Source organism: Ovis canadensis, chromosome 8 (genome assembly GCF_042477335.2).
Source record: "Ovis canadensis isolate MfBH-ARS-UI-01 breed Bighorn chromosome 8, ARS-UI_OviCan_v2, whole genome shotgun sequence".
In the NCBI taxonomy this organism is placed as follows: domain Eukaryota; kingdom Metazoa; phylum Chordata; class Mammalia; order Artiodactyla; family Bovidae; genus Ovis; species Ovis canadensis.
In genome coordinates this window covers 56,145,833-56,217,921 of record NC_091252.1, presented here as the reverse complement: position 1 = coordinate 56,217,921, position 72,089 = coordinate 56,145,833, and positions in this window count along the sequence as shown.

Here is a 72,089-nt window from a genome sequence, read left to right as displayed (position 1 = left end):
TAATGACATGCTGATTGTAAAAGGTTACCAATTTCATTTTTGACCTTTTTTTTTTTTTTTTTTGATTTCTGGAATTAGGGAATGCTGAATCTCAGTAATCACTGTGGTTCAAGTTCCTTGTTGGATACATGTGGACACCAAGGGAATGTTCAGGTGCCTTTTTTTTTTTTATAACACATAATTATTCATTTTAAAGCTGAGATTAGAACCCAGAAACAACACAATTTCCTAGTTTATCAAACATGTTAAACTCAGTTTTACCAGTGTAGATAGAGCAGTTGTGATGGCTAATGCTACATTAAATATAAATGAGGAGATGTTTAAAAAACCCTAACTTTACAGTGGGTAATGGTCAGTCCCTCAAAAGGTACCAGCTCTCTTTGCATTTCTGCCTTATAGAGTTGCAACATTAAAAAAAAAAGGTGATAAAATATTAATGTGGAAAAATGTCTGGGATTACAAAAGTAAGAAAAATAAACACTAAAATATATATGTCAGCTCTTCCATGTTGAGTCCAGACTCCATTCCTAGCTGTCTCCTGCTGGGGGAGGGTGCTGCAATTCAGTCATATAGAATCATCTAACAGCAAGACCCAGCTGGATACACAATTCTGAGGCTAAATTGAAGACAGAGGCAGAATCTAGCTGCTACTTCATTGGCCTTCTGTCTTACTAGCCTGCGGATATATAAATAAAGGGAGCTTGGGACGTCCCCAAAGGTTGAGGATGCCCATGATTTGTTTCTTGAATAGCAGAGATTCCAGCATTCTTAACATTCATAGATTCATAGCATTCTTCAGTGGGTTGTCAGCTAAGCAGAAGCTGGGAGCCAGGGATATACAGCTTTATAGAAACTTGCTGGCAAATGCTACATCTTCTAAATGCATGATTCTACCTTGTGTTTTCTCATATTATTTCCACAGTTTGAAATATTCACCTCCCTATATGTCACCTACCCACTAATAGTCACCACCACCCTTCCTTTCGTGTTGGGAAAGATTGAGTGCTGAAGGCAACAGAGGATGAGATGGTTGGATGGAATCACTGACTCAATGGACAAGAGTTTGAGCAAAATTAAGGAGACAGTGAAGACTAGGGAAGGCTGGCATGTTGTAATCCATGGGGTCACAGAGAGGTAGACTCGACTTAGCGACTGAACAACAGCAATAACCCCCTCACCATCACATCTCACATACGGCCTGGCTTAAGTACACTCTTTTCTGTGAAACTTCACTTAACTGCTTTGGGCAGAAGTAATTGACCTTCTGTTTGTGATACCATAGGACTTCGTTCTCACTTCTAGTTTTAAATCTATCTTTGTGTGTTATATTCTACCCTTCATCTAAGCCTCTCCATATCTGGAACTCCAGTGTTTGGAATGGCACTTGGTAACGATAGGCATTAACATAAATGTGTTGACAATTGAGGGAAATGTTACAAGTTTATTCTAGTTTATATACAATTGACTCTTGTGTATTTGAACTTATTCCCTCCACTTTTCTTTTTTAATCTGAAAATCATGTCTTTTAATCAAACTTAAATATCCTCTCAATGAACAGATATTAATAGGCATTTATTGCATGCCAGGAACTCTTCTAGGTACCAAGTATACCAATAATTAAAAGCAAACAGACAGACAAACTATAACCGTGCTCTCAGGAAATTCATAAATAATATACAAATAATCAAATAAACATATTGTATATCTGATAATGATAGGTTCTATAAAGAATAAAGAGATAAAACAGCTTAGAGGAGGAGTGGAGAGTTATTTGGTATAAAAGGTCAGGGAAGAATATATTACAAAGATGACAGCGGAGCAGAAACTGGAAGTGAGAGCCTTAGGTAAATGAATATATTGAGAAAACGTGTACCTGAAAGTGGAAACAGTTGTACATGCCCTAAAATAGGAAGTGTCTTATGCATTGAGTTTCCTACTCTGCAAAACAAAAACATGAAGGTAAAGTTCTGCCCATGGAAGGATTCTGTGAGCCAAAAGAGGTACCCTCTTGATTTCAAAACTTTTGCATCAAAAAGAAAATTCTAGGACCACCATTTCTTTGCCAACGAAACAAGAGGAGAATAAATAAATATTTATTCCCAAGTATTCTCTGTTCCAATGTAGAATCTTCTACATTCATCAAATAATTTCTTTATTATAAAAAGGTGTGCAATTTCAAACTTCTGCTTAAGGTAAGATATACCAATACCAATACAAGCAGGCAAATTATACTTTTTAGCATTTGCTTAACTGCTACAAAATCAGCTTTGTTTTAACTACGTTATGGTTTCTTTAATAAAGATGACAAAACAATCCTAGTGAAGGATTTTCTTAAGGAGTTCTTTTTCTACATGGAGCCAGATAATGGAGCAAAAAGACCCATCCAGCTAGAGCAAATTGATTTTAGAAGACAGTGGTGGCAGGTGAAGTTAGAGAAGAAATAATAAAGAAAGAATGCTGCAGATGAAACATATGGGCAGAAACTTCCCTGGTAGTCCAGGGAAGTAGTTAAGAATCCAGGGGCAAATGCAGGAAACATGGGTTCAATCTCTGGTCCAGGAACTAAGATCCCACATGCTGCAAGGCAGCTAACCCTGTGCATCATAACTACTGACCTTGAACTCCAGAGCCTATGAGCTGCAACTGCTGAAGCTGGATGCTCTGCAAATGAGAAGCCACAGCAATTACAAGCGTGCACAGCACTTAGAGAGTAGCCCTATGCTCTTGGCAACGAGAGAAAGCCCATGTGCAGCAATGAAATCCCAGTGCAGTCAAAAATAAATAAAATAAACACCTCAAAATTTTAAAAGCATATGGGCAGCTGTGGGTGGGTTTTTAATAAAAGAGAAAATCAGTCTTATAGATTGCTTTAAAAAGATTTGTTTCCAGCTGCCGTGTCGGGGGATAGACCATAGTAGAGGCTTGAAAAGAGAAGACCACTCAGCCCATGTATCACTTTGGTCTGAATAATTGCTATGCTCTGAGACTGGGAAGACTAGGTGAGAGGCAGATGTATGGAGGCAAATTAAAGGATGTGTTTTGTTTTGCTTTTTACATATTAAAATGTTACCATTGAGGTCAGATCATATTTCTAAGCAAAGATGTCAACAAAGCATTTGGATATGCAAGTCTGGCTTAACGAAAATTTATAGTTGCAAAAGAGTTAATCATCTTACTCCAACCAATACTTATTATAAGATGAGGAAGTCAGTAATTAGGAAGGGGTTAATTATTATTAATATTAATTTGTGCTAAAACATGTGAGGTGTTAGTCCCTGACCAGGGATCAAACCCACACCCCCTGTGTTTGAAGCATGGAGTCTTAACCACTTCACCACCATGGAAGTCCCTAAAGGCTTATTTTTAAAAATAAAATAAAATTCTTTCCTTCAAGGCTACTGAAACATATAGGGACAGCAATAGAAGACAAAAACAAAATTTACCAAACTCTTGACTCCCAAAACAACACTGTTTCCATTACTGTATGGCTGGCTTTCTTCAGTGTTTTTGAATTCCACATGCGGTTACTAAACAACAGTTGGTAGCCTAATGGAACAAAAATGTAAATAATTAGAATTCTGGGTCCATCAGTTGGATAAAAATGTTTCTGTCTCCTAGGTCTTCACTCTCTAATACATTATCACAAAAAGTATAAACATGGCAAGATGGCCAAAAATACCACAAGCTCGAATACTTTTTAAAGTTGAATAAGTTATTTTTCCACCTAAAATATTTTTAGAGCTCTGACATACCATTTGATGTTAAGATTCAGCTACCTTGGGTTGCAGAAACAAAATCACGCGCTCAACTCTTCTGCTTATGTATTACCTGGCAGCTGACTCAGTCCCTACTGGGTCCTAGAGAACGTTTTGTCCATTTGAAGATTTGGTTGTGATCAACTTTCTATGCTTGACCCTCTAAGTTTACACTTCAAGAGGTTCTGAAAAGATATGATCAGTGTGTTGGTGTTCTACCAGCTTTGAACAAAGTTTGATTTTCTTAAAGTGAAAGATGCTTGTACATTTCCTCTGCATTACTTTCTTTTTGCACTGGACTATTTGTAAAAAATAAAAAATATTTCAAAGGCTGATGTAAAGTAATACTATATGTAACATGCAAATACCTTTTATATATGGGAGCACGCATGACTATAGAAATATGGAATAATCTTTTTTGCCCTCTTTGAAACTATTTTAACTACTGCAGATGGGTATTTTATCATGACTGTTGTAGTTTTTTAATTCATCATTGTAGCAATTGTTTAGTTGCAACCTATAGAAAATGATAGAGTAACTGCAGAAAACTGAAAGATGTAACATCCATCAGCAAGTTTATGCTATTAGGGTATTATAGTTATGAACCCGCTGAAAAGTTGCAAGGGATGGTGGTGATTTCATTCTTTGATGGTAGCCAGGAGACTGGGGCTTCCCTGGTAGCTCAGTTGGTAAAGAATCTGCCTGTAATGCATGGGACTCGGTTAGATTCCTGTTTCGGGAAGATCACCTGGAGAAGAGATAGGCTACCTACTATTCTTGGGCTTCCCTGGTGGGCTCAGACGATAAAGAATCCACCTGCAATGAGGGATACCTGGGTTGGATCCTTGGATTGGGGAGATCCTCTGGAGGAAGATATGGCAACCCACTTCAGTCTTCTTGCCTGGAGAATCCCCATGGGCAGAGGAGCCTGACAGGCTACAGGCCACGGAGTCACAAAGAGTCGCACATGAGTGAGTGACTAAGTATAGCACAGCACAGCCAGGAGACTATCTAGGAGCCTCAGCAAGTTTCCAAAAAAAAAAAAAATATATATATATATATATATATATATGTTTGTCATGCATTAACATATTATAAATATCCATATAAACTTAATGTTCAAGGAGTCAAAAATCAACCAAAAGCAGCTCTTAAAGTTACCAAATTTCATCTCCTTTCATGCTTTAATTAACAAATTCTACCAGTAACCAAGGGAAGGAAAGGAGAGCAGGAAGCACATATAGATTCCCCTTGGCTACGATATTTGACTTGTTTTGTTTTAAACCTCCTGTTTTGGAGGTCAATCACAGACATCAAAATGTAATAAAGACTGTGTTATAGGCACATGCCAAATACTGACAGACACTAAATTCCAGCCGAAGGAAAAGAATTTTTTTGCCCTTCTCATTAAAATGTAACAAAATGAATATCATTAAAAGGCAACATGGGTTTTTATGTGTGGGTGCCTGTGCCTCTAGATATTTCCTATGAAAAAAATAGAAACAGTATGTTATTTCCATCACACATATGCACCCATTACTACGGCTAGAAAGGAAATAATAAACACATATGCAATTTTTATGTTGCACTGATTAATTCCATTGGCTGGAGTGAAAGTCACATCTTTTGTGTTTAAGGGATAAAAGGTAGTGTTATCGATTACAGTACCCTGAAGGCACTTGTGGCAGGTGCAGTAATTTAAGTCATCCTAAACGCCCACTAAGGCATCACAGGTATGAGGCCAGGTGGGTAAAAATATCAACCAAAGTAGTTTTGACACATTTTGCTTTTCTAACGCTCTTGAAAAACAGAAGAGATTTTTCATGACTCTCAGGTGGCTTGAATAGGACCCCAGTAGAAAGCAGGGATGGAATTCTCAAATTCCTTCTAGCCTTGCCCTTTGATTCTGTGCTTTGAAAATGAAATCAGCCTAAATGTGAATGAGCCCACATACACATAATCATCAGCTGTACTGCCCAGTAGAGGGCGCTGGAAAGGCAGGACTGCAGCATGGGATCTGACTACTCAAAAGATGACAGGTAGATCTTTCAGAAAAAGAAACATGGAGAAATACTTTTTTTCTAAGCACAAATTAATCTGCAAGTTTTGACATTTATTCTTCAAATGCAATGTGAAATTGTATTACTGTTGTTTTCAAATTTTAACTTTTTAAATTAAGATTGCTTGTCAGAATGTGTTCCTTCATTAGAAAGTAAAAGGAACCAAATTCCCATAACCTGATTGCAATATTCAGTTTACACTGGTTCCCACTGAAAGAGGAGCAGAGACTCAATGATTTCTGGCTTTTAATATTTTCTTCTGAATGTAAATACTAAAACTATAAATCTAAATCTGGGTGGTGGGGGGCTTTTACTTTCTAAGAGTGATGATATATACTGAATATCATCAAGCTCAAAGCATCATTTAAATATCCCTGCCAAGAACCCTGTTTATGCTGTGAGATAACATAGTTTTTATATTATAAATAAATACACCCAAAACAAATATTAACAGATGATCCCTTATGACAACTTTTCTCTTTTTTTGGTCATCTAACTTGACAAACTATATGAAGACATGTTGGAAAAAATTATGTTGATTATGTGTGAAATATATAAATAAACTTATCTGTAAAGCGAAAACAGACTCACTTAGAGAGTGAATTTTTGGTTGCCAGGGAGGAAGAGTAGGGGAGGAGGGATGATTAGGGAGTTTGGGATTGACATGCACCACTGCTGTTTAGAATGGATAACCAATGAGGGGATCTACCATATTAGCAGTGAGAACTCTGCTCAGTATTATGTAATGACCTAAATGGGAAAAGAATTTGAAAAAAGAATAGATGCATGTATATCCGTAACTGAATCACTGTGCTGCACACCTGAAATTAACACATTGTTAATCAACGGTACTCCAATATAAAATTAAAAGTTGAAAAATATGGTAGAAAGATGAGAAAAATATTCTGAATGCAGTTGAATTACTGAACTTTGCACAAGAAATTTGGAAAGTAGCCATGCTAGTGCAAGGATATTTTAGATAAATGGTAGATATACATAATCAAAAAAAGAGGGCACATTCTATGATACTCCATGGTGCCCTAAAGCTGTCCTGAGACAAGGCTGATGGCAACCAGCATTTCCCTGGTGCTGTGTTTTCCTTTACAGTGAATATCACACAAATGCCCACATCCTTTGTACAGCCTCTTGGACTCACATCAAAGAACACCCTAAACAGTTAAAAAAAAAAAAAGCATATGTGAACAATATTAATCAACATAACTTGCTGGAAATTTTGAATTTCATTGATCCTACAGCTTTGCATTAAAGTCCACTCAGGCTTCAATGGACATTAGCATATTTTTTTTTCATTTTCTAGAATTCCCAATATCTGCTACGCCATGGAAAGATAGTAAACAAAGACCAGGAAGACTTTTTGGCTTCTACAAGCATCTCTGGTGAAGAAAGGCTCCATCTCTTTGTTTTCTTTTTAGTTTCATCAATTTCATATTCTTGGGGAATGCACATAATAATAGAATTGCATCTGTTGACCAGTCAGAGCTGTGCCCATGATGGCACTCACCAGTCATCCATCCTCCCTAGGTGGTGGGGATTGGTGTTGCTCAGAAGGAAAAATGGAACCATCAGAGCCATACCAATCTCTCCCTCTCGCTGTTCTGCAAAGTGTTTAGTCATCATCACAGTGGTTGCTTGGTTTCTCTAAGTCTTATTTGGAAGCTACCAAGATGTAGTCAGAGGCAAACCCCATGATTCAGAAGCATTTAAACACGAGACAGCATGGCAGCAGCAACTGAGCATTTTTATCTCGAGCCTTAGATAGTGAGGCAGCAGAGGAGAGCAGTTTAACTCAGAGGGACAGCAATGAAAAGTGTGGCAGCACATGAGAGCACATGCTGGAACAGGCTGACAGACAACATTTGGCTTGTATCAGGACACAGATTCAAAAGCAATGGAAAGACAGAAAATAAGCTTCTAATTTCCTCCTAGAAATTAGGTCCAGCTTCTGACTACTGTTCTCTGTTGGTTGGGGTTTCAAACACATAAAAGCAGACAGGCTTTAATTCATATCTGATAATAGGCTTTCCCTTTTTTTTTTTTCACTTTCTTTTTGCTGTTTTAACTTCTTCAATGTGATTCTTTGAGCCTGGAGGGGAAAAAAAAATCATTTCTGTTTTTCAGATGACCAGGACATGTATATTCACCTTCATTCATTCATACATATGTTTCTTCAAAAGTACCTACTATGGGCCAAGAGCCCTTTCATTGCTAAGGGACATGTCAGTGAGCAAAACTGTCAAAATTTCCTGTTATCCTTGAGCTTAGATACCAAAATGTGGTGACAAAAAATAAATATGCAGAAACTACATCATGGCCCAGATGGCACACAGGCCATGTAGCAAAAAAAACCTTCGAGTAGAACAGGAAATGGCAACTTGAGTTTGGGGAAAGTTGTGTTTTAAATAAAAGGACGAAGGAAGATAAACTTATAGCAGGTGAGGAAACTGGACTGTGATGTTGTGTGTGTATGTGAGTGTGTATGTGTGTGCGAGCACATGGCGGGGAGGTTTCCCAATAGAGAGATGGGTAACATCAAAGATGCTGAGCTGAATATATTTTCTGTGCTACTCAATTTCTTCTAACCATTGACAGCCTGGTATGAACCCTATCCTTGCTTCTCTTTCCTCCTCCTGTTATTCTTTTCTGCTTTTCACAAATAGTTGCTCAACACTGGAAAAGTCACTGAATTAATGGGTATGATTTTAAAACCCTCCATCAACAGATTTATGGTCTAGAGTTGTGTAGAGGTAAATATTTTTATCAGTTCATGTTTGCTTAAAGGTTTTTTTTTTTTGTCACTTGTCTACTTGATTATTTTGAAATGGTCACATATTTCTTCCTGTCACCCAGCACTCCTAGAAATACTGAAACTGGGAATGACAATCTGGTCACTTAGTTATTTCCATCTGTTTAATTATTTGGAATTCCCCCTACAATCCCACCTCCAAGATGGAGGGTAGGTCACTCCATATTCATGGGAAAACTTGTGAAATGCCCAGAGCTCTTTATGCTTGTTTCTAGCTCTAGCTTCTCCAAACTTGCTGAGTCAAGGGCCATCTTCTGTCCTTAACCTGCTCCTTCATTCTGTATCTCTTCTGCTAAAGCTCCCCTTGTACTTTGTTATCTATTTCCTCCTGGCCCCTCATATTCTCTCTTTACCCTTGCTTTGCCACCAGGAACTCAGATACCTCTATTGCACTGAGCAGTGCTCAGCTATTTCTGATTGCTCTTTCTATACTCAGTCCCAAGGCCCTTTTTGGTATGTCCAAGACCTCTACTGGTTTTCAGCTAACTTGAAGTGGCCTTCAACTATTTTAGCTAAGTTCTATGGTTAAAATAACCTCAGATATGCAGATAACATCACCCTTATGGCAGAAGGTGAAGAGGAACTGAAGAGCCTCATGATGAAAATGAAAGAAGAGAGTGAAAAAGCTGGCTTAAAATTAAACATTCAAAATACTAAGATCATGGCATCCGGTCCCATCAGTTCATGGCAAATAGATGGGAAAACAATGGAAACAGTGACAAACTTCATTTTCTTGGGCTCCAAAATCACTGCAAATGGTGACTGCAGCCATAAAATTAAATGATGCTTGCTGCTTGGAAGAAAAGCTATGACCAATCTAGACAGTATATTAAAAAGCAGAGACATTGCTTTGCCAACAAAGATCCATCTAGTCAAAGCAATGATTTTTCCAGTAGTCATGTATGGATGTGAGAGTTGGACTATGAAAAAGCTGAGCACTGAAGAATTGATACTTTTGAACTGTGGTGTTGGAGAAGACTCTTGGGAGTCCCTTGCACTTCAGGAGATCCAACCAGTCCATCCTAAAGGAAATCAGTCCTGAATATTCATTGTATGGACTGATGCTGAAGCTGAAACTCCAATACTTTGGCCACCTGATGCAAAGAACTGACTCCTTGGAAAAGACCCTGATGCTGGGAAAGATTGAAGGCAGGAGGAGAAGGAGACAACAGAGGATAAGATGGTTGGATGGCATCACTGACTCAATGGATATGAGTTTGGGTAAACTCCAGGAGTTGTTGATGTACAGGGAGGCCTGGCGTGCTACAGTCCATGAGGTTGCAAAGAGTCACACAGACTGAGTGACTGAACTGAACTGAACTGATGATTAAAACTTTCCTTTGTGAGGTTACTTTGAAAAAAAAAATCCAAATAAAACATGTTTTTATTTTTAATAAAAGATGGCATTCATTAAGAAGTGGGTATATGAAATTAGTAAATTATTTTTTCCTTAAGTATTTGTATTTGTGATCTTTTATCAGCAAGGTCCCTGTCATTTACAACATGGGCAAGCCTTTCAGCAAGTCTTCCTTACAGCCTTTGGCAGCCCTTCCAGTTCCCACACTGCAGTCTCCTGGGATGATTCTATTTCCTGCTCTGCTCAGAGCATCACTACTCACCTGCTTCATGTGTGACCCATTTTGTGTCCTTTAAAAAGTGGCATATTTACCTACTGCTGAGCCTCACAGACCAAGACATGGGATAACACATTCAGGTAGGATTTCCTTTCCACAGGCTTCTGTTTCCATGAGCTTGATGGCTTTTGCCGCCAGTCAGAAGATCACCTCCAATTTTCCTCAAGTCTCCTTCTCCACCTCAAATCAGAGACCCGCCCTCTGTCTATGTTCTACTACACAAAGACCTGCAGCTGTTTGTTCACAATGGACTTGACTGACCCACCACTTCTGCAATATGAGGTCGTTAGAAATCCAGTTCTAGAAAAAAGAATCAGAACTTAAGAACCTTCACTGGGTCTTAACAGTGGACGAGGATCAAAGTGCAATCAATAGGTCAGAGTTTTTTTTTTTTTTTTTAATTTGGAGTAGGAAGAGAGGTAGCAAATTTTCCTACTTTTTGTTGGGCTGGATCCAGTGGAGACTAAAAACTATACCCTATATTCAGAATTCCTCCATTCAGGGCTATTGGACCAGGGCCAAACGTGGGATGGATTCCTCCATGAATATATAGGAGAGAAGGAAGAGACATTTTTTCACAGGAATTTGCCTTGCATCAGGTGTGAACAATAGTCACAGACATGATATTTGCACAATAAGGAGTTTGCTACATGAACCCATCTCACGCTCCTGTATGAGGACCAGTAGAAACAGAGAGATATAATCTGGGTTTCCATGGGTCTTAGTCCCTTCTTAAAAGTTTCAAATAAATGTTCCTTCAAATCACTTGTTTTCCAAGTAGAGTTCACGATAGTGCTCGCACTTACTAACCAGTTCAAATCTCACAAATTTGTCCCACATCCACCTCTCACCACCATGACCATCACCACTCAGCTCTCTTCTAGGTTATCTACATAGAATCACAGAGAGCTCAGAGGGAGGGTGGAAAAGGAGGGTCATTTTGGAGGTCTGGTCTAGTTCCCAAGGGCTGATCACTGCCGTTTTCTCCCTTGAACTCTTGCCCCATGAGAGGTGGAAGAAAAAAAGGGGGGGGCATGCACAGGAGAGGGCATGCAGGTAAGAGAGAGTGTTCAGCTTTCAACAATGTCTGCTGATACCTAAGTGAATATAAGTGGTTATCAGCTTGACAACTTGACGACTCCTGTTTTCTGCCCTGGAAATCAGACTCTTTTTTTTCCTTCTTCGTCATCTTCCTAAAGCAACTTACTTATCCAGAATGGGAGCGATGACCTCTATTCCTACATTAGCATGCTGTTCTCACTTTCTTCATGTCTTACTGGTGTGATAGTACTTTATTGAGCTCTCAGCCTTCAGATTATCTCCGGAATCTTCAACTAGCTTCACCGCCTGTTCCCTCTGGGATCTTTCCAACTTCATACACAAGTCCAATCTGGAGGAAAATGTTTTCTGATGTCCCAGAACTAGGATCACAAACATTATTAAAAAAAAAAAAAAGACATCAAGTGAAGAACAGCAGAAAGTGGTACTAGACAACTCCCCTCAGAGTTCATTAAGAATTGAAAATATAGACTTGTTCCCTGCAAACATCACTCAAGTTGTTTACCCCCAAATCTGACTATATAATCTCTAAGCAAACAATCAGAACTGAGAGAGTAAGAAGGAATCTATAGAAGCTGAAATTGTCAATCTAGTAGGGAATACTGAGGCTTTCCTACCCCAAGCCAGTTGAGAGGTCCTTTGGAAGAAGCACTCATACAGTTGGAGGGAACAGGGTAAAAAAAAACCAAAACAAAACAAAATGGAACTGGGGAAAAATACCAAACAAAACAAAACTGACATTTGGTATCCTGTTTTATATATATGTAAACAACAGACAAATTAATCTGTCTATACTTTGAATAGGAAAATGAAGACTGGAAGACAGAGGGCAGAGAGGGATAACATGGACCAGTATCTATTCTCTGTATTTGATATGACAAGGTTGACTGAGAGTTCCCTACAAAAGAGGTGGGCAGAACAGATGCATCTTGCTAAAAATCTTTCCCAAGTAGAAAGGGCACCAAGCAAAGACACACAACGGCAAAGGGCTGTGAGGCTTACCCCTGACGTCAGAGTTGAGGAAGGGTCCTGAGAGGACAGCTCAGGGGGGTCACTCCTGCTATGCACTTTAGGGCAGCGTGGCTCCATGGTAGAGATGGCAGTAGCTAGGGCAGAGGAGAAATGCTCTTACTTCATTTCACAATGAAATCAGGCAGCCACTTCTTCTTTAAAAAGGCCTTAATCATGTGGATTTCTTGAATAATTTGCAGGAGAGGGAAAAACCCTAAGAGTATGACGATGAACTCCCTATGAATTTGACTAATGGAGAAATAATCAGTAAAATTTGATTCAAAGAAATGAAAAAAATATGATACTAATTAGACTCCCAAACATGTAAAACACTTTATGTCTAACTGTATGTGTATGTTCCAAAATAGATGGCTCTGGATTCAATTATGTTCTAGGCAAAGACTAGACACCCTTTTGTTTCTTTGTTCTTCTATCCAGCTGACACCCTGAGCTTATAGAACTGCGGGCTGTATCTAGATAGATGTTGGGTTGAATATTGGCATGGCAAGCTAATGTAGTAGCTGTTCAGTTGTGTCTGACTCTTTGCAACCCTATGGACTGTAATGCACCAGGCTCCTCTCCCTTTCCAGAGGATCTTCCCAACCTAGGCATCAAATCTGGGTCTCTTGCATTGCAGGCAGATTCTTTACTGTCTGAGCCACCTTAAAGTTGTCTTAAATTTAAGTCCAATAGTTAATTATACTGAGATTTCTATGTTAAATGAATATTTATAAGGAAGGATTTCTTTCTATACCGAACCTGTATCATCACTAGCCACAGTCAGCAAGGCTGTCAGTTCAAATCATCATACCTAGATGCTCAGTTTGCACACCACACCTTACAGCACCAAGTGAGGTTTATGGAGGAAGAGGGATTTGAGAAGACAATATTTTACCATATACATCTTCCCAGGGGTTGCCTTAAAGGAGAGTGTCCAGGGAGAATGTATGTGAGCAGAGAAAAGCCCCAGAAATCCTGTATGCTTCATAAAAGAAGAGGAAAATAGGGAAGAAATACTGAGAATCTGATCTAATCAGCTGTGCATGGAGGTGTGGAGGTGGGGTTCATCCGAAGCAATGCTTCGGGAGGAAATTGAAGCATAAAGGTTGGCTCTGAGACCCCTCGTAAGGCAACTTCAGAAAGGTATCATGTACTCAGCCAGAGTGAGAAGCATCTCTTCAGAGCTATCAAGCCAGTATATTTAGCTCGTCCAACTTTTTTCTGTGTTGGATGTCCCAGCCTCACACCGTGGCTGTCACACTAAGGCTAATTACTAGAGGGCAAAGAGGGACTTCCTGCTATCCAGTGACTAGGAGGAAAAGAACCCATGGTCCCACTGACAGGGCAAGTTGTGCCCTGGCTCCCTTAGGGAATTGAAAGGTTCTGAATTAATTTTCTACAGGAGTATTATTAACAAGCCTGATGATTAGGTTCTCTGCAGCACTGATAAAATATTCAACTTGAGGACCATGAAGGCTCAACAGTTGGGTGGGAACCATGTGTTGACCTGACAATTCTCTGTGGATTCTTTTGATGGGAAAATGTGCTCTGGTCTTGGAACAATTTATCAAGTTGCAGACTCTCTGGTGAAAAGAACAAAATAGTACCTGTATTTCAGTAGCTAATCTTGGGACTTAAAGGTAATTGAATTTCTCACTGATATTTATAATTGAAGATAGGATGGATGTTTTCTAGACATTTTAAGTGCATATATAAGAATTAAGATAAATGAAAAAAACTCTTTGTTTTATTATCTCATCATTTGTTATGAATCTTTCATTTAATTAACTCCAGAGTGTGGGTTGGTGAGTGATATAAAGGACACAATGACATTATCTTTGTGCTCCAGTCCAGATAATATCACTTAGAATGTAAGGTAATTTAAGATTATTTTGCCTTTCTGAAAATAAAGCTATTCGGTGGTTTTGTTCTTAGAAATAGATTGAGCTCACACTTCATTCTTTCATATAAGATCAGAGTTTTCTAGAGATAAAGAATAATCCTAGATATGTAGAGAACTGACATTAAGAAAAGAGATAGGGGGCCATCACTTCTGTAAAAGATATCATTTTGTCTTTCTGAATACCCTCAAAAATACATAATAGATCTGAAACTTCACTTCTCAAAGCTTCCCACTAGCAAAACAAACAGAATGGAAATTAGCATGAGGTCATTGATCAAAATCTAATTCAAAGTCCTGTGTGTTGCATAGCATGTGTTTAGTATCCAAGAAGAAATAAATCTCCAAGGTGTAGCAGACATACTATCAGATTCTGTCTCTAAATATGGCATTAAAATAATTACTTGCTTAGTGTGGTCAATCACACAGATAAAGTAATGGCTTATACAATGAGTTGAATATTTTACCCCACTACCACTATTTGATTGTTATTAACATCAGCATGGAGGTTATTATAATATTGTCAGGACCAGAGTCAAATTTTTCTACATTTCAAGATATGCTCAAATTCATAGAATTGTCCAAGTATCTCTTTATGTTCTATATACTCCCCTAAACCTACAGGGGAATTGTTGCCTCAGACAGTGTAGCAGGCTTCACATTTTCTGATCTTCCTGCAAATTGCTATAGAGACATTGTAGACAATACATATTTTGATCTACCTCAAAGAAAGCAGTGGTGTTACATCTGCATAGAAGTTCATTATTAAATTGTCTGTGTATACCACTTTCTGACAAAGGAAGAACTGAACCCGTGTCAGAAGAATTGAGGATGAATATGTTTGAAATCAAGAAAAGGTTTTAAGTGATAAAGGTATAAATCAGCTTTCTTCATTTGAATGCAAGCTAAATGCAAAGTTTTCTTCTATTGAGGGAAATAAAAGAGGAGTTGCTTACCACTTGTACTGTGACCTTAGAAAGCAGAGTCACAAAGGAAACAGATGGGAAATGACTAGGCTTTGACAGTAACACAGGTTGCCAACAGGTATAGTTTGGTGTGAAGACACTGTAAAAACTGTTGCAGGGATGTACTTTTCCCCCGCAAAAGTAGGTAGCTCTAAAATTTCATTGTCAGCATTACATCTGCTAGAAATAGCTCCCAAATTTTTCTGGTCTCTGTGGGACATCAGGCTTAGGGTTCAAGCTTTCATCCACGAAAATGACGCACATCGTGGAGGAATTATTACATGATTACTGTCGAATCCTCCATTTTAGCTCAAAATTTCTGAAGTGTCAGAGATTACCCCACATGCCAGTTACCAGGTTAATCTGTTGTTTATACACACACACACACACACACAGACACACACACACACACACACACACACACATATATATACAGACACACTCATGTATTGCCAAGAATAGGCTTCACTTGTGGCTCAGTGGTAAAGAATCTGCTTGCCAATGCAAGAGACAGAGATTCATTCCTGGGGTTGGGGAGATACTGTGGAGAAGGAAATGGCAACCCACTTCAGTATTCTTACCAGAGAAATCCCATGGACAGAGGAGCCTGGCAAGCTACAGTCCACGGGGTCCAAAAAGAATCGGACATGACTTAGTGACTAAACAGCAACAATTGCCAAGAACCCAAGACTCTAAGCCAGGGACAGTTTGCTATTCATCATAAAAACAGTATCCAGAACAATAAATGAGCATTGGGTTCCCACACCCCAGGCACCAGAGGGCAACATAGTGAAGGCAAAATGTTTACATTTTCTTGAATTAGGTTTGCATCAAAGTGGAAGAAGCCTCACATTAGGAGATGGCTTAAAACTCAACTTTCAGAAAACTAAGATGGCATCTGGTCCCATCACTTCATGGTAAATAGATGGGGAAACAGTGGAAACAGTGTCAGACTTTATTTTTCTGGGCTTCAAAATCACTGCAGATGGTAACTGCAGCCATGAAATTAAAAGATGCTCACTCCTTGGAAGGAAAGTTATGACCAACCCAGATAGCATATTCAAAAGCAGAGACATTACTTTGCCAACAAAGGTCTGTCTAGTCAAGGCTATGGTTTTTCCAGTGGTCATGTATGGATGTGAGAGTTGGACTGTAAAGAAAGCTGAGTGCTGAAGAATTGATGCTTTTGAACTGTGGTATTGGAGAAGACTCTTGAGAGTTCCTTGGATTGCAGGGAGATCCAACCAGTCCATTCTAAAGGAGATCAGTCCTGGGTGTTTTTGGAAGGAATGATGCTAAAGCTGAAAGTCCAGTACTTTGGCTACCTCATGCAAAGAGTTGACTCACTGGAAAAGACTCTGATGCTGGGAGGGATTGGGGGCAGGAGGAAAAGGGGGTGACAGAGGATGAGATGGCTGGATGGCATCACCGACTCAATGGACGTGAGTTTGAGTGAACTCCGGGAGTTGGTGATGGACAGGGAGGTCTGGTGTGCTGCGATTCATGGGGTTGCAAAGAGTCGGATACTACTGAGTGACTAAGCTGAACTGAACTGAATGTATATCTGTTATTCCCAAACTCCTAATTTATCCCTTCCTTCCTCTTAGAGAGAACTCTAAGTTTTTGTGGTTATTGGTACATCTGCTTCATCTGCTTATTATCTTCTCCAGAGAGAGAGAGTGATTTGTTACTCTGGAAAGTAAGGAAATGTTTCCAGAAAGGAAACTTAAGTTGACTCATGAAATTAAGCATCACACTTGACTGTCCTGAAATGTTTCTGGGTGTCTCTATTTTCTGGGAGAGAGTTTCTATAGCTCCCAATAATTGTGAGCTGTTCAGAAGACCTCAGCAGTGCAGGAACAGTGCAGATATACATGAATCATTATTTCCTTAAATGCCATTGAGAAAGGGTCAGGTGATAACACAAGCTCTCCTATAATCTGATCTGATGAGTAAGGTTAACTGACAAGAAATCATTATCATAGGGAGAGTTCTGTAGAACTCACCTCTTCAAGTAACTGGGATAGATCCTTCATGGTCATACTTCTCAAACTTCTGTCTCAAACAAATCTAAGTAGAAACAGTGTATTCAGAAAGTGAAAGCTTTTTGGTTCTCTTATCTCAATGGAAAGCTTCCTTGGTTGAATTGTTTTTTATTTTCACTATCCTACTATGTGTATGTTAAGTTGCTACAGTTGTATCCAAGTCTTTGTGACCCTATGGACTATAGCCCGCCAGCCTCTTGTGTCTATGGGATTCTCCAAGCAATAATACTGGAGTGGGTTGCCAGGCCCTCCTCCAGGGGATTTTCCCAACCCAGGGGCTGAACCTGAGTCTCCTACAGCTCCTGCATTGAAGCCACATATTTCTATATCTGTGAGCAAAGCTACTTTTGCTTTCCTAAATCATGGGTTACCATTTCAAGGTATAATTTACATATGGTGAAATGCAGAGCATAGTTATAGAGTTCTACCAGTGTTGAAAAATGCATATAGCTCTATAGACTAAGTTACAGAACATTTCCATTATCACAAGAAATTCTCTCATGTTCTTCTCCAGTCAAACAAACACTGCTCCCACCAGAAGCAAGAACATTCTGATTAGCATCACCCCTGTCTCTTCCCTTTCATCTCTGAAGGTTACCTTCACCTCCCTGTGTACAACACTCTCAAATGGAAACTATTACTTTCTCCCTTATTCCACATATCTCAAAGCCTGGCACAGGAAAAATGTCCCATTTCTTGAAATGACACTATCAACTACTTCATTCTTCAGGTCTATAACAAAAGACTCATCCTTGATTCTTTTCATTTTCTTTCCATTTCACAGCAAATTTGCCATCATTTCCGCTGTAACAATATTGGCTCTAACCACCATCTCATTTCTCGCCTGAATTTGTTCAGTGATATCCTAAGAGGTCTCTCTGCCTCCTCTCTGATCTTTAGAGTTCATATTTTTCATTAGCATCTATCAGATCTTGGCCTTGACCAGTGTAAAACTCATTTATTGTTTGCCATCACCATCAGAATGCGATTCAAATTCCTTATGATGACGTCTAAAATCACCTGAGTCCTGCTCATTTTTCTAATTGTATTCCTTCTTTCTCTGACCTCGATACTGCTTGCCATTCACACCAAACTTTTTGTATCTCTGTGACAACTTCTTTCTTCTCTACGTGTAAACAAACACCAACTCTGTTATCAATTTACAATAGTGAAGACTGATTTGAGTTGACAGCTCACAGCTGTAAAATAAGGTACATTCTCGTTAATCATCACCATCATCTTCCTCACCCACATCAAACTTGAAGAAGCCTTTGGAGCTTGAATTTAAAAGATACCAGATAAGGGAAAGGGAGAGAGGGAAGTGGTAAGAACTTTTAGCTCCATTAGGAGACCCTGAGGAGAGCTGCAGGGACTAGCTGGGTTTCCCTTGAAATCCCATAGTCAATGAGTGAGGAAGTAAAGGTATACCTTGCTTTTTTCATCCAGATTTCCAGGAGCTGGCAGCAAGTTTGAAATAACTAATCCTGCAGGAGAGCAGGGGAGCCAGACCATCCTCTCTAGATAGTCATCAATGCCAGAGAACTAAATAGAAAAACCAAGTGAATCTGCCAGAACTGTAAATGATATTTTCTGTGCCAAGAAAAGAGATGACGGAAGCTCCAGCAGCTGATAACAGCAACAGAATAGGGTCTAGGCACATATGAGTCCCACAAGGAGGAAATGGTCTCTCATCTGCCAGTGCACAGCTCTGTTGATATAAGTACCCCCTTGGAGTGATAGCCTATCCAGGAGGAAGACAGGAAAAGGCTTGGGGGGGTGGGTATTTGAAGTGGGGCCCATCGGCTTTGAAATGGGGCTGAGTTCTACCCCTTGAATTTAATTACCTAATCACTTATTTAGATTTTATTGACTTGAACAAATCTACAGTAATTTGCTTGTTATTTATCAAAACTGAATGCTAAGAGTTAAAAATAAAGCCATTCTAACAATAAAGTTATATATTAAAAACATGTAAGTCTGTGGCTGTTGAAATAATATTTAGCTTGTAAAACCCAATTGTTGCTGCTATTATTAAAGTGTAACTTGTATTAAACATTAACTGTATGCTGGGAATTTAGAAGTTCTTCTTAAATATTATTTAACTCAATTAGAACAAAGTGCCAAGGTAAATCTAGTGATCATCACTCTCACTTTGTAAATAATGTAACTGAAGCAAAGATAATATGGATATATTTCCCAATTTCACACAGCCAGGAAATGATAGAAATAAGATTAAATTCCTGCTGTATAAGTACTATGTAATATTCCTCTAGTACAAAGCAGACTCTTTTAGTCCACCTATTATATGTATATTTGTATAGAGGTTTATAAAGTAATCTATCTAAATAATTTCTTTCTAATTGCATTTATATCTTCTAATTCACTTTATCTACTTCTAGTTTTCTTTTTCCTAATTAGATTATCTATATACTTCTGTTATTTTTAAAACAATCTACATTGAGATTTGTTAATCCATTTTATTACCTATTTTTCAATTAGTCAATCTTTACTTCTGCTTTCATTAATAATTTCTTCATGTTTTTTAATAAATGAATTTCTAAGTTTTTCAAATGATTTAATGCTTAAAAATTAGTATGTCATGAAAGAATATTTTCCTGAATATAGCTTAAAACAGTCTATGGGTGGTAATATAAGAAGCTCCTGTTTTCATCACTTTATAAACAGTGTGTAAATGCAATTTTGATTTCTTCTAGAGTTATTGTAATGTTTGTTTTAAAATTTTCTATCAGTTTAATTTCAGGATGAAATTTTGTAACAAACTCATTTCTACTACTACTACTACTAAGTCGCTTCAGTCGTGTCCCACTCTGTGCGACCCCATAGACGGCAGCCAACCAGGCTCCCCCTTCCCTGGGATTCTCCAGGCAAGAACACTGGAGTGGGTTGCCATTTCCTTCTCCAATGCATGAAAGTGAAAAGTGAAAGTGAAGTCGCTCAGTCGTGTCCGACTCTTAGCAACCCCGTGGACTGCAGCCTTCCAGGTTCCTCCGTCCATGGGATTTTCAGGCAAGAATACTGGAGTGGGGTACCATTGCCTTCTCCGAAACTCGTTTCAGTAAGTATATTTTTCAGAATCCATATATTCATGTTTGTTTAGATTCAGATACCCTTTCAAGGCCTGACCATAATGTGTTAAATTTTATATCTAATTTTTACAGAGGTATAAGAATTTTATATCCATAAAAATGTAATTTCAGCCTCATTGCAATGCAACCTATTTGATTCCTGCTTTTCTGATTGACAGAGGTGCCAACTGTTTACCATTTCCTAACATTGTAGCTGCTGATGAAATTTCTTGCCCACATAGACCATCCATGCAGTGAGGCTGTACTATTAAGTCACTTCAGTCGTGTCCGACTCTGTGCGACCACAAAGACGGCAGCTCACTAGGCTCCCCCTACCCTGGGATTCTACAGGGAAGAACACTGGAGTGGGTTGCCATTTCCTTCTCCAATGCATGAAAGTGAAAAGAGAAAGTGAAGTCGCTCAGTCGTGTCTGACTCTTAGCGACCCCATGGACTGCAGCCCACCAGGCTCCTCCATCCATGGAATTTTCCAGGCAAGAGTACTGGAGTGGGGTGCCATTGCCTTCTGCACAAAACATAGATGATTCACTTGATCTACAGAAGGATATGGAAGAAAGAAACTAGACATAAGTGGAACCCCCTGGCTAAAATCTCAATCACAACCGTGAAAGAACAGATTAGAATGATTTTAAGGGCAGAAGATAACTGCAGCCTGTTCAGGTCCAATGAGAACCTCTTGTCTAACCTCCAAGACAACGCGGTGTGCTGTCCCCACCATGCACTGGGGAAGGCGTCTAGCTGCTGGAGTTTCAGAGCTAACAGTTAACAGCTTCAATGATCCTGATTACAGGATACATATGGATTCTGTATCATAGCAAGAAAGCAGCAGAATGGGGAACCCAGTATCCCATGGAAACCAAAAATATGGAAATATGAGAAAAAGAGAAGTGTTATATTAGGAAAAATAGAAAAAGAAAATGAAAATAAGGACAAAGAAAAAAGGAAACAAAGCCATGAAAACTTAAGAGCACTCTTCCCAGTTTCCACTATATTTTAGGTGGACAGTATAGACTAGAAAAGTAAATCAGAGAAGAAATCAGAAAGGCACCGAAAGGGCAACACAGTAGGCTAGCATCTCAAGAACTGCGCCCCTTTCCCTGATGAATTTTGTTGTTTAGTTGCTGTCATGTCTGACTCTTTCACAGCCCCGGAGACTGTAGCTCACCATTCTCTTCCATGGGATTTTTGAGGTAAATTGCCATTACCTTCTCCAGGGGAGTTTCCTGACCCAGAGATTGAACTTAGGTCTCTTGCATGGACAGGACGATTCTTTACTCCTCAGCCACCAGGGAAGCCTGGGAGGCACCAAAGTGGAGAGTAAATAGAATAATTTAAGTTGAAAATGCAAAAGAAATTATATCAGTCAGTCAGATCTTATGAAAAATAAAGTAGTGAAAATGGAGAAATTGAAACACTAGTGTGATCTTATGAGCCAGAAATACAGGGAGGGGAGCCAAGTAGCCCATCTCTTTACAGAAAAGGCTACAGTGAACAGGCATCCCTCCCTTGTGACCCATGAAGAGGATTCTTTCATCCTTCTGATGCTATCAGAATGAGAAAATCATACGAAAATGAAGTAACAATAAATAGAACAGAATTTCTGGTGATCTGATTTGCTTCGTCTACTTGGAAAAGCATTCTTACAGAAAAGGGTGAGGCAAAAAGTAAAATGAAATTTTAATATGTGTTAACTTGAGTCCACACACTTAAGACAAGTACGAAGTTCTGTCTGGTCTTTCCCTCTGAGTTTGATTGGCATCAGTGAGAATAGTAATCTGGTTGTTGCATCTACATTTTTTCTCTCCAGTTCACTGACATCAATGACTGGAATATTCTTTTGACTGGGTTATGTCTGATCATTCTGATTTCAGTCTGAATTGAAGCAAATTGAATAATGATGTCTGTACTCCCTGTATAGGTACAGAAAGAGTGGGCTTGCTCAGATCAAGTAGTAAGATGGAAAAAGTAGTCAACATTATCTTTAAATTGATTATTGGATGTCCTTTTTCTAATCAATAAGATCATTTCCAGGGTATGATATTTTAGATCTCCCTTTGTGATAAGCCTGAAAATGGGGGAAAGGATAGGAGGCCCCATTTTGTATACTCATTGACTTAAACAAGCAGCCACAGTACATAATGTTGTGCATAAGATAAGGGAAGTATATGTGGTTGAAGATCTCTGTTCTAGCACCAGTACTAGATTCATTATCAGCTGGCATTTATTGAGCTAGGAAATAGCCAATATTCTATACACTTTCTATGGTGTAATTCATGCAGCCCTTTCAAAAACCTGAGACTGTACATTACTCTTATTAAGCCCATTTTCAGGTAAGGTTTTTGAGATCAAAAAGTTTGATAATTTTCCTGAAATCACACAGTTAACAAGTGGTATAGTCATATATCAAGTTAAATAATTTGACTCTAGATTCCAAGATCTGAATCATTATGCAGATGCCAGAGGTACATTTAACCTCCAAAGTGATAGGACCTGTGGGATCCATATCAGGGTGATCAGGCCTCCTGTGCTTAGAGTTTTCATACTAAAAAAGGCATTGTCCTAAACAGAGAAGCCTTCTTAGCTCAGTTCCTCCATTTCTCTGGATTTGCGAAGTTGAAAGAGTCTCAGATTTTTCTGTCCTTCAGATTGTCCTAACTTGTCTTACTGCGACTTACTATGGTTACTGAAATCCTTTGGCTGACTCTTCTATCCAAACACTAATTTAGTTCAACTTTAAGAATGTAAAAATATAAACAATTGTATTTATTATTTTAACACTATGATGAAAGATGCTTTAGCTGAAAGTTTAAATTTCATACCTGTTATTTTAAGATAGAACAATGATTCATTTTATATGTTTTTATTATGTATTCTTTACACCCTTTAACATCTATTATCTCACTTTATTCTCATCTCTTAAGACAAGACAGGTTAGGGGTAGTTAATTTTATTTTTCTGATGGATAAATAGACTGGAAAATAAAGTATTAGGGAGACAGGATAGCTACTTTCACCTGTGCCAACGGTTGTCATAGGCAAGAAGGGTGGGAAGTTGTAGGTAAGCAAATTTAGTTCAGTACGGAGTTCAGCTCAGTTCAGTCACTCAGCTGTGTCCGATTCTTTGCGACACAATGAATAGCAACACGCCAGGCCTCCCTGTCCATCACCAACTCCCGGAGTTCACTCAGACTCACATCCGTCTAGTCAGTGATGACATCCAGCCATCCCATCATCTGTCACCCCCTTTTTCCTGCACCCAATCCCTCCAGCATCAGAGTCTTTTCCAATGAGTCAACTCTTCGCATGAGATGGCCGAAATACTGGAGTTTCAGCTTAAACATCATTCTTTCCAAAGAACATCCAGGACTGATCTCCTTTAGAATGGAGTAGTTGGATCTCCTTTCAGTCCAAGGGACTCTCAAGAGTCTTCTCCAACACCACAGTTCAAAAGCATCAATTCTTCGGTGCTCAGCTTTCTTCACAGTTCAACTCTCACATCCATACATGACCACTGGAAAAACCACAGTCCTAACTAGATGAACCTTTGTTGGCAAAGTAATATCTCTGCTTTTCAATATGCTATCTAGGTTGGTCATAACTTTCCTTTCAAGGAGTAAGTGTTTGTTAATTTCATGGTTGCAGTCAACATCTGCAGTTATTTTGGAGCCCAGAAAAATAAAGTCAGACACTGTTTCTACTGTTTCCCCATCCATTTCCCATGAAGTCAAGGGACCAGATGCCATGATGCTCATTTTCTGAATGTTGAGCTTTAAGCCAACTTTTTCACTCTCCTCTTTCACTGTCATCAAGAGGCTTTTTAGTTCCTCTTCACTTTCTGCCATAATGGTGGTGTCATCTGCATATCTGAGGTTATTGATATTTCTCCCGGCAATCTTGATTGCAGCTTGTGGCTCTTCCAGCCCAGTGTTTCTCATGATGTACTCTGCATAGAAGTTAAATAAGCAAGGTGACAATATACAGCCTTGATGTACTCCTTTTCTTATTTGGAACCAGTCTGTTGTTCCATGTCCTGTTCTAACTGTTGCTTCCTGACCTGCATATAGGTTTCTCAAGAGGCAGGAAAGGTAGTCTAGTATTCCCATCTCTTTCAGAATTTTCCACAGTTTATTGTGATCCACACAGTAAAAGGCTTTGGCATAGTCAATAAAGTAGAAATAGATGGTTTTTTGGAAATCCCTTCCTTTTTCCAGCAGATGTTGGCAATTTGATCTCTGGTTCCTCTGCCTTTTATAAAACCTGCTTGAAGATCAGGAAGTTCGTGGTTCATGTACTGCTGAAGCCTGGCTTGGAGAATTTTGAGCATACTTTACTAGCGTGTGAGATGAGTGCAATTGTGAGGTAGTTTGAGCATTCTTTGGCATTTCCTTTCTTTGGGACTGGAATGAAAATGGACATTTTCCAGTCCTGTGGCCACTGCTGAGTTTTCCAAATCTGCTAGCATATTGAGTGCAACACTTTCACAGCATCATCTTCCAGGATTTGAAATAGCTCCACTGGAATTCCATCACCTCCACTAACTTTGTTCGTAGGGATGCTTTCTAAGGCTCGCTTGACTTCACATTCCAGGATGTCTGGCTCTAGGTGAGTGATCATACCATTGTGATTATCTTGATCATGAAGATCTTTTTTGTACAGTTCTTCTGTGTATTCTTGCCACCGCTTCTTAATATATTCTGCTTCTGTTAGGTCCCTACCATTTCTGTCCTTTATTGAGCCCATATTTGCATGAAATGTTCCTTTTGTATCTCTAATTTTCTTGACGAGATCTCTAGTCTTTCCCGTTCTGTTGTTTTCCTCTATTTCTTTGCATTGATCACTGAAGAAGGCTTTTCTTATCTCTTCTTGCTATTCTCTGGAACTCTGCATTCAGATGGGTATATCTTTCACTTTCTCATTTGTTTTTTGCTTCTCTTCTCTTCACAGCTATTTGTAAGTCCTCCCCAGACAGCCATTTCACTTTTCTGCATTTCTTTTCCATGGGGATGGTCTTGATCCCTGTCTCCTATACAATGTCATGAACCTCAGTCCATAGTTCATCAGGCACTCTATCTATCAGATCTAGTCCCTTAAATCTATTTCTCACTCCCTCTGTATAGTCATAAGGGATTTGATTTAGGTCATACTTGAATGGTCTAGTGGTTTTCCCCATTTTCTTCAATTTAAGTCTGAAATTGGCACTAAGGAGTTCATGATCTGAGCCACTGTCAGCTCCCGGTCTTGTTTTTGCTGACTGTGTACAGTTTCTCCATCTTTGGCTGCAAAGAATGTAATCAGTCTGATTTCGGTGTTGACCATCTGGTGATGTCCATGTGCAGAGTCTTCTCTTGTGTTGTTGGAAGAGGGTGTTTGCTATGACCAGTGTGTTTCTTGGCAAAACTCTATTAGTCTTTGCCCTGCTTCATTCTGCATTCCAAGGCCAAATTTGCCTGTTACTCCAGGTGTTTCTTGGCTTCCTACTTTTGCATTCCAGTCCCCTATAATGAAAAAGACATCTTTTTTGGGTGTTAGTTCTAAAAGGTCTTGTAGGTCTTCATAGAAGCGTTCAACTTCAGCTTCTTCAGCGTTACTGGTTGGGGCATAGACTTGGATTACTGTGATATTGAATGGTTTGCCTTGGAGACAAACAGAGATCATTCTGTCATTTTTGAGACTGCATCCAAGTACTGCATTTTGGACTCTTTTGTTGACCATGATGGTTACTCCATTTCTTCTAAGGGATTCCTGCCCACAGTAGTAGATATAATGGTCATCTGAGTTAAATTCACCCATTCCAGTCCATTTTAATTCGCTGATTCCTAGAATTTTGACGTTCACTCTTGCCATCTCCTGTTTGACCACTTCCAATTTGCCTTGATTCATGGACCTAACATTCCAGGTTCCTAAGCAATATTGCTCTTTACAGCATCGGACCTTGCTTCTATTACCAGTCACATCCACAACTGGGTATTGTTTTTGCTTTGGCTCCATCCCTTCATTCTGGAATTATTTCTCCACTGATCTCCCGTAGCATATTGGGCACTTACCGACCTGGGGAGTTCCTCTTTCAGTATCCTATCATTTTGCCTTTTCATACTGTTCATAGAGTACTGGAGCAATTTCAGATACAGAAAGGGCTGTTTTGGTAGGCGGCCTCCAAATTAGACTCTTTGTAGTAGAAAGCTGACCATGACTTGGGAGGTGGTAAAGGCAGGTGGGTCTAACATTATGGGATGTGCATGTGAGGTGTTCCCAAATATATGCCTAAGATTTATGAATTGGGAACATAAATAAATTTAGTGACTTTAAAAAAATAGATACAGAGTCTAGATAGCAGTTGATAGACTGTGACTAGTCACAGTCCAGTGCTAATTCCTTTGGTAACTCATAATCTTCCAAAACCAAGTCTCCTTTTTTAAAATTGTGTATATGTATCTGTGTGTGTATGTGTGTATAAATACATATCTCTGTCTCTCTCTCTGTCTCTGTCTCTCTCTCTGTCTCTGTTTCTCTCTCTCTCTCTCTCTCTCTCTCTCTATATATATATATATATATATATATATATATATATATATATGTATATTTGGCTCTTCTACATCTTAGTTGCAGCATGCTGGATCTTCCATCTTCCTTGAGGCATGCAGGACCTTCAGTTGCAGCACACAAACTCTTAGTTGTGGCATGTGTGATCTAGTTCCCTAACCTGGGATCAGATCGGGTCCCCCTGCATTGTAAGAGTGGTGTCTTAGCCACTGGACTACCAGGGAAGTCCATAGGTCTCCATTTGATAATAATGAAAACTGAGTCCTATATCCAGATGCACATATAGCATCCCCTCCCCGCCCCCGAGGAATAATGAATCACAGAACATAGACATTTTCTTGATTATTATCCCTATCAAGACAGAAGATTGAGTTGAGCTTGACTTTCTGCAGATTTCCTATGAAACAGCGACCTTCTTGTGTTATAATGTTGTTATATGCATAGCAATATATTCATTTGAATGTCCCTTTTCAAAGTTTACAGGCCCTCATAGACACTGCTTCATTATATGCACCTTTAAACTTTTTTTTTTTCCCTCTCATTGACTAAAAAGTAATTTACATAGAATGCACTGCTTCCCAAAAAGTAGGACTAAATGATGGTCGGTTCACAGTATGGATTTATTATGGAAAATCTCACACTGTCTAGATCAATGGCAAAACTAACTAGTGTCATGATGACACAAGATTCAGCAGCTGTGTGTAGCTTTCATAAGCCAGAATGCAGTAAGTTTCCTGTTATCATAATCAGGTGTTAAGATTTAATCAAAGTGGCAATGTATGAGACCTCTTCTATGGCCTAAGGATCCCTGGGATTTACTTCAGTTATTAAAGCAAAATAAATGTTATAAACCATAAAGGTTATGTTGACAGTAGGAATGCTGAGGAAGATTCCATGCATAGGTAGGATCAGCAACTCCTATGTGAGATTACAGAAATGGATGAAAAAAAGTGGCTATCAGAGCTAGAATCTTGCTCTCTCAAAACATTATAATGTATAAAGGAGTTATGTCACATAGCAATAATATTTTGAAAAGCTGGGAAAATAATAAGTTACTATTAATTGCTCAAAAAGACAAAAGGTTCATAGGGAATTCACATATTAATTTCTTTTATGAATTTATAAAAATAAAATGTTTAGGTAAGTGAGTGAAATACAGTTTTCTCAAAAAATTGAGAGTTCCTTGGGCTTCTGTTTCTTAGTCAAGTTATGTTTAAATATTAGACATTTCCTATTGACTGGAATGGGAGAAAATTATTTGCCAAATATACTGCAAAATATGCAAAAGTAACTACCACTTCAAACAAAAATTCAACCTTACACACAAGATTATAAAATTCACACATACAACCTTACATACACAAAGATTATAAACATCTATTCCCATAGGTTCAATGTAAATCTCTAAAAGTTTGCATTACTACTGAAAAGAGATTCAATTAATTTTTCCCAGATATGAACTCTGCAATTCAATGATTCTCCATACATTCTTTTGGAAATTAAAAGAGCCTGTTCTCTGCTAGATTGTCATTTTAATCTGATCATTTATTCAACCTAATTTGAATTTCTTATTGTTTAGTATATCGTTTATAGTATCATTTTTGCAGCATCAGCTCTTTTTCTCCTCTGCAGCACTTAGTCCAGGTGAGTTTCCAGGGATGATTCTATGTATGACCTCTGCTTAATAGCCGTGTACACATTATAGTAATGATCAAAAATTATAGTATCAGGAGAATGAAATTTATTACACCATAGAATATGTTTGCAATTGAATTTGTGATTAAATGGGCTATTTTAAATTTTAAGTGGCAAGTTATCTGTTGATATCTAAGAGAAATATTTAAAAATTCAACTTTGATAACTTTTCATCTTGATTTTCTGCTCTCTAAACTTATTATTTCCCCTCTATATAGTAAACTTAGGTTGAATAAGTGAATATTTATTGGATAAGATGCAAGTTCAATTCTGGAGATAATAACCCTTTCTTTGACTTTAAGAGGTGAAGTTATTCAATGCTTACAATTTAATTTTAGATAGCTGTAGTAATATATTACACAGTAGAAAATGCAGTACAATCAGTTGCTGTTTATGTGACATCTAGGCAAAGTAAGCTACTATAGCTTGTTTAGTTCATTCATCAGTAGCTTACATATTATCATTTGATAGCCCTTGTGGAAAATGCTTTCTCACTGCAAAATTGGAATGCACCTAAGCATATCACAAATGTAGTAAAAAAAAAAGACTGAAAAGTCTTAGTCTTTTATTTGGTGTTAATGTCATACAAATACTCTTAGTATGGCCATCATCATCATCATCATTAAGAAATACTTATTAAGTATCCATTTGCTCTTAATCCAATCAGCTATAATTGCTGGATCCCATGGATTTCATCTGATGTAATTGCTGGTGGACACCTTCCTAATTAGATGATACACACATTTCCTGCAAGGCAGCTGCAGGAAATAAACAAGTAAAATATAATGCTGTGGTGCATTATTTCCTTCTTTACTATTACAGCTGAATCTTTTCCAGCTCTTTCTCACCAGGACAATAGGAAGCCATGAGGTTGTATTACTTCCTTAGTGATCTCAATATTAACATTGCAATATCATATTTTTACTTTACCAATTAAGAATTGGATACTTACCAAAAATAGATATGTAAAAAAAGGCCTTAATTTTCAGTAATGGGGAAGCAAATTTACTCTCAATAGCAATGAACTGAAAGAAAATTAAAAAATAATTATAAAATTCTTTTAACTTTGTTATTGTCAATGATCCTTTAAAAATATATATTTCTAATGGATCTTACCAAATCTTATCTTTTGGTAATAGTCTCCAACAAATTATTTAAAAATCTAAAATAGAAAATTAATCATTTTTATTTTAATTTTCCTTCTATCTGAATATTTTTATATAGGGGACTGGAATGCAAAAGAGGGAGTCAAGAAACACCTGAAATCACAGGCAAATTTGGCCTTGGAGTATGGAATGAAGCAAAGCAAAGGCTAATAGAGTTCTGCCAAAAAAATACACAGGTCATAACAAAGACCCTCTTCCAACAACACGAGAGAAGACTCTACACATGGACATCACCAGATGGTCAATACCAAAATCAGATTGATTATATTCTTTGCAACCAAAGATGGAGAAGCTCTATACAGTCAGCAAAAACAAGACCGGGAGCTGACTGTGGCTCAGATCATGAACTCCTTATTGCCAAATTCAGACTTAAAATGAAGAAAATGGGGAAAACCACTAGACCATTCAGGTATGACCTAAATCAAATCCCTTATGACTATACAGTGGAAGTGAGAAATAGATTTAAGGGACTAGATCTGATAGAGTGCCTGATAAACTATGGACTGAGGTTCATGACATTGTACAAGATACAGGGTTCAAGACCATCCCCATGGAAAAGAAATGCAAAAAAGCAAAATGGCTGTCTGAGGAGGCCTTACAAATAACTGAAAAGAAGAGAAGTGAAAAGCAAAGGAGAAAAGGAAAAATATAAGCATCTGAATGGAGAGTTCCAAAGAACAGCAAGGAGAGATAAGAAAGCCTTCCTCAGTGATCAATGCAAAGAAATAGAGGAAAACAACAGAATGGGAAAGACTAGGGATCTCGTCCAGAAAATTAGAGATACCTAGGGAATATTTCATGCAAAGATGGGCTCAATAAAGGACAGAAATGGTATGGACCTAACAGAAGCAGAAGATATTAAGAAGTCATGGCAAGAATACACAGAAGAATTGTACAAAAAAAAGATCTTCCCCACTCAGAAAATCATGATGATGTGATCACTCATACTCACCTAGAGCCAGACATTCTGGAATGCGAGGTCAAGTGGACCTTAGGAAGCATCACTATGAACAAAGCTAGTGGAAGTGATGGAATTCCAGTTGAGCTATTTCAAATCTTGAAAGATGATGCTCTGAAAGTGATGCACCCAATATGGCAGCATATTTGGAAAACCCAGCAGTGGCCACAGGACTGAAAAAGGTCAGTTTTCATTCCAACCCCAAAGAAAGGCAATGCCAAAGAACGCAAAAACTACTGGACAGTTGCACTCACCCCACACACTAGTAAAGTAATGCTCAAAATTCTCCAAGCCAGGCTTCAGCAATACATGAGCCATGAAGTTCCAGATGAAGATCCACATCCTGCGGATCATGGAAAAAACAAGAGAGTTCCAGAGAAACATCTATTTCTATTTTATTGACTATGTAAATAGTCAATAAAGCCTTTGACTTTGTAGATCACAGTAAATTGTGGAAAATTCTGAAAGAGATGGGAATACCAGACCACCTGATCTGCCTCTTGATAAACCTATATACAGGTCAGGAAGCAACAGTTAGAACTGGACATGGAACAACAGACTGGTTCCAAATAGGAAAAGGAGTACATCAAGGCTGTTGATTGTCACCCTGCTTATTTAACTTATATGCAGAGTACATCATGATAAATGCAGGGCTGGAGGAAGCACAAGCTGGAGTCAAGATTGCTGGGAGAAATATCAATAACTTCAGATATGCAAATGACACCACCCTTATGGCAGAAAGTGAAGAACTAAAGAGCCTCTGGATGAAAGTGAAAAATGAGACTGAAAAAATTTGCTTAAAGGTCAACATTCAGAAAACTAAGATCATGACGTCTGGTCCCATCACTTCATGGGAAATAGATGGGGAAACAGTGGAAACAGTGTCTGACTTTATTTTGGGGGGCTCCAAAATCACTGCAGATGGTGATTGCAGCCATGAAATTAAAAGATGCTTACTCCTTGGAAGGGAAGTTATGACCAACCTAGATAGCATATTGAAAAGCATAGACATTACTTTGCCAACAAAGGTCTGTCTAGTCAAGGCTTGGCTTTTCCAGTGGTCACATAAGGATATGAGAGTTGGACTATAAGAAAAGCTGAGTGCCGAAGAATTGATGCTTTTGAACTGTGGTGTTGGAGAAGACTCTTGAGAGTCCCTTGGACTGCAAGGAGATCCACCCAGTCCATTCTGAAGGAGATCAGTCCTGGGTGTTCATTGTAAGGACTAATGTTGAAGCTGAAACTCCAATACTTTGGGGACCTGATGCAAAGAGCTGACTCATTTGAAAAGACCCTGATGCTGGGAGGGATTGGGGGCAGGAGGAGAAGAGGAGGACAGAGGATGAGATGGTTAGACGGCATCACTGACTAGATGGACATGGGTTTGGGTGGTCTCCAGGAGTTGGTGATGAACAGGGAGGCCTGGCATGCTGTGGTTCATGAGGTCGCAAAGAATCGGACACCCGTGAGTGACTTGAACTGAACCGAAAACAAATTATTTTGTTGCCTGATGCAAGTATTAAAATTTTATCCTATGTATCATATTCTAATGACACATAGAGCTACAATAGAAGATAGTCACATGCCCCCAATACTGTTTCTAAAAATTATTATAACCAAACTTTTTCATAGGCCCTATTAATCATATTAGCTTACTTTTTATGCAACAGCCAGATTGATCCTTTTAATATTTAAATAAGGTCATGTCTTTTTTTCTGCTCCAAACCCTACAATAATTTCCCTTCAGTTCAGTTCAATTCAGTCACTCAGTCATGTCCAACTCTTTGCAACCCCATGAACCGCAGCATGCCAGGCCTCCCTGACCATCACCAACTCCCGGAGTTCACCCAAACTCATTTCCATTGGGTCAGTGATGGCATCCAGCCATCTCATCCTCTGTCGTCCCCTTCTCCTCCTCACCTCAATCTTTCCCAGCATCAGGGTCTTTTCCAAAGAGTCAGCTCGTCACATCAGGTGGCCAAAGTATTAAAGTTTCGGCTTCAGAATCAGTCCTTCCAATTAACGCCCAGGAATGATCTTTAGAATGGACTGGTTGGATCTCCTTTCAGTCCAAGGGACTCTCAAGAGTCTTCTCCAACACCACAGTTCAAAAGCATCAATTCTTCAGCACTCAGCTTTCTTCACAGTCCAACTCTCACATCCATACACGACCACTGGAAAAACCAAGCCTTGACTAGATGGACCTTTGTTGGCAAAGTAATGTCTCTGCTTTTCAATATGCTATCTAGGTTGGTCATAACTTTCCTTCCAAGGAGTAAGCATCTTTTAATTTCATGGCTGCAATCACCATCTGCAGTGATTTTGGACCCCCCAAAAATAAAATCTGACACTGTTCCCACTCTTTCCCCATCTATTTCCCATGAAATGATGGGACCAGATGCCATGATCTTCGTTTCCTGAATGCTGAGCTTTAAGCCAACTTTTCCAGTCTCGTTTTTCACTTTCATCAAGAGGCTTTTTAGTTCCTCTTCACTTTCTGCCATAAAATACAATTCTGAATGTTTTCTTGGTTTGAAACTTTGCCTCTGGCTCCCAGTTGTCACTCCAAGTTCTTCATTCATGACTCAGTCCTCTCTCCATTCCACCTTAGCTATTGTGGCATCCTTCAGCTTAGGTGAACATGACAAGCAGGTTTTCACCTTCAAGCATTAATGCCTGATGTATATTCAGCCCAATGCACTCTTCCCAAATCTGTATTCGTCTTTCTCTCTCTTCGTTCATAAACAAGGAGAACATTTGACCAGAGGACGGCTCATCAAAAACAGAAACTAATTACCATCCTCCATGCTATTAACTCTTTATCATTACACTCCATTAGTGCCTTCATACGCATATGCACACACACACACGCACACACACACACTTACATATATATTTAAGGATCTATTTCTTCATGCTGGTCTTCCTCCATAAAATGCAAGCTTCATGAGAGGATGGAATTTGTTTTGCTCAGTCATCTCTGCACCTCTAACCCTGTATAGATACAATGTTGTGGAGAGAAATGAGGGACAGAGGAAGGGTGGACAGAAAGACTAAACAAAAGAAAGAACTTTCTAGGAGCACTACATACTGAGATTTCAAATGTTCTCCAATCTCTCCACTGCATTTATATTTCTCATGAAAAATATCCAACAATCATGTTTGTAACTTACTTCAAAAGAAAACTCTGTAACCCAGAATTTCATAAACTCTTACTCCTTCACTCTATATGGTATTAATTATTTAATATGTTATTTTATCAGTGAATTAATTGCTCTTTATCTTGTCTCTTCTCATCTTGTACAGTCACATGCTATTAAAAAAAACTCAACTTCATTCTTGGTTGTGATTTAGCAAGTCTAATTTCTATGTGTATTTTATACTCTCTCTTGTGTAGTAGTACTTGTATATATGGGATTCAGATAATAATTTCAGGTACAATGAGACACTTCTGTGCATAAAGAAGCAGAGATGAGAGGCCATGTAATCTAATAAGAATAGAAAGAGTAGCTGACTATGAAACCCATTACATTCCCTGCCATTAGCTATTTGTTTCTATGGGAATACTGTAATTTGACATCAAAAGTAAAAATAGCTTTCAGCTAAATAGAGAAGGATTTTGTCCCTTGCAACAAGATGATCCCCAGCTGAGAAATATATAATTACACCAGAAATAATCATAATTTTTAAATTTATTAATGAAAAATTTATGATCTGAATTTATCATTCAAAATTATCATGTAAAATATCTTCAAAAAAGTATAACCTTCTATATCATTTTGAGGTTCAAATAATGCCTCAACATATGGACATATATTATGTATTTAAGTGTATAACATTGGATCTTTTTCTGTTAAAATTATTTTAGAATTTCTGCTTCTTCTGAAGATGAAGAAAGTAACAGCATAATATCATCCCCAACTTAGCAACAAGGACAGATGTATAACTTACAAAAGCAATTTTTTAAGTCATCAAATAGATAAGAACATAAGGAAATGAAAGTGATTACAAAACTGAAAGTGACAGTCCCTTTTGGGAGAAGAGATCTATCCTGGCTTTTGTTTCTAATGGTGAAGCAGGAGGGTAAGAAAGAAACCATTGGCAGGAGTGAGAAGAAACTGGATAAACTTTTAAAATAAATTTTAAAAGCCCAGCATTCATTGGCAAGGCAATTTCAAAAATTGGGAACCACAGCCACCAAGAGACTCTGCACCCACCCATTAGCTCTTTCCCATAGATCATCACCAAATAGTCACATGATAGATTTGAAGCAGAAAGTAGCAAAATGAGAGAAGACCCCTCAAGTATATACAGGCATGGGATGCACAAGAAAGGCAGAGGACAGAATAGAAGAAATGAGAGAAACCTTTTTGAGTAAACTGAGCATTCACTGTTATTGCCTACTACTCTTTAAGAGAGGAATAAAGTATCTGAGTTAAACCCTCCAGAGATGCTCTGGACCTTTACTGTAGACATGGACAAAGTTTTGCAAATCTAGTTGCAAGAAAGTAGGAGAGAGATAGCTCCTCTGAGGCAGAGAGCTTGAAACAATATTGAGAACCAAGAAAAATCCCTAGCAAGTCAAGCAACCAAACAAACAAATCCAGAAGCTTGGCTGTAAGTGAAAAAACTATATCCCAAACAGTTAAGAAAGTTAATGGCTGTAGTATAAAGCACAAAGAGAATGCTGAGTCTCCCTGCTTTTCTGATATCAGGCAAATGGAAGGTCTCATTCACATGCAACCATGTTTTTGAAATAAAATGTAAAGTGGATCTAACCAAAGTTACAACATAACCACCTAAACTACAGACTTTTGTTGTGTTAGTTTCTCAGTTGTGTCCGACGCTGCGATGATCCTATGAACTATACAGCCCATGAGGCTCTTCTGTCCACGGGAGTCTCCAGGTAAGAATATTGGAGTGAGTCACCATACCCTCCTGAAGGGGATCTTCCCAACCCAGGGATCAAATCCAAGTTTCCTGCATCACAGGCAGATACTTTACTATCTGAGCTACCAAGGAAGGCCTAAACTACAGATTAGTTTGACAAAATGACAAACAATTTACAGATGAAGGACTAAGTTTCTGAGAAAATAAACTTTAGTCACGACTGCTGTTTTTCAGATATCTAACATACATTCAAAATAAAGAAATATTGAAGCAAGAACACATGATCAATTGTCAAAAATGAAATCAGTCAATAGAAGTAGACCTAGTGAGGGCCTAAATATTGAATTATCAGGTTTGGGATTTAAATAAACTGTGATAAATGTATTAAGAATAGAGGAAAAGTTGGAAATGTGTTTAGATACATAGAACATTTCAGCAGAAAAATGGAGACCATACACAAGAACCAAACGTAAATGCTAAAAGAAGAAAAAAAAGGTTAAATTCGAGTGATCTTAACCAGAAGATTGATATGAATATATATTCCCATTAAAAATAAACAAAAGGTTTTTTTCCTTAATCCTTGTAGTATTTTACTCCTGCTTGCTCTTTTTTTTTTTTTTTTTAACCTTTGCAAATATGATATTTGATTAGGGCAAAAGGTGTAACTGGGGTACTTTTACTTTAATTTATGAGTGACTTAAAACACTTTTTCATTTGTTATTGACTACTAATACTTCTAATATTTACTATATCATGGTATTTAAAAGCAGAGGCATCATTTTGCCAACAAAGGTCCATATAGATAAAGCTATATTTTTTCCAGTAGTCATGTATGGATGTGAGAGTTGGACCATAAAGGAGACTGAACACCAAAAAATTGATGGTGCTGGAGAAGACCCTTGAGAGTCCCTTGCACAGCAAGGAGATCAAAATCAGTCAATCCTAAAGGAAATCAATATTGAATATTCATTGGAAGATCTAATGCTGAGGCTAAAGCTCTAATAATTTGGCCAACCATAATCTGAATCAACAGGAAAGACCCTGATGCTGGGAAGGATTGAAGGCAAAAGGAGAATGGCAGAGGATGAGAAAGTTAGATAGCAATGAATTTGGGCAAAATTGGGGTGACAGTGGAGGACCGAAGTCCTGGCATGCTGCAGTCCATTGGGTTTCAAAAAGTTGGACAGAACTTGGCAACTGAACAACAACAACAAAGCAAAGTATCTTTTAAAAAAAATACTCTGAGAATATTAAAAATATTAATTCATGGTCTCTCAAAAATATTGCAGATAGTTTCCTAGTTCTGGGTTTTGCATTCAGATATGTTTAGTATTTATTCAAATTTATTACTCTTTCCCTTTAGAGTTTCACAGTTGGTATAAACTTTACCAAGGCCTCCCTGACTCCCTAAATATATAACTATTATTCAAAATAATAATTTACTATTATTTATTTATTATTGATTTAATAATATTATATTGTGTGCTATATTATGATATACATAATATGATAATTTATCATTATTATTTATAATAATAATTTATCATTTAATAATAAATCCTTATTTTTGTTTTCATTGTGGTTCACATATTAAATATAAACTAATTGGGTTTTGTTAGAGACATTTTGGGGAGAAGGCAATGGCAACCCACTCTGGTACTTTTGCCTGGAAAATACCATGGATGGAGGAGCCTGGTAGGCTGCAGTCCATGGGGTCGCTAAGAGTTGGACACAACTGAGTGGCTTCACTTTCAATTTTCACTTTCCACTTTCATGCATTGGAGAAGGAAATGGCAACCCACTCCATTGTTCTTGCCTGGAGAATCCCAGGGACAGGGGAGCCTGGTGGGCTGCCGTCTATGGAGCTGCACAGAGTTGGACACAACTGAAGTGACTTAGCAGCTGCAGTAAAGATATTTTGTAATTAGGCATTAAAAAAGAAAAATTGCTCCAGACTGGTTCAAACAGTCAAGAAAGACTTTATTTGAGAGTATTGCAATTAAAGAGAGAAACTTATGAGAGGAGAAAGATTGAACTGAGCTCAGTTGAATAGAAAAAGAATAGAATTTAAGCACTGAAATGAGCTAGGCGGGAAGTGCTGGAGAGTGTTGGAAGGGCAGTGGTCAATTTGTTGAGGCCATTAGTGTTTGCTGAATGGTTCTTTTCAAAGTTATCCATCTCCTTTCCCACACTCTGGAAACCTGCATCCCAGTCTTTCTTTATGATTACATTTCAAAGCAATTGCTTCCAAGTCCTTGAGAAGACATTCCAAAGTTGTAGAAGATTTACATCTCAAAAGTGCAGAGAAAGAATTTACAATTGCAAGCGTTCTAAAGAAAATGCTCAAAGGAAAAAGAGGTCAGGGACCTACAGTCAAGAAGAAATTTGTCTAAACTTAAGTTAAGCTGAGGGGAAACTTAAGGCTGTCTTGGTCAGCAACTAATCTTTTCCTTTTCTGCCAGCATGAGTCATGACTTTATCTCTACTCTCCCCACCGATTTGAAATACAACCTTCTTCAATATTAATTTATTTGATAGAATCAATTTGTTCCCTCTAGAATAAATTGTTAACTTATTGAATCTTTGTATTGTTTGTTTTCAAATATTCTTGAGCTATCCTCATATACTCCTTCCTTGAGATGAATTTCAGAATCACTTTGTCAATCTGTTTAGGTTATTAATTGAAATTTTTTGAAAATAAGTATATAGATAAGTCTGGGAAGAGAAACCAGCATTGCAAAGAAGAAATTCTTTCTCACTAGAATTTGCTGCATCATTAGCAAATCTATCAGTATAAAGACCATGGACTTTGCAATAGTACAGAATGCAAATATTATATTCAACAGAAGGACTATTACTTACATAGAATTACTGCACAAATCTGTGTGGCACTGGAGCGACCATGAAGGAGATACCCTATGTCCAAGGTCAGGAGCTTTGGCTGTGCTTCACTGGAGCGGCCATGAGGAGATAACCCATGTCCAAGGTCAGAGAAACCCCAGCAAGATGGTAGATGCTGGAGCAGCGGCTGCATGGTACTGGAGCAGCGGCTGCATGGTACTGGAGCAGCTGTGAGGCAATACCCCATGCTCAAGGGCAAAGGAGAAGCCCCAGCACAATGGTAGGAGGGGTGAATTCTCATTTAGAATCAAACGACATTCCCGCCAGAGACACTTAGAGGGTTCAAACAAATCTTGTGTGCACCAGGACCCAGGGACCCCACAGAGACTGAGACAGAACTGTGTTTGAGAGTCTCCCGTGGAAGTGCAAGACAGCAGTGGACCCACAAGGACAGGCACCCTGGGTGTAGCAGAATTGGGTATGGCATAAGCACTCTTGGAGGAGGTCACCATTAACCCCACCACAGAGCTGCCGGAACATAAACAGGACTGGAAAATAGACTCTTGGAGGGCACAAACAGAAACTTGTGTTCCCTAGGACCCTGGAGAAAGGAGAAGTGGCCTCACAAGAGACTGACCCAGACTTGCCCGGGAGTGTCCAGGAGTCTCCAGTGGAGGCGTGGGTTGGTGGTGGCCTGCTTCAGGATTGGGGGAAGTGAGTGTACCAGTACCCCCATGGAATATTTTGAAGGAGGTGGCCATTATCTTCATTACCTCCACTGTAGTTTAGCCCCAGGTAAATAGCAGGGAGGGAACACAGCTCCACCCGTCAACAGAAAATTGAACTAAAGATTTACTGATCATGGCCCTGCCCATCAGAATGAGACCCAGTTTCCCCCTCAGTCACTCTTCCATCAGGATTCTTCCATAAGCCTCTTATCCTTATCCATTAGAGGGCAGACAGACTGAAAATCACAACTACAGAAAACTAACCAGTCTGATCACATGGACCACAGCCTTGTCCAACTCAAAGAATCTATGATCAATGCTGTGTAGGGCCACCCAAGACAGACGGGTCATGGTGGAGAGTTCTGACAAAATGTGGTCCACTGGAGAGGGGAATGGCAAACAACTTAAGCATTCTTGCCTTGAGAACTCCATGAACAGTATGAAAAGGCAAAAAGGTAGGACACTGAAAGATGAACTCCCCAGGCCAGTAGGGCCCAATATGCTACTGGAGATCAGTAGAGAAATAACTCCAGAAAGAATAAAGAAAAAGAGCCAAAGCAAAAAAAAACACCTACTTATGAATGTGACTGCTGATAGAAGCAAAGTCCAATGCTATAAAGACCAATTTTGCATGACTGTTAGGACCATGAATCAAGGCAAATTGGAAGTGGTCAAACAGGAGATGGCAAACGTGAACATTGACATTTTAGGAATCAGCAAGCTAAAATGGACTAGAATGGATGAATTTAACTCAGATGACCATTATGTCTACTACTGCAGGCAGGAATCCCTTAGAAGAAATGGAGTCACCATCATAGTCAACAAGAGTCCAAAATGCAGTACTTGGATGCAATCTCAAAAATGACAGAATGATCTCTGTTCATTTCCAAGGCAAACCATTCAATATCACGGTAATCCAAGTCTATGCCCTGACCAGTAATACTGAAGAAGCTGAAGTTGAACGGTACTATGAAGACCAACAAGATCATCTAGAACTAACACCCAAAAGATGTCTTTTTCATTATAGGGGCTGCTAAGTCACTTCAGTCGTGTCCGACTCTGTGTGACCCCATAGACGGCAGCCCACCAGGCTCCACCGTCCCTGGGATTCTCCAGGCAAGAACACTGGAGTGGGTTGCCATTTCCTTCTCCAATGCATGAAAGTCAAATGTGAAGGTGAAGTGGCTCAATCGTGTCTGACTCTTAGCGACCCCATGGACTGCAGCCTACCAGGCTCCTCCATCCATGGGATTTTCCAGGCAAGAGTACTAGATTGGGGTGCCATTGCCTTCTCCCATTATAGGGGACTGGAATGCAAAAGTAAGAAGTCAAGAAACAGCTGGAGTAACAGGCAAATTTGGCCTTGGAGTATGGAATGAAGCAGGGCAAAGGCTAATAGAGTTCTGCCAAGAGAACACACTGGTCACAGCAAACACCCTCTTCCAACAACACAAGAGAAGACTCTACACATGGACATCACCAGAGAGTCAATACCCAAAACAGATTGCAGCCAAAGATGGAGAAGCTCTATACAGTCAGCAAAAACAAGACCAGGAGCTGACTGTGGCTCAGATCATGAAGTCCTTATTGCCAAATTCAGACTTAAATTGAAGAAAGTGGGTGAAACCACTAGACCATTCAGGTATGACCTAAATCAAATCCTTTACAATTATACACTGGAAGTGAGAAATAGATTCAAAGGATTAGATCTGATAGAGTGCCTGATGAACTATGGACAGAGGTTCATGACACTGTACAGGAGACAAGGATCAAGATGATCCCCGCAAGAAAGAAAGGCAAAAAAGCGAAATGGTTGTCTGAGGAGGCCTTACAAATAGCTGTGAAAAGAAGAGAAGCAAAAAACAAAGGAGAAAGCGAAGGATATACCCATCTGAATGCAGAGTTCCAAGAATAGCAAGGAGAGATGCAAAAGCCTTCCTCAGTGATTAATGCAAACAAATAGAGGAAACAATAGAATGGGAAATACAAGAGATCTCTTCAAGAAAATGAGAGAAACCAAAGAGACATTTCATGCAGAGACGGGCTCAATAAAGGACAGAAATGGTATGGACCTAACAGAAGCAGGTGGCAAGAATACACAGAAGAACTGTACAAAAAAGATCTTCACAAACCAGATAACCATGATTGTGTGATCACTCACCTAGAGCCAGACATCCTGGAATGTGAAGGCAAGTGGACCTTATGAAGCATTACTACAAACAAACCTAGTGGAGGTGATGGAATTCCAGGTGAGCTATTTCAAATCCTAAAAGATGATGCTGTAAAAGTGCTGCACATAATATGTCAGCAAATTTGGAAAATTCAGCATGGTCACAGGACTGGAAAAGGTCAGTTTCATTCCAATTCCAAAGAAAGGTAATGCCTAAAATGCTCAAACTGCCATACAATTGCACTCATGTCACACGCTAGTAAAGTAATGCTCAAAATTCTCCAAGGCAGGCTGCAATAGTACATGAACAATGAACTTTCAGATGTTCAAGCTGGTTTTAGAAAAGGCAGAGGAACCAGAGATTAAATTGCCAACATCCACTGGATCATCAAAAAAGCAAGAGAGTTCTAGAAAAACATCTATTTGTGCTTTATTGACTATGCCAAAGCCTTTGACTGTGTGGATCACAATAACTGTGGAAAATTCTGAAAAAGATGGGAATACCAGACCACCTGACCTACCTCTTGAGAAACCTTTATGCAGGTCAGGAAGAAACAGTTAGAACTGACATGGAAAAACAGACTGGTTCCAAATAGGAAAAGGAGTATGTCAAGGCTGTGTATTGTCACCGTGCTTATTTAACTTATATGCAGAGTACATCATGAGAAACGTTGGACTGGATGAGTACAAGCTGAAATCAACATTGCCAGGAGAAATATCAATATGTCAATGTCATATGCAGATGACACCACCCTTATGGCAGAAAGCCAAGAAGAACTAAAGAGGCTCTTGATGAAATTGAAAGAGGAGAGTGAAAAGTTGGCTTAAAGCTCAACATTCAGAAAACTAAAATCATGGTATCTGGTCTCCTCACTTCATGGGAAATAGACTGGAAAACAGTGGCTGACTTTATTTTCTTTTGGGGCTCCAAAATAACTGCAGATGGTGATTACAGCCATGAAATTAAAAGATGCTTACTCCTTGTAAGTAAAGTTATAACCAACCTAGACAGCATATTCAAAAGCAGAGACATTACTTTGCCAACTAAGGTCCGTGTAGTCAAGGCTATGGTTTTTCCAGTAGTCATGTATGGATGCAAGAGTCGGACTATAAAGAAAGCTGAGTGCTGAAGATTGATGCTTTTGAACTGTGATGTTGGAGAAGACTCTTAAGAGTCCCTTGGACTGCAAGGAGATCCAACTAGTCCATCATAAAGGAAATCAGTCCTGAATATTCTTTGAAAGGACTGATGTTGAAGCTGAAACAGCAATACGTTGGCCACCTATTGTGAAGAACTGACTCATTTCAAAAGACCCTGATGCTGGGAAAGATAGTAGGCAGTAGGAGAAGGGGACGACATAGGATGAGATGCCTGGATGGCATCACCGATTTGATGCACGTGAGTTTGAGTGAACTCTGGGTGTTGATGATGGACCGGGAGGCCTGGCGTGCTGCAGTCCATGGTGCTGAGCGACTGAAGTGAACTAAACTGACTGCACAAATATTTCTATTATGGTGTTTACTGAACATTTTTTCAGTTGCTGTTTGCAATATTTTTAATATCTTTATTCATTTATTTTTATAAAGTAAGACAGTATACTCACTCAGATCAGGAAATATCTATCTGAACAAAAAAACAGATTGCAGTTAACTGAATTAAATCATTCACATGCAACTGCTTACTTCAAGCAATGCTCTGTTCCATCTTCCACCAGGCCCAAAATCTAGCATATTTCCATGTAATATACACACACACACAACTTCTGTATTACATCTCCAGGTGTGCAGATAGTATATATTGTTATCTGCTGTCCCGTCAAATTGGTAAAGCCATTGCATTTGTGAGATGACAAACTCTAGCCCCTTTATTAATTTTAAATAATTCAATAAGTAAAATTCCTGATTTTTTTTTTCCATATTGTGCTCTAAATTGAAACTATGCCTTTTAGTAAGAAGAATTTACACTTTGTGCTCTGTTAATCAAAGTCTCTAACAATATTATTGTTTCCCTTAATATTATTTTGTGCCTCATGGGATAAAATGAATTAGTACATTTTCAACATTCAATTATACTTATTGTGCAAAAATATTATACAGCTAATGAAAACATTTAACTGGTTTTGTAGCATAATCAAACCAGCATGCTCTGCATTGCATTTTTCAGTGAATTTTGTATAATGAGGGTTAGAATCAACTAGGGAGCACACACTCTGATGCCATTATAGAAAATGTTTGATTATGTGTTGTGCTAAAGTTTTTTACAGTAACCCAATAGGCCAGTTTCCAGATTCATTTAACCTTTGAATCTACAGAAAGGCTTCCTGCATGCATTTCATTGAATATCAAAAGGAGGGGCATTCTTGACTTGTGCATATCAATGCTTCTTGACAAGCAAAAAAAAAAAAAAAAAAAACAAAAAACCCCAGTGAGACAGACTTTCATTTCACAATTTCCAGTGAAGTGCTTTTAAATGTTAACAATTATGTCTCCACAACTTTGATTTGAACTGATGAACTTGGTGTTGATGTTTCTATAACCCAATTAATTACTAATTACTGATTCCTTGAGCTTTAATCTGCCCTTTAAATATTCAGTATAATAGCTCCAGGTAGTAATGGTAAAATTATTTCTTACTGTTTTCAATGAGAATGACTTACTCTAGAGATTGCTTTCTGTTGCAGGATTTGTAACCAATTAATCGAAAAGAAGCACTTTTTATGAAGATGCTTAAAGAGTTTGAGTTGTTCCTTGGGCTAAGCAATTTGAAGAAAAATCAGCAGTTTTTAATCTTTAAAGTATTATACTACTAACATTCTGCTCTGAGGAAAAGTCAAAGCCCCTACAATGACCTTCCCCCCTACCATGTCCTTCCAGGTCAAGTGGGACTCTAACACTCATATCCTTGACCTCACTTTCTATAGCTTTCCTAGACATTCTGTCCCAGACACATTGACCACCTTGCTGCTCTTGGAACAAATAACTTTTCCCACCCACAGCCTTTGCACATGAAATGCCCTTCCCCTCATACACAGCTCTTCATTCCTCTCAGTTCACTGCTCAAATATCACCTAGTGTAAAATTATATATAATAAAATGACTCCCGTACACATCAACATTCTCTGTGTTTTTTTCTGCTATGTTTTTTATTTATAGACATAATCAACATATTTTATCACATTTTGTATTAATTTGTACTTTAAAACTTTTATTTCCCCTACTAGTCTGATGCTCCATGAAGGGAGGCATGGGGTAGGGGAGAGATGTTGGTCACTGATGTATTCTCAATCGCTAAAATAACAGGCTTGCATATATTAAGATATACAAAATACTCTTTAAGTGAACTAGTAAAAAGTTACTCAAAATCAAGTACCCAGAGATCTTGTATATTTTTTTTTCCAACTTTCTCTATCTTCTGTAGAGGGTCATGTGAGTAATGCAAGTAGCTAATGGGATAAATTAAAGAGAGTTTTACTTGTAAAAATATTTATGATGCTTTTCTTTAAACCTTGTGCTTAGATAATAGACACATATCAGAAAGGTTTTGATTATGTTACTTCTTTGCACTTTTTTCTCACAGCTCCCTCAAGCAAAATAAGTTCTTCTTTATTTCTGTCTTTAATGGTACTTTTTCAAACCTTCAAGCATATAATCATATTATTCTATAATCATTTATTTAGGTACTGACCTCTCTCACCATTCCATGAACTTATTGAGGAAAGAACTCATGATTTACCCAACTGTTTGACTTGAGACCCTAGTCCCAACACTGGGAAGAATGAACAAATTAACGTGTGTCTCTATTCTACTAGCTTTAATGTCATTTGCAAATTGCCCAGGCCTTTCATTAAATGGAGTAGCATGAATCCCCAAATCATAGTTAATGATACACAAGGAATTCTACTGAATTCCCTGAATAGTTCTTTCTTGTTATCTTCTATACTGGGAATTAAACTAAGTTGAAAGCTTTTGACTGTTCCAGTACTGAAAATCTCTCATTCCCATATATTTTTTAAAAAATGTTTCCCAGAAATATTCTTGAGGAGGAAAAGGAAAGAAAAAATTCTAATTATGATCTTTATCTCCATGCAAATGGCAAGATTTCAACCTAGCTGGGCCTCGAGGGTATTACACTAAAAGAAACAAGTCAGACACAGAGAGATAAATATGACTTCACTTATATGTGAAATCTAAAAAACAAAACAAACAAATGAAACATAACCCAAACTTGTAGTTAGAATAATTGGTGGTCACTAGAAGAGGGTTTGGCATATTGGGTGATAAGGATCAATAAGTACATATTCTAGTTATAAGATAAATGAATCAAGGGATATAAAGTGCAGCATAAGGAACATAGTCAATAATAATGTATTAACTTTGTATGATGAAATGTGGTACTCATGACAAACCTAGACAGTATATTAAAAAGCAGAGACACGACTTTACCAACAAAGGTCCACATAGTCAAAGCTATGGTTGTTCCAGTAGTTATGTACACATGTGTGAATTGGACCATAAAAAATGCTGAGCACTGAAGAATTGATACTTTTGAACTATGGTGCTGGAGAAGACTCTTGAGAGTCCCTTGGACTACAAGAAGATCAAACCAGTCAATCCTAAAGGAAATCAATCCTAAATATTCATTGTAGGGACTGATGCTGAGGCTGAAGCTCCAATACTCTTGCCACCCAATGTGAAGAGCTGACTCATTTGAAAACACCCTGATGCTGGGAAAGATCAAAGGTAGGAGAAGAAGGGGATACTAGAGGATGAGACGGTTGGAAGGCATCACCCACTGAATGGACATGAGTTTGAGCAAGCTCCAGGAGATGGTGAAGGACAGGGAAGCCTGGCATGCTGCAGTTCATGGGGTTGCAAACAGTGGGACACAACTGAGTGACAGAACAACACCACCAAAAGACTTACTGCAGTGATCATTCTGTAATCTACACAAATGTTGTTCCTTGAAACTAATATCATATTGTTTATCAATTATACTTCAATTAAAAGATATATTTAAAAAAAAGAGGAAGAAATGCTTTCTTCCATTTTATTCTTCTATGTCCAAATAGCACTAAGAACAAAGCAGTAGTGCTAACCACAGACAAAACACACCAAAACTTGGGATCATGAGCTGCTTTGCTTTTAATAATATGGCTGCTACTGCTGGAGCCTATTCCTCCATCACAGGCTGATTCTGCTTTCACTGCCTCACATTAGGACCAAAATCTCCTTTCCTGGCAAACAAAGGAAACATAGAGATGATTTCTCCCTATTGCTGAAGTCTGTTCTAGCTCCACATCATCCTTAATCTCCCACACAGATACACCTGTTCTTGTCTCACCACCCATCACTGGTCTCCCAGCTGGATACAGCTGCAAGCTAATAAAGAGTTTGTAAGACCAACTTGTGATTCTCTCTCTCTCTCTCTCTTTTTTTTTTAGCCAAGGAGAGAAGACCAGTCTTTCCTTTTTTTTTTCTATTGGGACACCCATCCAAGACTGTCTAAGAATTTTCCCAGTCTTCAGTTTTCCCATGTGGTAGTTAAGAGTTAGCAGCTTTCACCACATTGCATTAGGAAACATCCGCTGTGCCATCCATAGAAGCTGAGTGGAAAATAATATTCAGTTCTCATTTCATTACTCTTGATCTCTGAGCTCCCTCCTTTGAGGATTGGGAAGCTCACCAAGAAATTCATCCTAGTCTCAGCTTTTTTTTTCTTTCTTTCATTCTTTTCCCTTAGTTGGGAGGTGGAGGGGGTGGGAGGGATATTTTTGTCTTTCCAGACATCTTGTCCACAAAGAGAATCTTGGTTCCTCAGTCTTCCAGCAGCCTGGCTCTCCTTCAAGGTCACATGAGTAAGAAGCAGAACATCATGGTTAAGAGTGAGCCCAGGCTCTATCATATGTTATGATTTTGAATCATGGTTTTGTCACTAATAAACAATACAACTGAAGAGTTTTTTAGTTATCTTTCCAATTCTAATATTGTCCTTATTTAAGTTAGGAAAAATAATGCACCTATTTCAAAATGTGTGCCTTGTTTATAATAAGGTCTCAAAAGTTTTTGTTACTGTTATTAACAAAATTTCTATTATTATATTATTATGTCAAGATTAATCAAGATTTCTTTCAATTATGTATTGATAGTTGTAATAAGGCAGAAGAAAATTAATCAGATTTCATGGTAGCAATAAGTTTTGTTTTATTTGGATTTTAACATTTTTGAGCTCAGGACATATTGGTAAACTAATAAGCTTCCAATGCCTCCCATATAAATATAACAAAACTGAATATAAATGAAATATGATTGTGTATCTCTTGGAGCTTGTCCATTGAAGCTATTGACTGCAGATAAACTGCTCTTATTTTATGAACTGAACTACTAAATTAAAATAGGGCATTAGCTATTTGGCTTTAGAATATTTTCAACATATTTTAAAGGTCTCAACAAATCATTACTACAGAATAAGGTTGAATTCTGGGCTTAGAGAAATGTTTTACTTGATGGATATTTTTGGATGGTATATTTAAGACATGACTAGTTCATAAGATTTCTCTGGGATTAAAATGACTATTTTCAAAAAAGAAACAGGCACTCAAGGGGTTCCCTTCAAATATTTATTGAATGAAAAAAAACACAATGGAAAAAAAAATAAGAGCAATATTTAATGCAAACTTTTACACTTGTCTTAGTAAGTACTGTTTTAAGTAGCAAATGGCAGAGTATTTTCCAAGGAATATTTTTATTCATATGTACTTCATGTTTTTATTTTTATATATTATTTTGATTTGGACCATTTTTAAAGTCTTTAATGAATATGATACAATATTGCTTCTGTCTTATGCTTTGGTATTTTGGCTGTGATGTATGTGAGCTCTTAGCTCCCCAACCAGGGAACAAGCCCACACTCTCTGCACTGGAAGGCAAAGTCTTAACCACTGGACCACCACGAAAATCCCTTTACAGGCACTTTAAACTTCTCATCATCCTCACTTCATATGCCACCTAATAAACTCACAGTCCAAGGTGCAATGAACTCTTCTATGCATGGAAAAGTTGAACAATTCTGATGTAGAAATTTTTAGAAATTCTGAACTCTCCATTCATTTCGTGAACAATTTTCATTAGCTGCATAACCATCATTCAGCTAGACTCTATAGTTCGGTAGTTCATGATCAATCTATCTGACTAGAAGCCTAGGGTAGATACACTTGTTGCCACTTGTTCTTTGGTTTGGGACATAAACTCTGGACAATGGAACTGACTGATTATGTGCATCAATGAGCTGATTGGAGACAAAAAGCAAGAAAGCTACTCTAGACTGTCTATTTCTATCCTCCCAAAATTCATATGTTAAAACCAATCCCAAATGTGATGATATTTGGAAATGGAACTTTGAGAGGTGATTAAGTCATGAGGGGTGGAGCCCTCATGAATGAAATTAATTCCCTCATAAAACAGACACCTATGAACTCTTGCCTCTTCTGCCATGTGAGGAAACGGGGGGGGGGGGGGGACAAAAACAAATGTCTATAACCAGAAAGTAGATTCTTATCAGGCACTGATCTTTGCTTTAATCTTGTCTTCCCAGCCTCCAGAACTAAGAGAAATAAATGTTTGTTTTTAAACCACCCAGTCTATGCATTCTTATTATAGCAGCCTACATGGGCTAAGACCAAAGCCTGTCCACAGAATTCCCTTTCTCTAAAACAAGGCTTTTTCCTTTGAGTATACCTAAAAATCTAGCCCAGAATTTGTGCTACATGTTAGGGTAGCAGCAGCAGAAGGGTAAATGTTTCATGCAGAGGTCATTGCTTTTCTATAAAATATGAAACAATATTTGCTTTGAACATTTCCAGCAGTCCCATCTCTGCCATTAATAATTTTCTTGGTAGAATATTGTATTACCCAAGGTTCTCCAGAGAAATGGATGAACAGGATATTTGTATACACACATACACACACATATGCACATATACATGCGTACAGGATATATGTGTGAGTACATACAGAGAAGAAAATGGCAACCCACTCCAGTATTCTTGCCTAGAGTATCCCGTGGACAGAGGAGCCTGATGCGCTGTCCACACAGTCGCAGAGTCGGACACAACTGAAGTGATAGCATGCTTGCATACATTGGAGAAGGAAATGGCAACACACTCCAGTATTCTTAGCTGGAGAATCCCGTGGACAGAGGAGCCTGGTGGGCTGCTGTCCATAGGGTCACACAGAGTTGGACACGACTGAAGCGACTTAGCATGCATATATACATACACATATGCCAATGGTTTAGTTCCACTCCAAAGGCATGTGTGTGTGTATGTGTGTGTGTATAGTATATAATTCTTAACTAATTGGATGTACCCTCCTCCCCACAACACCCCCTCCCTACAACATCCCCTCCCAGCATTATAGAAGGTAATCTGCTTTGCTCAGTCTACAAATTTAACTATTAATCTTATGAAAAAGCACCCTCACAGACACACTCAGAATAATCTTTTAACAAATATCTAAGCAGCTGATGACCCAGTCTAGTTGATACATTTAATTAAGTATCACAATGTATACAGAAAAAGAAATTTAGTTTAAAACTTTGACTCATGTTTGCAGGGGCCTGGTAAAATCAAAATCTGATGGAGTAAGCCAGGAGACTGGAGACCTAGGCAAGAGTTACAGTTTAAGTTTAAAGGTAGTCTGTTTGCAGAATTTGTCCTTGCTCAGAGGGTGTCATTTTTTGTTCTATTAAAGCCTTCAGCTGGTTGGATGAGGCCCATTCACACTATGGAGAGTAACTGCTTTACTCAAAATCTACCTACTAAAATGTTAGTCTTGTCCAAAAACAACCTTACAGAAACATCCAGAATAATTTTTGACCTAATATTTGGGGGGCACTGTAGCTCAGTCAAGTTCAGTTCAGTTCAGTCGCTCAGTCATGTCCGACTCTTTGTGACCCCATGAAGCGCAGCACGCCAAGCCTCCCTGTCCATCACCAACTCCCGGAGTTCACCCAGACTCGCGTTCATCCAGTCAGTGATGCCATCCAGCCATCTCATCCTCGGTCGTCCCCTACTTCTCCTGCCCCCAATCCCTCCCAGCATCAGAGTCTTTTCCAATGAGTCAACTCTTCGCATGAGGTGGCCAAAGTACTGGAGCTTCAGCTTTAGCATCATTCCTTCCAAAGAAATCCCAGGGTTGATCTCCTTCAGAATGGACTGGCTGGATCTCCTTGCAGTTCAAGGGACTCTCAAGAGTCTTCTCCAACACCACAGTTCAAACGCATCAATTCTTCTGCGCTCAGCCTTCTTCACAGTCCAACTCTCACATCTGTACATGGCTACTGGAAAAACCATAACCTTGACTAGTTGACACATAAAATTAACCATCGTAAATATCTATGTTAGTCGGAACATCCCCACCTGCAAAGGATAGATATATAATTCAAACTAATAAATAAAGTAAGTGTGTGTGTGTGTGTGTGTGTGTGTGTGTGAGAGAGAGAGAGAGAGAGAGAGAGAGAGAGAGATCCATGAATAATGTAGACCAGCAATTCCAGAGATAAAGGGTGTCTTTAGCTCTCTTTGTGTTATTTTTCTTTTTATACATTGGTTCAATATCTCCTCCTGGTTTTCACTGAATATTAGGTTGCAAGAACATGGCTGCAGATACACACATGCTTATATTATCTTGAAGTATAGTGATTCTGTATAAGAAACAAAGAACTTAATAATTGTTGTGCTTAATTGCTATACAGAATCATTCAAACAGTTTGCTTAATTCTGAGGAATTTACCAAAATGCCAGTCCTACCTCTCAGAGGTAAAAGCTGAAGATTCACTTTCCCAGCCTCCCTTGGAACTAGGTTCTCTTAAGCACATCTATGCCTATAAACATGCATTGCTTCAGAAGAGAGAGATGTGAAGAGGCAGATTCTAGTAAGAATTTGTTTTGGTTATATTGGAATACATAGATCTGATTTTCTGGGAACAGTATGGTAGATTCTGTCATCCATTACTGTCATGGACACTTAGTCATTAATTACTGAGTGCTAAGTCTCTTCCAAATCTCTGCTAGAAAAATGAAAAAGGAGTATTCTATGAAGTCTCTGCTGGAGCAGTCCAAGGACATGGTTCAGGCATTGTTCTTGGCTCCATGTCCTCCAAATCCAACTTTCTGTCCCACTGAGAGATACTTTTAAAGATATATTTTCCTTGGGGAAATGACAGCAATTCTATTAGAGTTCGGAATGATATAGAAAACTTTTCTATTCATTATCTAGCTATTAGATTTTTATTACACTGGTGTAGAATATATTCTCCCCCCAAAAGGCCAAAATGGGTGGTCAAGATAATGAGTAATATGATTGGCTAGAATTTGGTTACTCCATTTGACTTTATGATCAGGAAGTTTGAGTATTGTGACTGGCATTAATACAAGAGTCACATATACATAGAGAAGGAGAGGCAATTCTACAAATAAGGAAGAAATGTTCTTTCTAGAAGGAGTAGGAATGCGGGACAACAATAAACACCTACCATAGTGTAGGATGAAAGTGGCTAGTCATCCATTAAAATTTGTCTCTACCTTAAGAACCAAGTGGCAAATTTGGGGGTAAACATGCAGCGCTGGCTGGTTTGGTGCCTGGATGTCTCAAAGTTTGAGTGTTGAGTGACTGTGCTTTTCCTAGCACTGTACAGTGTTGCAAAAATTATATAATACAGATGTTAGGGCTTCATGCAAGGGTACAAATAATTAGAAAGCAAATTAAATTAAACAGCAAAGAGTAGTAAGTGCTACATTAAAAAAAATAACTGCTCTGGAAAATAAAAATGGCTTCTCTGGAAAAATAGACATTGCACACAATATGAATTCTGAAGTCTAATGAAAACTCTTTAAAGTAGTGACATTGTTCTATATTTGAAGTCAAGCAAGAACTAGGTTCAAATGCCTGTTCAAACACTAGTCAGGTATACTTAGACAAGCTATTTATTCACTCTAAGGTTTAACTTTGTTATGTGTAAGATTGGTGAAATAAGAGCTCCTCTTAGAGTTGTCATGATTAAATGAGATATAAATGTAGAGTCTATAACCTAGTATATAACAGGCACTTAATAAATATTTTTAAAAGTACTTCAATTTTTCTGAGAGACAATGATGAGGGTACTTATGCTTAAGTGAAAGGGATGAACATGGAGCTTTGTAACTATAACGTAACCTTTCAACTAAACAAGGGAGTTAGAGAGAAGACTGAAGAAGTACAAAGATAAGCTAAAGATATGCTGCTGCTGCTAAGTCGCTTCAATGGTGTCCAACTCTGTGCGACCCCAAAGATGGCAGCCCATCAGGCTCCCCCGTCCCTGGGATTCTCCAGGCAAGAACACTGGAGTGGGTTGCCATTGCCTTCTCCAATGCATGAAAGTGAAAAGTGAAAGTAAAATCACTCAGTCGTGTTCAACTCTTTGTGACCCCATGGACTGCAGCCTACCAGGCTCCTCACCCACAGGATTTTCCAGGCAAGAGGACTGGAGTGGGATGCCATTGCCTTCTCCAAAAGATATGCAGTTGAGCCTAAAGCCACAAGAAGTAATAGAATAACTTTGAGGAGCTAAATGACATAATCAAATTCACATTTAAAAAGATTACTTTGGTTCCTTGAGGATCCACAAACTTACATTAGGTACAATGTGTTGGTCAGCTGGATTAGGAAATTGGTATGAGACTAGAGGTCTAACAAATAAGAAAGCTATCTGAGAATTTAAATTGATAGAATGATTTTATTGGCTATGGGAGAATATTGGAATAAAGAAATGCAGAAGGGCTTCTGGCAGGAAAAACTAACTGGATAGTGATTTGTTAATATAGAAAAGCTTGGAGGACACAGTGGGGAAAAAAGAGGTCTCAAACCAAAGTAAAGAGTTGATTATACTGAGCATGAAGATGCCAATATGCCTAGGAGACTTTGGATGCTTCTGACACCCCAGAAACAAATCTCATCTGGGCAGATTGATGGGGGTCATCAGCAACCAGAAGGTTATTTTTATCCAGGTGCTAAGTTGTGTCTGACTCTTTAAGACCTCATAAACTGAAACATGCCAGGCTCCTCTGTCCTCCACTATCTCCTGAAGAGTTTGCTCAAATACAAGTCCTTTGAGTCAATGATGCTATCTAACCAGTGCATTCCCTGCTGCCCTATTCTACTTTTGCTTTCAATCTCTTCCAGCATCAGAGTTTTTTCCAATGAATTGGCTCTTCAGATTAGGTGGCCAAGGTATTGGAACTTCTTCTTCAACATCAGTCCTTCCAATGAATGTTCAGAGTTGATTTTCTGTAGGATTGACAGGTTTGCTCTCCTTGAAGTCCAGTTCAGTTCAGTCACTCAGTCGTGCCTGACTCTTTGAGACTCCATGGACTGCAGCATGCCAGGCCTCCCTGTCCATCACCAACTCCCAGAGTTTACTCAAACTTGAAACCCAGAGTTTTCCAAAGCACCATAATTCTAAAGCAGCTTTCCTGATGGCTCAGTGGTAAAGAATACACCTACAATGCAGGAGACTCAGAGATGCAGTTTCAGTTCTTATGTCAGGGAAGATCACCTGAAGTAGGAAACAACAACCCACCCCAGTATTCTTGCCTGGGAAATCCCATGGAAAGAGGAGGCTGATGGGCTAGAGTCCATGGGTTGCAAAAGAGTTGCACATGACTGAGCAGCTAAACAACAACAGCCTTATTTATAGTCTAACGCTCACATCTGTACGTGACTACTGGAGAAACTATAGCTTTGACTATGGTCAAACCAAGCTATGACTATTACTGGAGGGTAATTGGTGACAATTCATCAGATCATTCTGGAAAGAATTTCCAGAACGAAGAGAAACCAGTTCCTGGAGTTGAATCCCAAGGAGCAACACTGTTTAGATGAGGGGACAAGAAGGACTCTGAAAATACAACTAGAGAAGATAAAAAATTAAAGGAGAAAGATAATTAGGAAAGTATACCAATATTAAAGCCAAGTCAGAGAGTCATCAACATCTAATTTTGTTGATAAATTCCAAACGTTATGTATTAAAAATGAGAGGCTTATTTCTTGGAGAAATGGATATCAGTATTTTGAGTAGACTGAAGAGTGAGGGAGAGAGACAAATATGGAAAAAATATAGAGTTTTTTATTTCCACAAAATTTCATTTGCTATTTAGACACAGTAGGAGTTTTGCCTGTTTTTTGTTTTTGTTGTTTTGCTTTACATAGGAGATACCTAAGCATAATTAAGAGCTGATTTGAGAACCAGAAGTTACAGCTATGTTGAATGAACAGGAGACTGAGGGAGTAAAACATAGAGAAAGGTCCCAGAAAAAGAAAAAAAAAATCAAGGTGATGAGAATTGGAAAATAACTGGAGTGATTAGCTTTAAAAATATTGAAGTCCTTTTCTGGAACAAAGGAGAAAAAGAGAAGGATGTATTGGATGTAGGAAATTATTGCCAATATGTAAGAGATGCTGAGGCATTTTGAAAGCCATAAAAATTATTGCTTCAAAACTATCTGTGCTTTGTGCATTTAAATCTCTATGATTCAAATGTGAGTCAAGGGTAAAGTGATTTTTTTCAAAAAGAAATTGCATTTTATTGACAACTCTTTGATAACACCTCTATTTTCATTATGTGAAATATTAGATTTTTTATATTCCCCAAATCAATTTTATCTTTGCTGCCACTGCTACTTTCAAATGATTTCAACTTGAGCCTTGAGGCATTCCAAGATCATGTAAACTACCATCAGTTTTCAAAAATTTTACTGTAGTTCTAAGCACAGTTGGCTTTTTTAATGTATATGTTAGGGGATTTTGGAACAAGAGAAAGGGGAGACCATTTATGCATCAGTATAATCATTTCAAATAGCGAACCCTGAATATTAGCTGAACTCAGCCATGAGAAAAGACAATAGCTTTCTGTTAAACTTGAAATCTGAAAAGCTTATCATTATTTAAACTTAATTGTCTTAAGTTTACTGTGATAATATAAGCATTGGTGTTATGTTAATATTACATGAAAGAACTAAATTTTTAGCCATGGGCTATTAGTGGGAAAAGGAGTTGATTCTCACATCTGAGTGCACAGTACCTTACTTTAAATGAGAACAGAAACTTAGATTTGAATTGAAATGACATTGACATGAATATACCCATATCAACTTGGGGTTATATCTGCACTCCCATACTCTTTTACAATTTGCAAAGGGGCTGTTATTGCAAATGTTATTTTTTCCAATAAAGAGACAGCTCATTAGATCTCATTACTAGTCAGCAGCTGTCGCAGAATATAGATTTCCAACTCATAGCAATACATCTTTTCACAAATGCTTTCACCGAAAATGTGGAAAAGATCTATTTCATCGTTAACCTACAGCGACATTATACATGGCTGCACTTATACCTTTGGCTTTTCTGCAGAGTATTTCATAGTTTAGTAACTTTAAGTTGAATAATTCAAGTCTCTTCTACACGTAGTATCTGATACTTATAAATTCTAAAAGGATGTCAAAAGTTATTTTTTCCACCCCAACTAGTAATATGTTATTCAGAAATCTGGATGAAGTCAATAAAGCAACAAATAGGTTTCCAGTATATACTCTATACAAGGATGTACAGGATACAAAAAATGAAGTATTTTAATTCCCCTGTGCTCGAAGAGCTTACCTTTTTCTTAGGGAAATAAAATACAAACAGTTAAATTGTGCATAGAATTAAATGAGCTTTACTGGTGGCTCAGGAAGTAAAGAATCTTTCCGCAGTGAAGGAGACCTGGGTTCAATCCCTGGGCCAGGAAGAGACCCTAGCGAAGGAAATGGCTACCCACTACAGTATTCTTGCATGGAGAATTCCATCAACAGAGGAGCCTGGTGGGCTCCAGTTCACGGGGTCACAAAGAGTTAGACATGACTAAGCAACTAACACTTACTTAATTACTTACTTGTAGAGTTAAATAATATTTGAAAGCAAGTACTTAATGAAGATAATAAAATAATACACGATTTTTTGTTATGTGTCTTATATAAGAAATAAATTCTCAAAGAAGGAAAAAAAATCAATATGGACATAAAATATTTAGTAATACTTCCCAGGGGTGTGAAGAAGTGTGTGTGTGTGTATGTGTGTGTGTGTGTGTGTGTGTGTGTGTGTATGTGTGTATCAGAGAGACTGAAGGAGGCATGGAGATTAGGAGAGAAAGAACACATGTACAGGAGAAGACTGGTGAAGTGGGAAGGGGTCTGAGGGCAGATGACCAATGCTATAAGCAAACATGGAGATATTTTACAAGATGTGTGTGATAGCATACAGTCACACCTTTATGTTAATAGAGAGTTAAGGATTATAGTTGGAAAGGTAGGGTGAGGTTAGGCCACAGGTTACTTTAAATGTCAGGCCAAGAATGTGGAGACTCTACCTTGTGAAGAAGGAAGACTTTAGCTTACTCAATCAAATGAGGCACTAATTTCAAGGAAAAGATGCACAGAAAATAAAAATTTCAGGAATGGCTGAGGGGACAGAAAGAAATCAGTACTAAAAATAGAAGACAATGGCAACCGTAGTCACAACCACATACTTCAATGCTAAGGATTAAAACATTCCTTAGACTCCATAAAGCAAGACTATGATAAGTTAAAATAAATAATTACAAAGATACTTTCCAACATTCATAGAAACTTTACATCTATAAAATACCAAGTGTTGCTGCCAACACTTGTCAAACACTCTCCTCTACACTTCAACTATTATATTAGTTACAAAATGTTGCATATCCAAATTCAGTATTTCCTACATTTGGCTTATTGTTCACTTGATATGTTAAAGACCTATTTGATTGTAGTTAACTAATGATCTATAATGTTCTTCATTCATTCAAAAATAGCTATTTAATATCATTTTCGGTGACTATGGTATATTTTCTTCTCTAGTACTTGGTATTTTGACTCATTAAAAATTTACCCTCTGGAATGAAAATCTACTTTTCTTCGAAGAACGAAGCCATTATGTAGGTTTTGAAGAAGATATGCACCAAAAAATGTTAAAACTCATTTTAGAAGAGCTGAGATTGATGGCATATCCTTTCACATTTCAGGGGGGAAATATTAACTATAAAATGGTTTGTATTTGACTGATAGACTTTGTTCATTACACACAGTTCTCTTGAATTATGAACTTTGTAAAGTAGAAAACAAAGGACACTTCTTGATGTACCTACTGCACGTGTGTGTGCTCAGCCTCTTCAGTTGTGTACAACTCTTTGTGATCCCATGGACTATGGCCTGCCCAGGCTGCTCTGTCCATGGGATTCTCCAGGCAAAAATGCTGGAGCTGGTTCATGCTCTCTTCCAGGAGATCTTCCTGACCCAGGGATGGAACCTGCCTCTCTTACGTCAACAGGCAGGTTCTTTACCACTAGTAACACCTGGGAAGGCTGATGCACCCACTACATGTGTCTTTATCTAGAGTCCTCCAATAGTCAGCTGCTTACAGCATAGGTGCTTCTTTTTCAGGTGTCCAGAGTATGAATCTTTCACATGTTTTGGATCATCCTATCTGTCTAAATCCATTTAGAGACAGCAATGGCAAGCATGTGTGTGGTGGGGTAGGGATGGGAGCTAAGGGCACACAGGGTTGAGAACAGAGTAGGATATGGTGAATTTAAATACATATACTACTGACATTTCATCACAACTTTGCTAGATGACAACTTGAATTCTGTGTTTTGTTTTCACATTTTCTTTTCAGTTCCTATCACTTTTTCTTTCCTTTTATGTCCATTTTATTTATATCTTCTGAATTGGAAGAAATATATTCTTCTATTTGCTATTATATTTCTTTTAAATATTTTGATAAATCCATCAAATTATATAGTCAAATTATAGTATCAGAAATCAATTTTTAACCTAGTTGTGGTGTTTGATATGGAGAAGGCAATGGCACCCCACTCCAGTACTCTTGCCTGGAAAATCCCATGGACGGAGGAGCCTGGTAGGCTGCAGTCCATGGGGTCGTGAAGAGTTGGACACGACTGAGAGACTTCACTTTCGCTTTTCACTTTCATGCATTGGAGAAGGAAATGGCAACCGACTCCAGTATTCTTGCCTGGAGAATCCCAGGGACAGGGGAGCCTGGTGGGCTGCCGTCTATGGGGTCTCACAGAGTCGAAAACAACTGAAGCGACTTAGCAGCAGCAGTGTTTGATATCATCACTTTAATGCTTGCATTTAAAGATTTTTTTTAAAAATTTTGGTTTGTTTGTCAGCATTCTCTGATATATTTTCAAAAATAGAAAAGGTATATTGATGATACTTCTTTTAAAAAATGTATTAATTTATTTTAATTGGAGGCTAATTACTTTACAATATCGTAGTGGTTTTTGCTATACATTAACATGAATCAGCCATGGGTGTACATGTGTCCCCCATCCTGAACCCCCCCTCCAACCTTCGTCCCCATCCCATCCCTCAGGGTTGTCGCAGTGCACTGGATTTGAGTGCCCTGTTTCATTGCTCAAACTTGGACTGGTGATCTATTTCACATATGGTAATATACATGTTTCAATGCTATTCTCTCAAATCATCCACTCTCACCTTCTCGCACAGAGTCCAAAAGTCTGGTCTTTATATCTGTTTCTCTTTTGCTGTCTCGCACATGGGATCATCATTAACATCTTTTTAAATTCCATATATATGCATTAATATACTGTGTTGGTGTTTTTCTTTCTGACTTATTTTACTCTGTATAATAGGCTCCAGGTTCGTCCACTTCATTAGAACTGATTCAAGTGTGTTCTTTTTAATAGTTGAGTAATATTCAATTGTGTATATGTACCTCAGCTTTCTTATCCATTCGTCTGCCAATGGACATCTAGCTTGCTTCATGTCCTAGCTATTGTCAACAGCACTGCAATGAACCTTACCATACACATGTCTTTCAATTCTGATTTCCTCTGTGTGTATGCCCAGCAGTGGGATTGCTGGGTCATATGGCAGTTCTACTTCCAATGTTTTGAGGAATCTCCACACAGTTCTCCATACTGGCTGTACTAGTTTGCATTCCCACCAACGGTGTAAGAGGGTTTCCTTTTCTCCACACTCTCTTCAGCATTTATTTCTTGTAGGCTTTTTGATAGCAACCATTCTGACCTGCGTGAGATGGTACCTCATTGTGGTTTTGATTTGCATTTCTCTGATAATGTGTGATGTTGAGCATCTTTTCATGTGTTTCTTAGCCATTTGTATGCCTTCTTTGGAGAAATGTCTGTTTAGTTCTTTGGCCCATTTTTTGATTGGGTCATTTATTTTTCTGGTATTGAGCTGCATGAGCTGCTTGTATATTTTGGAGATTAATTCTTTGTCAGTTACTTCATTTGTCATTTTCTCTGATTCTGAAGGCTGTCTTTTCACCTTGCTTATAGTTTCCTTAATTGGGCAAAAGCTTTTAAGTTTAATTAGGCCCCATTTGTTTATTTTTGTTTCCATTACTCTGGAAGGTGGGTCATAGAAGATCCTGCTGTGATTTATGTCAAAGAGTGTTTTGCCTATGTTTTCCTCTCAGAGTTTTATAGTTTGTCTTCTTACATTTAGATCTTTGATCCATTTTGAGTTTATTTTTGTGTATGGTTTTAGAAAGTGTTCGAGTTTCATTTGTTTACAGTTGGTTGGCCAGTTTTCCCAGCACCACTTGTTAAAGAGATTGTCTTTCCTTGGTTGTATAGGCTTGTGTCCTTTATCAAAGATAAGGTGTCCATAGATGCATGGATTTATCTTTGAGCTTTCTATTTTGTTCCATTGATTTATATTTCTGTCTTTGTACCAGTAATCACTAGAGATGGTGATTGCAGCCATGAAATTAAAAGACGCTTACTCCTTGGAAGAAAAGTTATGACTAACCTAGATAGTATATTCAAAAGCAGAGACATTACTTTGCCGACTAAGGTCTGTCTAGTCAAGGCTATGGTTTTTCCAGTAGTCATGTATGGATGTGAGAGTTGGACTGTGAAGAAGGCTGAGCGCCAAAGAATTGATGCTTTTGACCTGTGGTGTTGGAGAAGACTCTTGAGACTTGGACTGCAAGGAGATCCAACCAGTCCATTCTGAAGGAGATCACCCCTGGGATTTCCTTGGAAGAAATGATTTTAAAGCTGAAGCTCCAGTACTTTGGCCACCTCATGGGAAGAGTTGACTCATTGGAAAAGACTCTGATGCTGGGAGGGATTGGGGGCAGAAGGAGAAGGGGACAACAGAGGATGAGATGCCTGGATGGCATCACTGACTCGATGGATGTGAGTCTAAGTGAACTCCGGGAGTTGGTGTTGAACAGGGAGGCCTGGCATGCTGAGATTCATGGGGTCAAAAAGAGTCGGACACGACTGAGCGACTGAACTGAACTGAACTGAACCAGTACCATACTGTCTTCATGACTGCAGCTTTGTAGTATAGTCTGAGGTCAGGCAGGTTGATTCCTCCAGTTCCATTCTTCTTTCTCAAGATTACTTTGGCTATTAGAGGGCTGTTTTTTATTTTTATTTTTTTGTATTTCCATAAAAATTGTGAAATTATTCATTCTAGTTCTGTGAAAAATACCGTTGTTAGCTTGATAGGAATTACATTGAATCTGTAGATTGCTTTGGGTAGTATACTCATTTTCACTATATTATTTCTTCTGATTCATGAACATGGTATATTTCTCCATTTAGTTGTGTTATCTTTGATTTCTTTCACCAGTGTTTTATAGTTTTCTATATATAGCTCTTTTGTTTCTTTAGGTAGATTTATTCCTAAGATTTTATTCTTTTTGTCACAGTGGTGAATGAAATTGTTTCCTTAATTTCTCTTTCTGTTTTCTCATTGTTAGTGTATAGGAATGCAAGGGATTTCTGTGTGTTAATTTTATATCCTACAACTTTACTATATTCATTGGTTAGCTCTAGTAATTTTTGGTGGAGTCTTTAGGGTTTTCTATGTAGGGGATCATATCATCTGCCAACAGAGTTCTACTTCTTCTTTTCCAATCTGGGTTCCTTTTATTTCTTTTTCTTCTCAGACTTCTGTGGCTTACACTTCCTAAACTCTGTTGAATAGTAATTGTGAGAGTGGGCACGCTTGTTTTATTCCTGGCTTTAGGGGAAATTCTTTCAATTTATCACCATTGAGGATAATGTTTGCTGTGGGTTTATCATATATGGCTTTTATTATGTTGAGATATGTTCCTTCTATACCTGCTTTCTGGAGAGTTGTTATCATAAATTTATGTTGAATTTTGTCAAAGGCTTTCTCTGCATATATTGAGAAAATCATAAGCTTTTTACCTTTCAATTTGTTACTGTGGTGTATCACATTGATTGATTTGTGAATATTGAAGAATCCTTGCATCCCTGGGATAAAGCCCACTTGGTCATGATGTATTATCATTTTAATATGTTGTTGGATGCTGTTTGCTAGGATTTTGTTGAGGATTTTTGCATCTGTGTTTATCAGTGATACTCGTATGTAGTTTTCTTTTTTTTTGGTGGCATCTTTGGTTTTGGTATTAGGGTGATGGTGGCCTCATAGAATTAGTTTGGCAGTATATCTTCTGCAATTTTCTGGAGGAGCAAGGTTAGGATAGGTGTTAGCTCTTCTCTAAATTTTTGGTAGAATTCACCTGTGAAGCCTTCTGGACCTGGGATTTTGTTTGTTGGAAGATTTTTTATTACCATTTCAATTTCTGTGCTTGTGATGGGTCTGTTAAAATTTTCTATTTCTTCCTGGTTCAGTTTTAGAAGGTTATACTTTTCTAATAATTCATCCATTTCTTCCAAGTTGTCCATATTATTCTTATATAGTAGCTGATAGCAGTCTCTCATGATCCTTTGTATTCCTGCGCTGTCTATTGTGATTCCTCCATTTTCATTTCTAATTTTGTTGCCTTGATTCTTCTCCCTTTTTTTGTCAATGAGTCTGGCTAATGGTTTGCCCATTTTATTTATCTTTGTAAATAACCAGTTTTTAGTTTTGTTGATTTTTGATATAGCCTTCTTTGTTTGTTTTTCATTTATTTCTGCCCTAATTTTTATGATTTCTTGCCTTCTACTAACACTGAGGTTCTTCATTTCATTTCTTTTTTTTAAATAGTTGCTTTAGGCATAAAGTTAGGATATTTATTTGATTTTTCTCTTGCTTCTTGAGGTGAGCTTGTATTGCTATATACCTTTCCCTTAGTACTGCTTTTACTGAATCCCACAGGTTTTGGGTTGTTGTGTTTTCTTTTGTTTCTATTCATATTTTAATATCTTTCTTGATTTCTTATGTGATTTTTTTGTTATTCAGAAGTGTGTTGCTCAGCCTTCATTTGTTTGTATTTTTAATATTTTTTTTCCTGTAGTTGACATCTAATCTTACTGCATTGTGATAAAAAAGATGCTTGAAATGATATTAACTTTTTCAAATTTACCAAGGCTAGATTTATGGCCCACGATGTGGTCTATCATGGAGAACGTTCTATGTGCACTTGAGAAAAAAGGTTAATTCATTGTTTTGGTATGAAATGTTCTATAGATATCAATTAGGTATAACTGGTACAAGGAGCGGTGGCTGTGTGGGTGCAGGAGGGCCCAGAGGAGCTACGTTCAAGGTCTGGAGGGGCGGCTGTGAGGAGATACCCCTCATTCAAGATAAGGAGCAGTGGCTGTACTTTGCTGGAGCAGCCGTGAAGAGATACCACACGTCCAAGGTAAGAGAAATCCACATAAAAAAGTAGGTGTTGTGAGAGGGCATCAGAGGGCAGACACACTGAAACCATAATCACAGGAAATTAGTCAGTCTGATCACACGGACCACAGCCTTGTCTAACTCAATTAAATTAAGCCATGCTGTGTGGGGCAACCCAAGACAGAAGGGGCATGGTGGAGAGGTCTGACAGAATGTGGTCCACTGGAGAAGGGAATGGCAAATCACTTCAGTGTTCTTGCCTTGAGAACCCCATGAACAGTATGAAAAGGCAAAATGATAGGATACTGAAAGATGAACTCCCCAGGTCAGTAGGTACCCAATATGCTACTGGAGATCAATGGAGATAACTCCAGAAAGAATGAAGGGATGGAGCCAAAGCAACAACAATACCCAGCTGTGGATGTGACTGGTGATAGAAGCAAGGTCTGATGCTGTAAGAGCAATATTGCTTAGGAACCTGGAATGTTAGGTCTATGAATCAAGACAAATTGGGGAAATGGTCAAACAAGAGATGGCAAGAGTGAACATTGACATTCTAGGAATCAGCGAACTAAAATGGACTGGAATGGGTGAATTTAATTCAGATGACCATTATCTACTACTGTGGGCAGGAATCCCTTAGAAGAAATGGAGTAGCCATCATGGTCAACAAAAGGGTCCAAAATGTAGTTCTTGGATGCAATCTCAAAAATGACAGAATAATCTCTGTTCGTCTCCAAGGCAAACCATTCAATATCACAGTTATCCAAGTCTATGCCCCAACCAGTAATGCTGAAGAAGCTGAAGTTGAACGGTGTAATGAAGACCTACAAGACCTTTTAGAACTAACAACCAAAAAAGATGTCCTTTGCCTTATAGGAGACTGGAATGCAAAAGCAGGAAGTCAAGAAACACCTGGAGTAACAGGCAAATTTGGCCTTGGAGTACAGAATGAATCAGGGCAAAGGCTAACAGAGTTTTGCCAAGAGAACACACTGGTCATAGCAAACACCCTCTTCCAACAACACAAGAGAAGACTCTACACATGAACATCACCAGATGGTCAACACCGAAATCAGACTGATTATATTCTCTGCAGCCAAAGATGGAGAAGCTCTATATAGTCAGCAAAAACAAGACTGGGAGCTGACTGTTGCTCAGATCATAAACTTCTTATTGCCAAATTCAGGCTTAAATTGAAGAAAGTGGGGAAAACCAAAGACCATTCAGGTATGACCTAAATCAAATCCCTTATGACTATACAGTGAAAGTGAGAAATAGATTTAAGGGACTAGATCTGATTGACAGAGTGCATGATGAATTATGGATGGAGGTTCCTGACACTGTACAGGAGAGAGGGATCAAGACCATCCCCAAGAAAAAGAAATGCAAAAAAGAAAAATGGCTGTCTGAGGAGGCCTTACAAATAGCTGCAAAAAGAAGAGAAGTGAAAAGCAAAAAAGAAAAAGAAAGATATGCCCATTTGAATGTACAATTTCAAAGTATAGCAAGGGGAGATAAGAAAGCCTTCCTCAGTGATTAATGTAAAGAAATGAGGAAAACAGCAGAATGGGAAAGACAAGAGATCTTTTTAAGAAAATTAGAGATAACAAAGGAACATTTCATGCAAAGATGGGCTCGATAAAGGACAGAAATAGTACGGACCTAACAGAAGCAGAAGATATTTAGAAGAGGTGGCAAGAATACACAAAGAACTGTACAAAAAAGATCTTCATGACCAAGATAATCACAATGGTGTGATCACTCACCTAGAGCCAGACATCCTGGAATGTGAAGTCAAGTGGGCCTTGGAAAGCATCACTATGAACAAAGCTAGTGGAGGTGATGGAATCCCAGTTGAGCTATTTCAAATCGTGGAAGATGATGCTATGAAAGTGCTGCACTTAATATGCCAGCAAATTTGGAAAACTCAACAGTGGCCACAGGACTGGAAAAGGTCAGTTTTCATTCCAATCCCAAAGAAAGGCAATGCCAAAGAATGCTCAAACTATCGCACAATTGTACTCATCTCACATGTTAATAAAGCAATGCTCAAAATTCTCCAAGCCAGGCTTCAGGAATACGTGAACTGTGAACTTCCTGATGTTTAAGCTGGTTTTAGAAGAGGCAGAGGAACTAGATATGAAATTTCCCAAATCCACTGGATCATCTAAAAAGCAAGAGAGTTCCAGAAAAATACCCATTTCTGTTTTATTGACTATGCCAAACCCTTTGTGTGGATTACAATTAACTGCAGAAAATTCTGAAAGTGATCGAAATACCAGACCACCTGACCTGCCTCTTGAGATACCTATATGCAGGTCTGGAAGCAACAGTTAGACCTGAACGTGGAACAACAGACTGGTCCTAAATAGGAAAAGGAGTACGTTAAGGTGTATATTGTCACCCTGCATATGCAGAGTACATCATGAGAAATGCTGGGCTGGAAGAAGCACAAGCTTCTTCAACAATCAAGATTGCTGGGAGAAATATCAATAACCTCAGATATGCAGATGACACCACCCTTATGGTAGAAAGTGAAGAGGAACTAAAATCCTCTTGTTGAAAGTGAAAGAGTAGAGTGGGAAAGGTTTAACATTCAGAAAACTAAGATCATGACATCTGGTCCCATGACTTCATGGGAAATAATGTGGAAACAGTGGAAAACAGTGTCAGGGGGCACTGACACTGTTATTTTGGGGGCCTCCAAAATCACTGCAGATAGTGATTGCAGCCATGAAATTAAAAGATGCTTACTCCTTAGAAGGAAAGTTATGACCAACCTAGATAGCATATTAAAAAGCAGAAATATTATTTTGCCAACAATAATCCATCTAGTCAAGGCTGTGGTTTTCCAGTGGTCATGTGTAGATGTGAGAGTTGGACTGTGAAGAAAGCTGAGCACCAAAGAATTGATGCTTTTGAACTGTGGTGTTGGAGAAGACTCTTCAGAGTCCCTTGGACTGCAAGGAGACCCAACCAGTCCATTCTAAAGGATATCAGTCCTGGGTGTTCATTGTAAGGAATGATGCTAAAGCTGAAACTCCAACATTTTGGGCACCTCATGGGAAGAGTTGACTCATTAGAAAAAGCCCTGATTCTGGGAGGGATTGGGGGCAGGAGGAGAAGGGGACGACAGAGGATGAGATGGCTGGATGGCATCACCAACTCGATGCTCTTTAGTTTGAGTAAACTCCAGGAACTGGTGATGGACAGGGAGGCCTGGCGTGCTGCAGTTCATGGGGTAGCAAAGAATCGGACAAGACTGAGGGACTGAAGTGAATTGAACTGAACTGGTCCATTGTATCCCTTAAAGTTTGTGTTTCCTTGCTAATTTTCTGTTTGGTTGATCTATCAATAGGTGTGAGTGGGGTATTAAAGTCTCCCACTATTATTGTGTTACTGTTAATGTCCCCTTTCATACTTGTTAACATTTGCCTTACATATTGCAGTGGTTCAATTTTGGGTATATATATATATAATTGTTAATCTTCCTCCTGGATTGATCTTTTGATCATTATGTAGTGTCCTTCTTTGTCCCTTTTCATGGCCTTTATTTCAAAGTCTATTTTATCTGATATAAGTATCGCTACACCTGAGTTCCTTTGGTGTCCATTTGCATGAAATATCCTTTTTCAGCCCTTCACTTTCAGTCTGTATGTGTGCCTTGATTTGAGGTGGGTCTCTTGTAGACAGCATATACATGGGTCTTGTTTTTGTATCTGTTCAGCTAGTCTTTGTCTTTGGTTGGGACATTCAACCCATTTACGTTTAGGGTAATTACTGATAAGGATGATTCCGTTGCCATTTACTCTGTTGTTTTGGGCTCGAGTTTATAAATCTTTTCTGTGTTTCCTGTCTAGACAAGATCCTTTGGCATTTATTGAAGAGCTGGTTCGGTGGTGCTGAATTCTCCCAGCTTTTGCTTGTCTGTAAAGCTTTTGATTTCTCCTTCATATTTGAATGAAATCCTTGCTGTTTGTAGTAACCTGGGTTATAGGTTTTTCTCTTTCATCACTTTAAGTATGACCTGCCATTCCCTTCTGGCCTGAAGAGTTTCTATTGAAAGATCAGCTCTTATCCTTATGGGGATCCTCTTGTGTGTTATTTTGCTTTTCCCTTGCTGCTTTTAATATCTGTACTTTGTGTTTGATTTTCATTAATTTGATTAATATGTGTCTTGTGGTGTTTTGCCTTGGGTTTATCCTGTTTGGGACTCTCTGGGTTTCTTGGACTTGGGTGGCTATTTCCTTCCCCATTTTAGGGAAGTTTTCAACTATTATCTCAAGTATTTTCTCATGCCCTTTCTTTTTGTCTTCTTTTTCTGGGACTCCTTTGATTTGAAGATTGGGGTGTTTAACATTGTCCCAGAGATCTTTGAGGTTGTCCTCATTTCTTTTAATTCTTTTTTTTTCTCTCTGTTTTATTTATTTCCACCTTTCTATTTTCCACTTCATTTATCCTATCTTTTGCCTCAGTTATTCTACTATTGGTTCCCTTCAGAGTACTTTTGAACTCAGTTATTGCATTATTCATTATTGATTGACCCTTTTTTATTTCTTCTAGGTCCTTGTTAAACATTTTTTGTATATTCTCAGTCCTTGTCTCTAGTCTATTTATCTGTAATTCCATTTTGTTTTCAAGATTTTGGATCATCTTTACTATCATTATTCTGACTTTTTTTTAAGGTAGACTCCTCTACTCCTCTTTGGTTTGGTTTGGTGGGCATTTATCCTGTTCCTTTATCTTCTGAATATTTCCCTGCTTTTTCATCTTGTTTAGATTGCTGTGTTTGGGGTGGCCTTTCTGTTGGCTGGAAGTTTGTTGTTCCTCCTTATTGTGGAGCTTTCTCCCTGTGGGTGGGGTTGGAAGAGTGGCTTGTTGTTTCCTTGTTAGGGGAGCTTGCATTTGTGTTCTGGTTGGTGGAGCTGGATCTCTTCTCTCTGGAGTGCAATGGAGTCTCCAGTAGTGAGTTTTGGGGTGTCTATCGGTTTGGCATGGCTTGGGGCAGCCTGTATTTTAATGCTGAGGTCTGTGTTCCTGTATTGTTGGAGAATTAGCATGGTATGTCTTGCTCTGGAATTTGTTGGCTCTTGGGTGGAGCTTGGTTTCAGTGTAGGTATGGAGGCTTTTGGATGAGCTCTTGTCTGTTAATGTTCCCTGGAATCAGGAGTTCTCTGGTGTGCTCAAGTTTTGGATTTAAGCCTCCTGTCTCTGTCTTTCAGTCTTATTCTTAAAGTAGCCTCAAGACTTCCCCATCCATAAAGCACAGATGATAAAACATCTAGGTTAATGGTGAAAAAATTCTCCACAGTGAGGGACATACCGAGAGGTTTACAGAGTTACATGCAGAAGAGGGAGGAAGGATATAGAGGTGACCAGGAGAAGAGGGGGAGTCAAAAGGGGAGAGACCAGTCTAGCCAGTAATCAGTTCCCTAAGTGTTCTCCATAGCCCGGAACACCCAGAGAGATTCACAGAGTTAAGTAGAGAATAGAAGAGAGAGGGAGGAGATAGAGGTGACCTGGGTGAGAAAAGAGAGAGTCAAAAGGGGAGAGACCAATCAAGCCAGTAATTATACCCCTAAGTGAAAATGGATAGTGAAAGATTAGATTGTTAAAGGCACAAAATTGATAACAAATACCAAAAAGCAAAGATTAAAAATCTAGAGTAGAGGTGAGACTCTCAAAAATACAATATTAAAAATACAAAACAAAATCAGTCACAAAAATTACTATATATATATATATGAAATTTGCTTTAAAATAGGGGATTTTTTTTGCAAGGCAATAGGTTATAAAAATGAAAATTAAAGGAGTAACAAAGAACTTAGAAATTAAAAAATGAAAAATGATAATAGTAAAATATATAACTAGGAATTTCTCTGGAGTTGTTGTGGTTAGTGTGGGGTCACTTCAGTTTTAGATATTTCCTTGTTTCAGCTTGTACTTCTCAAAGTCAATAGGCCCCTTCCCATGCCTCAGTTCCGTTCAGTTCAGTCGCTCAGTCGTGTCCGACTCCTTGCAACCCCATGAATCACAGCCCGCCAGGCCTCCCTGTCCATCACCAACTCCCGGAGTTCACTCAGATTCATGTCCGTTGAGTCAGTGATGCCATCCAGCCATCTCATCCTCTGTCGTCCTCTTCTCCTCCTGCCCCCAATCCCTCCCAGCATCAAAATCTTTTTCAATGAGTCAATTCTTCACATGAAGTGGCCAAAGTACTGGATTTTCAGCTTTAGCATCATTCCTTCCAAAGAAATCCCAGGGTTGATCTTCTTCAGAATGGACTGGTTGGATCTCCTTGCAGTCCAAGGGACTCTCAAGAGTCTTCTCCAACACCACAGTTCCCATGCCTAGTCAATGTTAACTATAGGGTTTTAATTTGTTTGACCTGTCACTTCTAGAGAGGTTCCCTCTTTGTTTATTTTGGCTTCCTCTGTTTGCAAGTCTCTCCAGTGTCTAATTTCTACCCTTACACAAGGGAGCAAAGGTGGTCACTTATTTAGGCTCACTTGTTCAGTTGTGTTGTGGGGAGGGAGGAACACTGCAAACAAATATCACTGGCATTTGTGGGGAGTGCTCACAGTGTATGGACCACACTGGGTTTGCCGCAGCTCATGGCAGCATGTGCTTTCCGGGTCTACACTGCTCAGGCTCCAGGTTGCTCTGCATGGGTACTGCCCAAAGTGGACCCTGCGTATCATGCACTTCTCAGGTCTAAGCTGCTCAGATTCAGGTTCTCTGGTAGTCTGCAAGGGCACAGACTTGGTTGGGCATGCGTTTTGTGCCCTTCCCAGGTCTGAGCAGTTCAGACGACCAGGTGCTTGGTGAACGCACTGTCCCAGGTAGACCGTGCATCTTAATCACCTCCTTGGTCCCGGCTGCTCAGTTTCCTGAGTGTGCCATGAAAGCACCATCTCTGGTGTGCCCTGTGTCTCCTCTGGGGAGCTGATCTCAGGCTGCCACCCTCCTGGCGAATGTCAACCATTCAGGTTCTCAGGAAGACATGGTTAGCAACTGGGGGCCTGCTCACAGTTTGCTGGAGGATGCTAGTCTCTGGGGCCGAGATTGCCCCTTGCCTTCTGCCTCTCTGCCTCCCTGGAGGAGGGGCATGTACACAACTGACTAGCTTTCCTTTGGTATTTGCTCAATACTTTTTTTCTGTGAGTGGGCCAGGTTTCACGTTAGGTTAGAGCCTTTTTCAGGAAAGTTCTTTTTTTTTTTTTTCTCTCTGGCTATCCCACAGTTTGGATTGTTATCTCATGTTAGCTCCCGCATATTTTCCTCAGGGCACTCAGGCCTGGTCGCTACCCTAAGCATGCAGCCTGCGCCACCCTGTCCAGCCCCCACTTGTTGGTGGCAGACGGGAGCATCTGGGTCACTTCTCTATGGGAATGGCAGTTAGGTGTGTATTCTGCGGGGTTTTTTTCTTCTTCTTCTTCCAGTTATGTTGTCCTCTGAGATTCCAAAACTCCCCACAGAGCCACAAGTGAGAGGATTTCCTGCTGTTTGGAAACTTTTCCTCCTTCATGACTCCCTCCCCAGGACAGTTCTCAGTCCCTAACTCTTTCATCTCTCTTCTTGTCTTTTATATTTTGCCCTACCTACTTTAGAAGAGAATGGGCTGCCTTTCTGGGTGCCTGGTGTCCTCTGCCAGCATCCAGAAGTTGTTTTGTGGAAGTTGCTCAGCATTCAGATGATCTTTTTTGTTTGTTTGCTTTTCTCTTTTTGAATTGTGGGGGAGAAAGTGGTCTCCCTGTCCTATTCCTCCACCATCTTAGGACCGCCAGCCAATGATACTTCTTTCTAAACCCTTACATTTTGAAAGTATGTGTTTATTTCTATAAACACCCAAACAGTGATTTGCTTTCTTACAAACTTAAGTGATCATTTTTTTCTTCATGTTTTTATATTTTTTAAATCTACCATTGGAATTTATTATTTCAGTAGAATTCCTTTATCCAGTTTGATTTTTTTCTTATAGGCAGCCTGCTATTTCTATATAAATGATAATTGGATATAGTTTATTTTAAAATATTTTAATTCACCAAAATACTCCTAGACTCCTAGGTGTTGATCTCTTTTTATTATACTTTATATATATATATATATATATATATATATATATATATTTTTTTTACATTTGGCTGTATCTTCTTCTCTACTGTTTCTATCCTTCACTTCGAGAACCATGGAATTTAATCTCACAATGGTATCTTTCATAATTCCACTTTCTCTTATTAGTTTTACTATTCATGGATGTTCATTTATACTCTAAGATATTATACCAAGTTTATTTTCTAAATTACTGATCAATTTAATCTACAATGAAGATTATATACAACACTGTTTCTACGTGCAATTTTTTAATTTGTCAGTTTTAATATTAGTTTACTGGTATTTTTCTTCATACAGTTAATTCTTTTTCACCTGAAGCTTTTTTTTTTAATCACATCATTAAATTCCTTTTTCCCCCCTCAGTCTATGTTTTATTGCATTTATTGAAAGCACAAAGTAGGTACTTTAAAAATACATTGTGTTCAGTAGTAAAGCATTTTAAAAAATAAGTATATATTTGCTCTTACAATCAGTTCTTTTTCTTATAGTAAAATGTTTATAATTTCCACACTATATATATATTTTTTGAACTTAACTAATCACTTAACATTTGTATAAGTAGAATTTTCAATGACTTGGTATTTACCCCTAAACAGGGTGCTGAGACCCTTTTGGGATTCTCTGAAATCATGTTAGAATTTTGCCTTTCAATATCAATCATGAGGATGTGACATAGTCCACATTTCCTATTATGTGATTCAGCCTAAGTCTCCTCTACCCAGTTTCCACAGTATTTAGCTTCATCCTCAGTAAAGGCAGCTATTTTCCAGTCCTTACTGGGTTTCTTCAATCTGGTCACATCTGGTAAGTATCTAGAGGGAAGAGTGTGACTTTTTAACATGTGCATAGCACTCTTAGTTTCTAATAATGAAGCAAGATCAGACATGAAGAAATTAGACAAAGCAGCTCAATTT